This window comes from Carassius gibelio, chromosome A3 (genome assembly GCF_023724105.1).
Source record: "Carassius gibelio isolate Cgi1373 ecotype wild population from Czech Republic chromosome A3, carGib1.2-hapl.c, whole genome shotgun sequence".
Lineage (NCBI taxonomy): Eukaryota > Metazoa > Chordata > Actinopteri > Cypriniformes > Cyprinidae > Carassius > Carassius gibelio.
Window position 1 is genome coordinate 33153198 of NC_068373.1, and position 72089 is coordinate 33225286.

At 38.1% G+C, this 72089-nt stretch overlaps 4 protein-coding genes and 2 long non-coding RNA genes across 9 annotated transcripts in view; 5 read left to right on the forward strand and 1 right to left on the reverse strand.

The window, feature by feature from the left end:
- Positions 1 to 12950: 12950 nt before the first annotated feature.
- LOC127956586 (uncharacterized) lies at positions 12951 to 14152 on the forward strand. The gene is made up of 2 exons (XR_008153599.1): positions 12951 to 13092; positions 13973 to 14152. It is a non-coding gene; the product is annotated as an uncharacterized LOC127956586 (long non-coding RNA).
- Positions 14153 to 26360: 12208 nt separating this feature from the next.
- fmc1 (formation of mitochondrial complex V assembly factor 1 homolog) lies at positions 26361 to 27127 on the reverse strand. Its single transcript, XM_052554421.1, has 2 exons — positions 26953 to 27127; positions 26361 to 26678 (listed from the first exon to the last, which is right to left on the reverse strand). The coding sequence occupies exons 1-2, from the start codon at positions 27094 to 27096 to the stop codon at positions 26472 to 26474; spliced, it is 351 nt and encodes a 116-aa protein (XP_052410381.1). The 5' UTR covers positions 27097 to 27127; the 3' UTR covers positions 26361 to 26471.
- Positions 27128 to 33576: 6449 nt separating this feature from the next.
- LOC127956596 (uncharacterized) lies at positions 33577 to 34867 on the forward strand. Of its 2 annotated transcripts, none has more exons than XR_008153602.1 (3): positions 33577 to 33734; positions 34632 to 34707; positions 34792 to 34867. It is a non-coding gene; the product is annotated as an uncharacterized LOC127956596 (long non-coding RNA). The 2 variants fall into 2 exon arrangements; XR_008153603.1 differs by lacking the exon at positions 33577 to 33734 and adding an exon at positions 34153 to 34418.
- A 7307-nt stretch (positions 34868 to 42174) lies between these two features.
- Positions 42175 to 53757, forward strand: LOC127956335 (C-type mannose receptor 2). The gene is made up of 4 exons (XM_052554173.1): positions 42175 to 42214; positions 43337 to 43714; positions 52866 to 53207; positions 53281 to 53757. Exons 1-4 carry the CDS (start codon positions 42175 to 42177, stop codon positions 53643 to 53645), a joined length of 1125 nt encoding a protein of 374 aa, XP_052410133.1. The 3' UTR covers positions 53646 to 53757.
- Positions 53758 to 59900: 6143 nt separating this feature from the next.
- LOC127943387 (E3 ubiquitin-protein ligase RNF170-like) overlaps positions 59901 to 72089 on the forward strand; it is a 27062-nt gene continuing 14873 nt past the window's right edge. Inside the window, exon 1 of the mRNA XM_052539843.1 lies at positions 59901 to 60120. Within this exon, the coding sequence (XP_052395803.1) occupies positions 59901 to 60120 (220 nt within the window). The remainder of the gene's footprint in view (positions 60121 to 72089) is intronic.
- The window catches only part of LOC127956105 (glutamate receptor ionotropic, NMDA 2B-like), a 114434-nt gene continuing 111619 nt past the window's right edge, over positions 69275 to 72089 (forward strand). For all 3 annotated transcript variants that reach the window (XM_052553866.1, XM_052553864.1, XM_052553865.1), the window contains exon 1: positions 69275 to 70431. The gene's annotated coding sequence lies outside the window, so the exon portion shown is untranslated. The remainder of the gene's footprint in view (positions 70432 to 72089) is intronic.

The following is a 72089-nucleotide window of genomic DNA, read 5'->3' on the forward strand; positions in this document are numbered from 1 at the left end:
TGAGTAAAGAACCCTATGGTTCTATATAGAACCCCAATGAACCCTTTTTTCTAAGAGTGCATGCTCTCTGTATGTCTAATCACACTTCGCTAAAATAACAATTATGATATTATCGCAGACTCCTTTCTATCCAAGTTAAATGACATTATCAAGATACATTTGTTCTGACAAAGTTTATCTCTTGAGTTCTTGTAGTGTTTTATTAACATTTTCTAAACTATACACTGTAAAAAAAAAATCCATTTTTTTCTACGGAAAAAAAACGGCAGCTGTGTTTACCAGAACAATACTGTAAAAATGTAATCAAACCAAGTAAACATACTTACGGAGTTACATGTGAATTTTACAATTTAAACATGTATTTTTAACATTGGATTTCAGTAATATTAGCATCATGGTTACACTGAAGTGAACAAGTTTGTTGAGTAAATGTAACATTTTAAACATGTGAATTCAACATTGGGATTCTGTGATATCTATCTCACTGCTATAATAAACTGACGAGTTTGCTCAGTTAAATTAACATCGGCTGTTTATTTAACATTACATCAGGGCTTATTTAAAAAATTTAGAAAAATAAAGTTTTTCATAGCAAAAGCTTGATTCTGACTGTATTTTCATTCCACACTAAAAAGAAAACATATCCTTTACTCCTATTTCTCCATACATATCTGCAGAAGAAACAGCAGCTGTTTCAAATGACCTCTAAATGCAATGATAGGCTTTAACAAACCACTCATTAGTCAATGTACAATTCACAAGAATTCCAATTTATTGTTGAAAAATTCAGTGAATAAGGAAGAGGAGAGAGAGTGGGTGTGTGAAAAACGTGACCGTTAATATTGGCCCAAAGTAGATATGGGGGTTCGCAGTCACTCAATTGAAAAAACACCTAGGAACAGAGAAGAGAGAAAGAAACACAAAATCATATCAATTAGTTTCATTAGTCAAGTCAGTCAACAATCAAGGACAACTAAACACTAGCACACATACCTTTATAAACGGCTGGCCCTTCATGTTTGGAGAGGTCCTGAACAAGGTAAAGACTCTTGGATTAACATGCAACCGTGTTGCTTTTGTCCGTTCCACTTCTGTCCCCCTCTCCGGATTAATCGAAAAGAAACATCTAGGGAAGCAGAAGAGGGAAGAAACACAGATAAACACTACTTTATTTATACATGAAACACAACTATCTCCGTAAGTCAAATCAGTCCAAAGTAAAAGACAAACAAGTTAAAATACAGGTGACAGTTGTCCTGGCATTATTCAGCCCATAGCCCTGTTGTTCGGAGTTACCCTGAGCCATGATAGGTTAACGAACAACATCATTTGGTACAACAAACAATGAATAGTAGCCCAGAGGCTAATTCTTACCTAATCAAAAAGAGTACCTTACTAAAACCAAAACTTCCATAAAGGTGGGCTGCTATTTGCATTATATTGTACCAAATGTTCTCTCTCCTTTGTGTAGTGGTGGCTCACACAAGGTCTCTGGAGTTACATTTGGTTAAAGTACCCAATTTCAGTAAGCTTTAAGCTATTATTTATTGCACTTTCCAGCTCTATTTTAAAGCTTTTTCCAGCAACATACACTACCATAAATTGCATACCAATACATAGTTATAACTATTATTTAGTGTTTTTATCACATCAAATAAGATAAACAGCCAAATGTTTAAGAATAGCAGAGGACTGCATGATTTATGAATTAAATAAACTGATTCTTATTAAAGCTACAAAAGTTAGCCTATTCACCCAAAAGCAGTGAGTGATTGTCTTTTATTCATGACCCCTGTTAGGCCATCCGGGGTTCTTCATTTATGAGTCACACTCAGGACCTTCGGGTCAAAAATGACCCAGAGGGCGGGATTCAGGTATACTTTTTTTCAGTAAAATCAATCAAATGTATTTTTGTTGAATAATATTTTTTCTTTCTTTTTTGGTGTTTTGAGAGAATTTTATGATAATAATGAATTTTTATGCAATAATTATGATCCATTTTTTCCCATTGAATATAATAGAAAATTTATATATATATGTATTTTTATTTTTATTTTTATTAATGCTGTATTTTATTTTAAAGTACAGCCAAGGCCTATAGAAAACAATTTTTGAAATTAGATTGGTGCCATCTGGTGGACAAATTAAGCATTTTTATCATGCAATAGCACATTTTTACCACTATAGAGAATTTACAGCTCTCTGTAGAAAGGCTTGTGAATTCTAGTGATTTTTGCACATATTTGCCTATTTATTTCAGGTTGTGGATTTTAATATATAATCACAGATTCTCAAAGACTATTTTTGTCAAGTTTTTTTTTTTTTTTTTTGTTTGGTTGATTTAAATGGTAATTTCAAGTGCCAGTTTTACTTTATAATACAGTCAAACCTGAACATTGCACTAGAAAGAGAACAAATGGAAAGCATTTTGTTACCCATTGTTTTAATTCTAACTTAATAAAAAAAATTACATTATTTAAATCATAACATATTTTTATTTACCTTTTATTATAAACATTTCCATTAAAATTATTTTTTGCAATTCAATGAACAGTAACTCTTCAAAATTGCCAACAGCAATTATGAACAAAAAACAAAAATAACAGCAAACGTATAATCATTTTCAAACAGTACATGTAAATGGAAAATAGAAAAATAAAAAAAGTGTCACGCTGGGCCTGGGTCGCTCGAATAGGCCTGGAGGTTACTAGGGAAGAATTCCATCCTTTGACCTTACTCTGTTTGTGCGTGTGTGCGTGCGTGCGTGCACACGTGCTTGTGTGTGTTTGTTTGTGTGTGTGTGTGTGTTCAAGAGAGAGACATGGTGTGTGACTTTTTTACATTTTGGATCCAATGTCTCCCCTTTATTTGATTCATTGATTTTATTTCACATATTCTCACATTTCTCTGTTACAGTTTCACCAGTCTCATATTTCCCTATGTGTGTGTGTGTGTGTGTGTGTGTGTGTGTGAGTGAGTGTCTATTTTGCAACCTTGATGGCTTACAGCCTCATGCTTTTATTGCTGTGCACTTTATTTCTTACATTGATGAATAATTTCTTTTATTTCACACATTTCCCAAAATTAGCTTTTGCAATGATACACTTTCATTTGTGTGTGTTTTGTGTGTATAAGTGTGTGTCTGTGTGTGTGTGTGTGAATTTTTTTGTCTGTTTTGCACTCTTGATGTTTTAGAGATTCACCCCTTCACTGTTGTATGCTTTTTTTCTGCATCGTGGCTGATTTGTAGATTGTACACACAAAAAAACTCAGTATTTTCATATTTTTGCAAATTTCCCATTCATTTCCTATGGCAGGTCATTTTTGACCCGAAGACCCTGAGTGTGACTATTTTTTTTACGACCACTTAGACTTTTAAAATCCTGTCCCCAATTTTCTTGGGTGTTCATATACCAAGTACCAAAAAAGTCACCAAGTTTCGGACCATTCCGATGAAGCTACGATTTTTAACATTTAAAAAAAAAAAAATTTCGGGTCATAAATGACCGAAGAACCCCGTGTTTGCCGTAACCCGACCGACCCTGTCAATGTAGTACCGACCCAATTATTTATTTTCTTCCCCTTTTAGTCCGACCGATTTGCCAGCTGAAACTTGCGTTATGACCGACCGTTTTTTTTTAACTCTTCCAACAACTAATATAAATGCAATAAAATAATATTAGTTATTAAGTATTGTGAATATAAATTCCATAGGCCTGCATACAAGCATAAGCTACGGTCTTTCTTTTTAAAAACCCGTGGCGCGTCCTATGGGCGTGTCCTCTGATTAGGTTTACGCCATTGGTTCACGCACGTGCACGCTTCGTTTCATTCATATGTTTTTGAATATGGTTTATTAAAAAATAAACATGTGAGAGCGTGTTCTAGGCTATATGTCATGACTAAAATTAAATGTAATGCAATATTTTTGACTAAGTGTGTCACAATTTCGATCGAAACTAAACCACAATCTTGATCATCAATTTAAAAAATGTAATCGTTTTAAGCTGGGCATAAAGCCCATTGGCCACTGAACCAGCTGATAAAATATTTATTTAGTTCGATACGTGATTACAACTTGGCTCAAATGAACCGATCGTATTTTATTGATGCAAAAGATGAAAGGGAGCGCGGTGTGTCCGTGATCACCGGACTATGGTAAAATAATGACGCAGTTACAAGGAGTGTATAATTTATCCTACTTAGTCAACGCTAACAGTAGCTGCTGTAAGGTTTTTATTACTGCTGCTTCTGAAGGTGTCTTGATTAAAGCTTGAGGTGACGGGTTGCCAGATATCACAATACCTGTACCTGGGACCACATCTAAACCACTAATATTACTAATATCCTATACAATTAAAAGGAAGTAACTCATTTATTATGAATAGAATAGTTTAATATAAAAAATTCAGATATTATAAACTGAATGATGAAGTGAAACAATAACATGAGATTGAAAAGTTACTCAGCAATACTTTCTTTAAAGTTTAATTGCACCTACGAGTTTTATTTATCAATCAGTTGGGGGCAGTTCATCTAAAAGTTTATGAATGTGTCTTGTTTACTATATTTAGCTATCAAAATAGATTACCAAATAAAAGAAAAATAAAATCAAACAAGGTGAAGTACTTTTCATTGCTAATTTATTATTAGATTATACATAAAGCCTTTTCTGTAGATTCAATTCAATTCAATTCAAGTTTATTTGTATAGCGCTTTTTACAAAACAAATCGTTACAAAGCAACTTTACAGAAAATTATGTTTCTACAATATTTAGTAGTAGCTAGTAGTTTGTGCACATTTGACAGGATTTTAGAAAAAAATAAATAATAATAATACAAGACGTAGTCAGCTAGACGATGAACTATCAATATTATTAATTAAGTTATTATGATTCAGTCACACATTTAGCAATATTTGTTAGTTCTGTTTGTTGATTCAGGGTTAGCATCATCTGAGGTCCTCTGAGGGTCAGCATCATCTCTTCTCAGGTGTTCTGGATCCAGACTGGAGCTTGTGTAAATCCTAGTTACCACGGGATGAAGATCCAGCAGAAACAGAGAAACGCATAGAGACATCATTAGCATAGCTGCTGTTCCAACAAAGTAAAATTAGTTTAACCCAAGCTAAAAAAATAAAAATGCACCTTTGATCAGATGCAACTACACTCATAATTTAAGAGATGCATTATTCGAATGCTTGGCGAAAGAGATGTGTTTTTAATCTAGATTTAAACAGAGTGTGTCTGAACCCCGAACATTATCAGGAAGGCTATTCCAGAGTTTGGGAGCCAAATGTGAGAAAGCTCTACCTCCTTTAGTGGACTTTGCTATCCTAGGAACTACCAAAAGTCCAGCGTTTTGTGACCTTAGGGTGCGTGATGGGTTGTAGCGTGGTAGAAGGCTAGTTAGGTATGAAGGAGCTAAACCATTTAGGGCCTTATAGGTAAGTAATGATAATTTGTAACTGATACGGAACTTAATAGGTAGCCAGTGCAGAGACTGTAAAATTGGGGTAATATGATCATATTTTCTTGACCTCGTAAGGACTCTAGCTGCTGCATTTTGGACGACCTGTAGCTTGTTTATTGACGAAGCAGGACAACCACCTAGAAGTACATTACAATAGTCCAGTCTAGAGGTCATGAATGCATGAACTAGCTTTTCTGCATCAGAAACAGATAACATGTTTCATAGCTTGGCAATGTTTCTAAGATGGAAGAATGCAGTTTTTGTAACATTGGAAATATGATTTTCAAAAGACAAATTGCTGTCTAATATAACACCCAGATTTCTGACTGTAGAGGAAGTAACAGTACATCCGTCTAGTTGCAGATTGTAATCTACAAGATTCTGTGTAGTGTTTTTTGGTCCAATAATTAGTATCTCTGTCTTATACGAATTTAATTGGAGAAAATTATTTGTCATCCAATCTTTTACATTTTTAACACACTCTGTTAGCTTAGATAATTGGGAAGTTTCATCTGGTCTCGTTGAGATATATAGCTGAGTATCATCAGCATAACAGTGGAAGCTAATTCCGTATTTTCTAATAATATTACCAAGGGGCAACATGTATATTGAAAATAGAAGGGGACCTAGGACGGATCCTTGTGGCACTCCATATTTTACTGATGATAAATGAGATGATTCCCCATTTAAGTAAACAAAATGGTAGCGATCGGACAGGTAGGATCTAAACCATCTTAGAGCCTGCCCTTGAATACCTGTATAGTTTTGTAATCGATCTATGAGTATGTCATGATCTATGGTGTCGAACGCAGCACTGAGATCAAGTAAGACTAGAAATGAGATGCAGCCTTGGTCTGACGCAAGGTCATTTGTAATTTTAACAAGTGCAGTTTCTGTGCTATGATGGGGCCTGAAACCTGACTGAAATTCTTCATACAGATCCTTTTTATGCAGGAAGGTGCTCAATTGAGCAGACACAACTTTTTCTAAAATTTTAGACATAAATGGAAGATTTGAAATAGGCCTATAATTTGCCAGTACACTAGGATCTAGTTTTGGTTTCTTAATAAGAGGCTTGATAACTGCCAGCTTGAATGGTTTTGGGACGTGTCCTAAAGATAACGACGAGTTTATGATATTGAGATGCGGTTCTTCGGCTACAGGTAACAGCTCTTTCAGTAATTTAGTGGGCACAGGATCTAATAAACACGTTGTTGGTTTAGATACAGTGATAAGTTTATTTAGCTCTTCCTGTCCTATGGTTGTAAAGCATTGCAGTTTATCTTTGGGTGCGATGGATGAAACTGAAGTGTTAGACGCTGTAGAATCTACATTCACTATTGTATTTCTAATGTTATCTATTTTATCAGTGAAGAAATTCATAAAGTCATTACTATTTAACGTTGGTGGAATATTTGAATCAGGTGGTGTCTGGTAATTTGTTAACTTAGCCACTGTGCTAAATAAAAACCTTGGATTGTTTTGGTTATTTTCAATGAGTTTGTGTATATGCTCTGCCCTAGCAGTTTTTAGAGCTATAGAGCTGGACATACTGTTTTTCCATGCAATCCTAAAAACTTCTAAGTTAGTTTTTCTCCATTTGCGTTCAAGACTACGAGTTACTTTCTTGCGAGAGTGAGTATTACTGTTATACCATGGTACAGTACGTTTTTCTCTAACTTTTTTCAATTTGATCGGGGCAACAGCTTCTAATGTATTAGAGAAAATAGTGCCCATGTTGTCAGTAATTTCATCTAATTCATGTGTACAAATAGCAGTTGAGATAGATTAGGCAGGTTTTTTACGAATCTGTCTTTGGTGGCTGGAACAATAGTTCTGCCCAGACGGTATCGCTGCGACATATAGTTAATATCAGTTATACGCAGCATGCACGATACAAGGAAATGGTCTGTAATATCATCACTTTGAGGTACAATATCTATAGCAGTAAGATCGATTCCATGCGATATAATTAAATCTAGTGTATGATTAAAACGATGAGTGGCCCGGTGACATTTTGCTTGACTCCAAAGGAGTTTATTAGGTCAGTAAACGCAAGTCCTAATGTATCATTTGCATTATCAACGTGAATATTAAAATCTCCCATGATTAGCGCCTTATCAACTGTAACTATAAGGTCTGAGAGGAAATCTGCAAATTCTTTTAGGAATTCTGTATACGGCCCTGGTGGTCTATACACAGTTATTTCTCCATAACAGAACTATATTGTGAAATATATTGTTATTGTGAAACATAATTTTGGTCATACCGCCAAGCCTTAGTCTAGTCTTAAAATGGCATAGCAACCTGTGCTTTAAAAAATATATATAGTTATATAAAAATCGAGAATCGAATTGTGACCTTAGAAACGAAAATGTAATCGAATCGAGGATTTGGAGAATCGTGACACCCCTACTGTTGACAAATAAAAACGAGACTAAATGTGGTTTACAAAAATAAAAACTATGCTAAAATGCCTCTTCATTTTCGTTGACCAAAACGAGACGAAATGTTATAACGTCACGACTCAAGAAGAATGAGAGTGTCATGCGTGAGCTAATAAAATTGAGCTTTGCCAGCTTTGAATTCTGGTTTGCGATCTGGTCACCCGATTATCAGCGAATTTAACAATATTATTCCATTATTTATACCATTAAAATGTCTCATTGATATTTGACACATTCATAATTAGCCTAATTTTGCTGGTTCTTTGTAATAGTTATGTGCGTTACTGGCAGTCACCCTCCGGTTACATGAACCACATCAGCACCGAAAACATGGAGATTTTATTTTAGAGAATAATCACACAACCTATTTGATATTGTCAGGGTTTGCAAGGGAGGAACTCAAGTGCAGACAGGGATCGGGTTACACACAGGATTTATTAATACAAAAGGGGAAAACAAAACCCACGAGGGGGAAAACAAGGACTAGGGCAGATACAAAAATAACTAAACAGGACTGATTAGACAAGATAAACAAAGACTCAAAACTAGAGAACACTAACTACAAGTAAACACTCACGGTTATACAGGACACAATATCTCAAAGGGGTTACCAGGGTATAATCACAGGTGAGGAACACAATGAACCGACGCAAGACAGAGCACACTAGGAAAGCTAAATAGGGGGGACAATCAAGACACGACAGGTGGCACAGATGGGACAATCAAGACACGACTAGGTTAACAAGGGGGGCGGGGCAAGGGAACGAGACAACACAAGCACATGGCCCAAAGGCAAGGCCATGTGCTTGTACACAAAACATGGGTCTGTCATGATCCTGCCTCAAGACTAGGGAAAAACCAAGGACACGAGGGCAGAATCATGACAGATATTTTATAATTAAATAAACTATTGAATATTTAAAAAAATCATGACTCATCCCAGCATGGAATCTCCTTTCTTTTCCCAAATCTTCACTCACGTCTCTTTTCAAAGGGGATTAATAAACGTTTCTTCAGTGATTCGCTTTTATGTACTTGCATGTCCAATTCTTCTTAACACAGTCTGTGCTTGTAATTAGACATGGCAAGGCCCAGAAGATATTTGTATGTGCAAGTTACTTTGGATTAAAGCCTCAGCCAAATGAACACTTAAATAAATATTATTTTTACCTCTGTAGAAATTCCAGGGTTGATGCAAGCGTAGGTTCACAATTACTTGATGCACACTCTGCATCATCCTTCTGGAGGAATAACAGGACTGTCCTAAAAAAAAAGAAACACACACTCCAACAACAATGTTAACATTTAACATGTCTGTCACTAACTCAAGTGTCAAGTGTAAAGTTGGGAGTTTCGGAGCGGGTTCGCGAATCATTTGAGTCAATTCGAGAGTTCGGAGTGGGTTCGCGAATCATTTGAGTCATTTCGAGAGTTCGGAGCGGGTTCGCGAATCATTTGAGTCAATTCGAGAGTTCGGAGCGGGTTCGCGAATCATTTGAGTCAGTTTGGGGCAAGGGGCAAGGAACTCGACCGGAAGTTGAAGTCGGGTGGGGGCTGCCATCTTTTAGCAGAACTTCACTTGCGTTAGCATTCCCATTGACTCCCATTCATTTTGGCGTCACTTTGACAGCGAATAACTTTACATCTGAGGCGTTTAAAGACTCTGTTTGTCCATTATTTATTTCTAAAGATACACGACAATGTATAAAGGGCTCCATTGCCTTCTATGTTACATTATGGCCCCGTATAAACAGTTTTTGTAAAAAATAGGCTAACGATTGCGTCATAACCACTCGACTCTCTGTCGCATTACCGTACAGACAAGTGGAGAAGCTCGCAGGCAATTAACTTAATATGGCGTACTGGCGTTAAATTTTAAAATACTATACAAAATAATTAATCAGAATACTTACTCCTGCTCACTCACGACAAAGAACTCCCCGCTCAAGCTCGCCGTCTCTGCAAGATTAACGATGGCAGTTTGCACGCACAGCTACTAGAAGATTTACATCTGTCAGACAGGTTGCTGACGTCGTCAAGCTTCGTTTGAGTCTGCGCGTCAGAAACGGAAGTGCTAAAAAACGCTAAAAATGGGCTTCATTTGTCTCGATTGAGTTCCAATGGGGTCGCTGTGTCCATTTCTTTTACTGTCTATGGTTTGGGGACCGCAAATTTTTTGAATCAGTTCGAGAGTTCGGAGCAGGTTCGCGAATCATTTGAATCAATTCGAGAGTTCGGAGCAGGTTCGCGAATCATTTGAATCAATTCGAGAGTTTGTAGCGGGTTCGCGAATCATTTTAGTCAGTTCGGGAGTTCAAAGCGGATTCGCAAATCATTTGAGTCAGTTTGGGGATCACAAATCATTTGAATCAGTTCAGGAGTTCAAAGCGTGTTCGCGAATCATTTAAAAATGTAATTCTTACAAAAAAATCCTGCAGGACCTACAGACCACATACCTGCATATTCCTACAGGATCCCGCAGGATTTTCGTGACCATTTTCCTGTAGGACTCTTACAGAATCCTACAGGAATCCTAAAGGAAATCAAAAGCATTAGCATTATTGTTCAATTCCTATTCACCTTATTTTCCATGTCAACAACAGTGCGGCCATTGCGCTCGTTTTGTCATCTTACTTCCGGCTGAGGGACCGGACGTAATGTACCTAAGCTAGTGGCTAGATAACAGAACGCAGATATATCAAGTATTATATGCTCAGTTAGGGGCTGCATAACAATTGTTTTAAAAGAAATAATTGCACCAAAGATGTAGCGAACACATGGTGAAGCAGTCGGAGTGTTGTGCTGCACTTTATAATTTACACCCAGCACCTAAAGAAGAGAAGCACCTGAGGAAATGGATGAAGGCGCTAAATGTGAAGCGCCCACCCAAGCGCTCTTATGTGTGTTCGTACCATTTCATGGACGGGAAGGCGACTGACGAACACCCTTACCCGGAGAAATGTCCCGACTACGATGTCCCGTTAAAGAGGTCACGCTGGTGATGAAAAGGTTGTCAGATTCGGGTAAGCTAACCTTAACTAGCTATGTGTTTGCTCGCCTAACGTTAGATTTATGAAGTCCGTTCTATGAATACATATAAGATCAGTAACAGGCAGTTAACAAAGTACAACGAATTTTCCATGATTACCATTGTCCACCTATTTATTCAATATTTATAGTAGTACAAGATATTATAGTACATTACAATAGCTCACATTATTCCTGCTACAGAGATACAGGTGATAGCAGGCCAGCTAGCTACATTTCTCATTCAGAGACTGACCTACGTTTGAACACTACAGTTAACAGTGTGTATACGGTTTTGTTTCTAATGCATCTCTCTCTCTCTCTCTCTCTCACACACACACACACACACACACACAGTTCTAAGTTCGGGTCCCATCATATATTAATTCTCATGATATATTGTAAGTACTAATGTAAAAATGTTGAATTATTTCCACAGATGCAGTGATGCAGTGGACAGCTGTGAGGATCAGATCCACATGCTCCTGATCTCGCTGAAAGTCACCTGACATTACCTGCTGTAAATAGTATTTATTTATTTATCTTAATTTGATCTTTTTTTATCTTTAATCTCTGATTTGAAGGAATAACTCATGTCAAGTTTTACAGGATGGTCAGTAGAAGGTGTCTCTTGCTTCCTGAAAACAACAAACACTGATCAACACATCACAAATGATATATAATAATAAGCAGGAATGAGAATAATTAGGGGTTAAGGATAGGATATTAGGTGATTGGGATGGGATGTAGAGGGTGTGGGTGAAGACTAACTATATGACATAAGTTGTTTTAAATCAGTTGTGTTAAACAAGAGACAGACTGTGATTTGTTTATTAGAATATGGATAATTTAATATAAGATGTATAAAATCATTTGTGATGTATTGATCAGTGTTTGTTGTTTTCAGGAAGCAAGAGACACCTTCTACTGACCATCCTTGCAAACTTGACATGACTTATTCCTTCAAATCAGAGATTAAAGATAAAAAAAGATCAAATTAAGATAAATAAATAAAAACTATTTACAGCAGGTAATGTCAGGTGACTTTCAGCGAGATCAGGAGCATGTGGATCTGATCCTCACAGCTGTCCACTGCATCACTGCATCTGTGGAAATAATTAAACATTTTTACATTAGAACTTACAATATATCATGAGAATTAATATATGATGGGACCCGAACTTAGAACGGTGTGGTATCTGAACATATTAGAACGTAGGTCAGTCTCTGAATGAGAAATGTAGCTAGCTGGCCTGCTATCACCTGCAATCTCTGTAGCAGGAATAATGTGAGCTATTGTAATGTACTATAATATCTTGTTATAAAAAAAATTATAAAGTGCACCACAACACTCGCTTCACAAACGACCGCTTCACAATGTGTTCGCTACATCTTTGGTGCAATTATTTCTTTTAAAACAATTGTTATGCAGCCCCTAACTGAGCATATAATACTTGATATATCTGCGTTCTGTTATCTAGCCACTAGCTTAGGTACATTACGTCCGGTCCCTCAGCCGGAAGTAAGATGACAAAACGAGCGCAATGGCCGCACTGTTGTTGACATGGAAAATAAGGTGAATAAGGCGCTCCGGATTATAAGCCTTATAGTGCAGGAAATACGGTAGATGTTTCAGGAGTTCACACACTTGCACACAATTAGAGGGGAACAGGTTAATGTGTATATGGTGTTCGGCCCAAACCCAGAGTATACCCCCGTCTGTAAGTGTTTAGGACTAGAAGTGTGGAGAAGGGGTGAGCTGAGATGGCTGAATCTAGATACTGTATATACACCTCTCCACTCATGTTCATCATCTCAACCTGCTCCTCCTAAACTTTGGTAATAAAACATCATTTAGAAGAAAACATCTTTTTTTCTATGTTTTTCTACATTTCTGGATGCTTTCAAAAGGAACAAAAACATTTTAAATGCACCTTTAACTCCAACTTGAGCTTAGAAATGTTTACCTTCCTGACTATTTATAAAAGATGTCTTTGTCTTTTAGATTTCTTCTTTGGGCACCACTGGAGGACCAGGATGTGAAGAGGGTGACCTGGTGCATTCTGGGCCGGCTCTTCACAGATGAGGTGTCTCATCAGATCAACTGAAGGGGGTTCATAACAAAAAGCCAAGACCTTGCTTTTCAGTAAGTATATCATTCACAGTAATATTAAATGCATTCAGAGTCAATAGTTTGTAAATGTCAGGGAAGTCTTAAAAAACGCTGCAACCAATTGATGAATTAATCTTTTACTAAACGTGACTTTGCGTTTCATAAATGATGTTAATTATTTTGTGTGTGACATAGATGATGTGTAAATGAATAAATGATTCACAACACTTTCTGCATCTCCTAATCTAAGCTTTTTCACATGGCTATGAGCTATAATAATAATAATAATAATAATAATAATAATAATAATAATAATAATAATACACACTGATGGAATGCCATTTTGTTTGAGCTGTGTGGGTTGTTTTTTAATTTAGTGATGATTTTGGGAAGTTAACCTAACACCTAAGGTCTCTGCTTGAATGTTAAGTGGCTTTGAATAAAAGCATCAGCTAAATGACTAAATGTAATGTAATGTAAACCAGGACTAAATACAAGTAAATGGAGTTTAGCCACTGCTCAAATGTCAAAAATAGAGTTTATCCACCGGTTTATGTAATGTTAAGAGTTTACCTCCAAATAGACTGTTATAGGACCTTAACAAACTTAAAATATTACAAAACCAGATTGATTTATCAACATGCAATATGTGCTCTGATCAAGGGACCATTTAATACCACTGATAGTGTTTGGATCTTTTTTAATGAGCGATAGTGAAAGGCTCGGCACACCTTACCCTGATCATGAATTCATAGTTTACCCACCTCTTATTTTAACCTCCACAACCCTGTTTAGAACTTTGTAAGTCACGTTTCTTTTTAACTTAATCTCCTTCATACCTATCTCAAATATTGCATTGTGTAAGCATACTTGGCTCTGGACGCTACATATCATAAACATATCTGTGTGTTAGATTCCAGCTGCTGTGAGGAAAAACACTGACCCGGTCAGCCACGGATGCAGGGGTCACCAAGCACACAATCAGGTGTTCAACCTGGCAGCAGATCGGGCAACGAGGAGACGTGTCCCGCCTCCATCCACACACACACAGAGTAAAAGAAATGTTTCAACAATAAACCATCTTTTTATTGAACCTCTTTTTATTCACCAGTTATTCATTTTCTGATGCTGTGCAGTGCAACATTTCAATGAAGTTGTGGTCTAATAGATCAAATATTTTAGTTTGCACTGACCTAGGCCTACAGTATAAAGCATTAAATTAGGTTTTGACCATAAAATGAATGTAGATTAGCCTAGCCAACATAGGCTACTTAACAAAAACTGAATAGGCTATAACCTATAACTCCATAAATGCAAATGTCAATTTTATATTTCCATTGAGTAGTGATTACTTATGTACAGTAAATGTATATCTTAATTAAGATAATTTTTTGTTAGGCTTATTTACAATATTTGGTTAAAAATACAAGGCAATGCAGATTTAAGCTTAGGTTTATATTGCTGTATTAGCCTAGGCTAGACAGAGTGATAGTTTATCTTACAAGGTATAATAGTTTATCTTACAATTTAGTTTATCCTATTTTATCCTACAGCAAGAACAGAAAGGATTTTGAAAATGAGATAAACGGGTGCAAAATGGACCCAGGCCGGTCCCGCTGTGGAAGTAAAGTTTTAATCGCGGATGCGGAGCGTAGAGCTGTAATCGGGCTTTATAAATTAGGCCCGACAGGACCCGAGCCCGACAGGTTTCGGCCCGAGCCCGACAAGTACATTTTGATTGACAGCTTTTTTAAAGCCCGAACCCGTTTACAGCCCGACATTATTCAAATGTGCGCACGCACACAGCTCTTTTGCCTTTTGCCAACAATGAGCAATTTATTCATGTTTTAACATAATTTACTCATAACTAACGTAGACTAGACAACTTGGAAGTTGGAACAAAGAAATAAAATATGTCCTGTGTCACATCGTAACATCTCAGCATTCTAGACATAGGCTCATTTAACCTATAAATAGACCAACGCACCAATAAAAACGAGTCATTTAAAAAAAAAAAATTAAGATAAATTTTAAATTAAGATGTGTATTTGGCAATAACGAAATTAAGATAAAGGCTCCGCCGGATTTGCTTTATTTAATAAAAGAATAATGCCAACATTAGCGTAAATAGGCTACTCTGTCAACATTATGCATTTAAGACTCAATGAATATTTAGTTATCATTTAAAAACCTTTACTCACAGAGATTAGGCTAGGTCTACATGTTTATGTGGAGGAAAATGATTGAATCCACTGTAGATGTCTTCAGCGCGCTCCTGCGCTCACTGATGGTGCGTCATTATTCACTCACTATTCTCATTATAAACATGGTCAAAACTTTTCCACACCTCAGAGTTTGCTTTAGTTGCTGGTGCAACCAAAACGTAATCACCAGAGGCAAGCCTCCGTTACACCTGCTCAGCATTCATTTTCGCATCTTTCTCGCGCTAATCGAAACACATCACATGACCGCTCGTTTACCTCGCAAACCAGAGCACAAGCCCGAGCCCGGCCCGAGCCCGCGTAAGATGATAGAAATTAAGCCCGAACCCGACCGAACCCGTCGGGTCCCGACGGGTCCCGTCGGGTTCGGGCAAAGATTTTCAGCTCTAGCGGAGCGTATGCAGCGCGGAGCAATGGCGGGTCCTCGATCAGCCTTCGTTTCGGATCCGTCATTGTTCGGAGTTCGGAGCGGGATCGCGAATCATTTGAATCACTTCGGGAGTTCAGAGCGGGATCACGAATCATTTGAGTCAGTTCGGGAGTTCGGAGCGGCTTCGCTGATCATTTGAATCAATTCGAGAGTTCGTAGCGGGTTCGCGAATCATTTGAGTCAGTTCGGGAGTTCGGAGCGGCTTCGCGGATCATTTAAATCAATTCGAGAGTTCGGAGCGGGTTTGCGAATCATATGAGTCAGTTCGGGAGTTCGGAGCAGCTTCGCGGATCATTTGAATCAATTCGAGAGTTCGGAGCTGGTTCGCGAATCATTTGAATCACTTCGGGAGTTCGGAGCGGGATCACGAATCATTTGAGTCAGTTTGGGGATCGCAAATCATTTGAATCAGTTCGGTAGTTCGGAGTGGCTTCGCGGATCATTTGAGTCAGTTCGGGAGATCGGAGCGGGATCGCGAATCATTTGAATCAGTTTGGGAATCACGAATCATTTAAATCAGTTCGGGAGTACGTAGCGGGTTCGCGAATCATTTGAGTCAGTTTGGGGATCGCAAATCATTTGAATCATTTCGAGAGTTCAGAGCGGCTTCACGGATCATTTGAATCAATTCGAGAGTTCGGACTGGGTTCGCGAATTATTTGAGTCAGTTTGGGGATCGCAAATCATTTGAATCATTTCGAGAGTTCAGAGAGGCTTCACGGATCATTTGAATCAATTCGAGAGTTCGGAGTGGGTTCGCGAATCATTTGAGTCAGTTTCGGAGTTCGGAGCGGGATCGCGAATCATTTGAAACAGTTCGGGAGTTCAAAGCGGGTTCGCGAATCATTTGAGTCAGTTTGGGATCACTGCATTATTCGGTGTATTATGAATGCATGTTAATGATCACAAAATTCAAGATATGGGGGTTAGAAAATGTATATATTTATATCATTTTATTTAGCTAATCAATATCACACGAAGTGCCATTTCAGTTTTTCTCCAAAAATCAGCATGATTAAAATGTGATATTAAGTTCACTCGGACGGCACAAGACCGACCTTCAAAGTTAAAATATGGTTGAAATAAGGTCAATTGTGATTTCAACATTTAAACAACATTGATTCAACATTTAAAGATGAAAGGTTGAAAAACATCCAGTACATGACCAACTTTCAACATTGAAATATGGTTGAAATTAGGGCAGTTGTTTTAATGAAACAACGTTAAAAATGTTTAATGCTAAATGGTTGAAATAGGTTAACAAGCTTTTAAATTATTTATATTAAATTATTTAAATTAATAAAATTATTATAAAAATATTTTAGTCATGATACCTATTGTAAAATCTAAAGGTATTAGGTATATATTATCATCCTTAACAACAATAAAACTATATACATTTCGCTGCTTTATCACACTGAAACAACTCCCATTGGTAGTTTTATTTTATTACTTCGATCATAATTGATTAATCTGGCTGTCATTCAGGAAACTGGACAATGAATCGGTTAGCGCCTTTCAAAAATATGACCTTTATTGTCGTCTTTCTGTGAGTGAGGCGGCTGACTGTGAGCTGCGGTCGTTATAACGGACTGCTCGGTTTATAATATTTGCCGGTTAATTTTTTTTTTTTTTTTTTTTTGAGCGAATTTGAAAAAAAAAAATCAAATTCAAATTCAAATGAGTCGTGGCATGTCAAAGGAGAACAAAAATTGTAAACACAAGAAGAGTCAGATGTGTTCTGCGAGGTCCTGCAAACATACTGGCAAAATGAGGTAAGAAAATCGCTATCTTTATTATCTTTTGAAAATAGTAAAGTATAACCAGAGTTTACAAATGGGTAGCATAAAGGACATGTAACCTGCAGAAGATAAATAAATACCCGTGTGTATATTTATGCATTGCTTTATCACAGATGATCAAGTTATATGTTCACCTACTGTGTTGCTGGCAAGTTATGTGTTAATATCTGTCTTTTAGAGATTTTCCCATATTTTCCTGATATGAATCCCATGCATTAGGTGTGTTATATATGTTTTTATTCTAATAAAAGTTTCAAAGTGTTTTCTGAAACATATAAGTGCAAATGTCGGTACAATTTTAATGAATTAATGAAAATGAATAGGATTCTTTAAAGAAGTGGTTTTCAAAGTGTCAGGCCCTCTCTAGAGGTTACGCATGCAGGTGAATCGCTAAATTAAACTAATTAATGTTAATACATTTTAATTTAATCTTTGAGTAAGGTTTTTTTTTTTTGCACATTTAAGTATGTTACAGTTAATGTACAGTACAGTTTTGTAACTTTTGTTTCATAATTACATTTAAAGTTACATGAATCACTCGAAAAGATGAACTGTGTGCTACGTGAGAAATGCGACGAACTGGATGCTTACAAAAGGAGGTGGAATCTAAGAGTGACCGGTATTCAGGAGCAGCGAGGAGAAGATGTTCGAAAGATTCTAATCGACTTATTCGGTAAAGTTTCTCCTGGGATAGCAGACCCGCTCATCTACACGCTTGATGTGTCCCACAGACTGGGTCCTCGATCTGAGGGAGCGCGCTCGAGCACCGCATCATTCTAAAGTTTCTTTCACGGAGCGTTCGAGATCAAATCTGGAGGGATGCCAGAACCGATGTCGTCATTAAAGATCGGAAAATCAGGATTTTTGAAGACTTGACACAAAGCACCAAAGACGCCAGGAACAAGCTTTGGCCTCTTGTGGAACGAGTGAGAAAGGAAGGGAAGAGAGCAGGCTTCAGAGGGCTGTCTGCATATGTGGACGGTAAAATGATTTCTGCCAAAGATCAGTTCGGCTGAATGATGCTGTGGTGTCCTCCTCCAAGAATCAATGCAGCAGATGACTTTATTGATACCCGCAGTTAAACACGAACTGCTCCAGGTTTCTTTTTCTTTCTCTTTCTCCTCTTCTTTAATCGGGATGGACAGACTGTGTAGTATTCAGCTCATTTGAGTCTGGAGCTAGAAAATCTTTATGTGCTGGATCTTCAGTTCTTATTTTTATTTTGGGTTTTAATCGTTTAGAACATTTCTCATAAAATACGGAATATTTACTTTTGAAACCATCCTTAGCTGTCAATAAGAATGTGCGCTTGTTTTGAACAAAATTTAAAGTCATTATGACAGAAAGAATGAAAGTGAGAAAGAACTGCAATTAAGGAAAAACAAAACAAAACAGACTTTTACTCATGCCCTTATACTCATTATTATATGTCGCAGAGTCAGGCCATTTATGGCTTTATTTGTCTTATTCTAGTGAAGTTTCTTCTGTTCTAATTGATATTCTGGAGGTCACAGTGGGGGTAGGGATTATGAAGTATAATTTTAATGGTCGTATTCTGGAAACTGGTATTGATCCTTCAGGTCACTTCCTGCTGATAGTAGTAGTTATAAATCAGTTCATAGTAATTATTATCAACATCTGTTGGGGAAAACTGCACCTTCTTAAACACCCTAGATCATAAACTTTCATCTGCATTAGGAAAAAAGCTATGAAAACAGTCTCTTTATATTCGTCCTTTGTGTCTTCTTGAGATGTGATTTTATTACCTCGTTTTCCCTGTTGTTACCCTGGCAGAACAAACAAATCTGTCTTTTTTAAAGTGTACTGTATTAATTTTTTTAATGTTTGGGGATCGCGAATCATTTGAATCAGTTCGGGAGTTCGTAGCGGATCGCGAATCATTTCAGTCAGTTTGTGGATCGCGAATCATTTGAATCAGTTCGGGAGTTCGTAGCGGGTTCGCGAATCATTTGAGTCAGTTCGCGAATCATAGCTGTATATGGATAGGCATTTTTAACCAATTTAGTAGCTAGTTCTAATTATGTTTTCCAAGCGTGTTTAGGTGTGATATGTGAACTAGTATTTTTTGTTTAAATGATGTGCCTATATTTCAAAAACTAAACAAATCGTGCCTAAAAAGTGCATGCATCTAGGCTAATGTAAAGTTACATGATGAAGTCATACTAGTGTGTGTGCACGTGCATTCTGAGTGCGTTCTTTCACTGCATTATTCAGTGTATTCAAATGCATTTATGAATGGATGTGAATGCTCACAAAATTAAAGATATGGGGGTTAGAAAATGTATATATTTAAATAATTTTATGTAGTTAATAAATATCACATGAAGAGTGCCATTTAAGTTTTTCTCCAAAACTCAGCATGATTAAAATGTGATACTACAAACAATAATTTAATTACAAATACAAAATGTTGCAGAATAATCTAATGTATGAATGAATAATAGCCTAAAGAACCTTTGTGCCAAAACAGGGAAATACACTAACTTTTTCTGTGCCACCAGTGGAACATGATTTGGTTGCATAAATTATTTATAGTAATTACTGGATAATAGTGAACAATAATGAAACTGTATTGGATACAGATGTGCTTATTGTTTTACTTGCCATCTTTTAAACCACATGCCTTGTTCTGTTTCTTACAGTAGACACAGTGCATTGCTCCGTCTTGTAGCTGGGGTTAGAGGGGCCCCGGTGCAGGGTGTACAGTGGACCCTGTTTAAAATTGTTTAATTTGTACTGTATGTTCATTCTATTTATTTATTTGTGCTATTTACATAATGTTTACATTTTTTAAGTTTTTTTTTTGTTAATTTAAAATAGCACTGCATAGTCTTCACTGTAAAATAAAATACACAATCAAACCAAAATGTATTCAGACACCTTCAACATTTCTCACATTATCACAGTTTATTTGCTGTAGTTTAGAAATTGGTAATAAAATATGACAAGAACTCAGAACAAATTCATCTTGATAATGTCGGATAACTTTGATAAAAAGATATGTAATGGAATCAACCAAAACGTCAGACAACTGTCAGTATGACAATATTTACACCAATATAAAAACTTTGTTGAACAGTTACCAAGCAAGCAATGCTTAATTTGGTTCAGTCTGTGGTGTGAAAAGGTTGCATTAGCAATTAAAGAAAGAAACACTTAAACAACCGAAAAGAAGTAATGGATCTAATATCTACAGGCAAATTATTCCAGTCTAGTACAGATTTAAACATAAATGCTCTCTTACCAATTGTTTTTTTAACACGAGGAATGAGAAAGTAAGTCTGGACAGAGTGCCTAACTTGCTGATTTGAAGAAAAGAGTACAAATTATTGTTGTAGATAACTAGGATAATCAAAGTAAATACATTTAAATATAAATTGGAGCCAGTGAGTCTGCCTTCTCACATTCAAAGATGGCCACAGAAGTGCATCATACATTGTACAATGGTGAGTGGAAAAAGAACATCCTAAAACGAATCTACAAATTCTATTACATGCCGAATTAAGTGAGACAAGATCAGATTTTAATGCCGTCTAATAAACCACATCACAGCAATCAAATAACGGAAATATTAATTGAACAACTAGTTTCTTACGAACACTATAAGAGAAGCAATTTCGAGATCGATGCAAAATACTCATTCCAACATTGACTTTTTGTAAAATATGATTAATATGTGGTTTAAAGGAGAGTCTAGAATCAAGCCATACACCAAGATATTTAATAGTGTCAACTCTATGCAGAGGAGTACCGTCTTTACATGAAATAACACAAGAACAGGTTTTAGAATTAAGTTTATATCTAGAACCAAAAATCTTAGTATATGACTTGGTTTTATTAAGAACTAATTTATTAGCCAAAAGCCAGTCTTGTAAACAATTAAAGTCCGATTGAAGAGATAACTGAATTTGTAAATGTTACGAACCTCACTGTTAGTCTAGGGGTTAAATGACGTCGTAACAAAATGTAAATAAATAAAAAGTCTGACGGTCACATCAATCCCCTGATCCAGAAAAGCACAGACACTAAATTAAGCAAATAACTTAATTTATTAATAACAAGAGGAAGCAAATCTTCAGGAGAGGGCCAGGCCAACATAACAAACAAAAAACCCTCTAGCTAAACACAGAAACTCTAAATAAACAATATTATATATTCAAAACAAATGGCACCCTCTCCCTACCGCTTCCTAACAAAGACAAACAAAGGTATTTACAGAAATTAGAAAATAACACAAAAGAATCATAAACACACCCACCATAACGTTCACACACTCTCTCATAGTTTGTAATTGACAAGTTCATTCACAAAGTTAAGAGGTAATAAAGACCACACTTGGTCCCACTGAGATACACAAAATAACACCAATCTGGATCAGGACAAAGAGTGAGCGCGTAGCCGTCAGTCCTCCAGCATTATTTCTTTGCCATCTTATACACCTTGGATCTCTGTAGCATTCACTCAGTACTGATGAATGATGGACATCAGCTGGAATCCAATTAGCGATCTATAATGGAGAGAGAGACAGAAAGAGCAAGAGAAGAAAACATGCAATGCCTAACTTGCCCAGTAGGTGAAGTCACTCTCCCAAGAGCGCACAATCCCCAAATACGTCCACAGGACGTAAAAGTAAAGGATCAGAATTACATGTATATATGACAGTATCATCCGCATAAAGTTGAACCTGACAGTTCTTAAGAAGTAATGGTAGATTATTTAAATGAATAGAAAAAAGAAGTGGTCCCAGAAATGAACCTTGAGGCACACTTCTTTGCTGAATCAGGAAATCAGATTTATTCCCATTTAGGACAACGCATTGTTTCCTGTTATAAAGATATGAATTAAACCACAAAATTTTATTTTTTGAACAACCAATAGCATGAAGTTTATCTAAAAGCAGATAACGATCAATCAAATCAAAAGCTTTAGTCAAATCAAGAAAAATAGCACCTGTAAGCTTACCATTATCTGAGGCTGAAAATACATCGTTTGTAAACTTAAGTAATGCAGTAGTTGTGGAATGATTAGACCTAAAACCAGATTGAGATGATGATAGAATATTATTAATAGATAAATAATTTGAAAGTTGTTTATAAATTAATTTTTCAAAAACTTTAGATATAGAACATATAATAGATATTGGTCTATAGTTATTAATATCAAGTACATCACCTTCCTTATAAAGCGGAGTAATGCGTGCACATTTCCAGATCACCGGCAACTCACATGTAGACAAAGAAAGATTTAATAAATCAGCTAGTGGATACATAAGAATATGTGAAGTTAATTTAAGATACCTATTTTCAGTTCCATCTAATCCTTCACCACTAGTCACTTTTAATTCATCAATGGCACTCTGAAAATCAATTGGAGCAATCTTCCCAAATGAAAAAGAACTATTACATGATGTAGTCTCATTACAAATATCAGTATTCAAGTAAGAGGCAGAAAATAAGGTAGACCAAACTGAAAAAAAAAATGCTGATTAAATTCTTGCGCAATAGCTAAGGAGTCATGAATTATTATTATCTTTAATTTGATTAACTGAATGTTTATTTGATATATTAATAATGTTTTTAATTTTATTCAGAAATTGCTTAGGATTTTTATAATGAAAAGAAAGACATTCTTTATAATAATTAGACTTAGCATTTCGGGTTTTTGTTTTGCTCAAATTTCTCAAATGCCTATAGACTTCCCAATCAGCATTTCTTCTTGTCTGACGAAATGTTGTCCATGCTTTGTCCCTTTGCCTAAAGAGACTAATAAGTTCCGAGTCAATCCAAGGAAGATGATTGCCCTTAACCCTAACAATTATCCAAGGTGCATGCTTCTCTACAACATGTATAAACTCAGTATAAAAAAAATCCCAAGCGTTGAGTCAGTTCGGGAGTTCAAAGCGGGATCGCGAATCATTTGAGTCAGTTATGGGGATCGCGAATCATTTGAGTCAGTTTGGGAGTTCGGAGCAGGTTCGCGAATCATTTGAATCAGTTTGGGAGTTCGGAGCGGGATCACGAAAGATTAGTGCTCGTAAATTTAAAAAATTGGCCATAACCTTTAATTCGTTGCTGCCAACTGCCTGTAGAACTTTAACAGTATAGATACAGACTGTTGGTCTGGGAACGCCCCCGGGAACGCCCCGTCACGTAATGTGAATTTAGCCCGTGGGGGAAAACATTGCCTTGGCGCCAATTGAAATAGACGGGACAATCACACCGAAGAGTTGCTGTGTCGTTTTCTGTACCTCCAATAAACTAACAAATTATGAATTGAAGTTCTACATCCTTCCTAATAAACATACAGAGCCGGAAAGGATGACAAAATGGCTACAAGCAATAAATTGTGAGGATGATCAAGGGAAGTTGTGGAATCCCAAGACTAAGCATGTATGTGTGCAGTCGGCATTTCATCACAGGCAGGCTATATTAACATTGTGTTCATTATTAACCTTATCAAAACTGTGTAAGGTTGTTTCAGAAAGTGGCATGCATATATAAATTAGCCTTATCATTCTACCTGTTTGAAGTGTCAAACATAAACCTACTTTAAAAAAGCGTACAAAAACATTCGGAAAAATTGATTCCATCCCTTTTTCACAGATGAATTTAAGCGCATCCAGTGGACTCATCTGAATTGAATCGGTTGTGTTCGCCGTCGTGAATGTGACTCATCCGAATTGAATCGGTTGTGTTCGCCGTCGTAAATGTGACTCATCTGAATTGAATCGATTGTGTTCGCCGTCGTGAATGTGACTCATTTGAATTTAATCGGTTGTGTTCGCCGTTGTGAATGTGACTCATCTCAATCGAATCGGTTGAGTTCGCTGTAGTGAATATGACTCATTCGAATTGCATCGGTGGCGTTCTCTCTTGTGAATGTGACTGGGTGATTCTACAGGAACATCCACTTTTGGTATGGCAAAATGTCTGAAAAATAACGAAAATGCAAGAAATATTAAGTTGGCTTGAGAAAGCGGTTGTGTTTGCTGTGTAACTCTTCGGAATCGGTTGTGTTCATTGTCGTTAATGACTCATCCGAATTGAATTGGTTGAGTTCGCCGTTGTGTTGGCCGTCGTGACGTTACAGAAACGTCCACTTTTGGTATGGCTTACCAACTTAATGAAATCCTATTTAAACTTAATATTCTTCTTCTTCTTCTGACCCAAAATTTTGCAACTCTAATTCCTCCTAGAGTTTTAACTGTACAGACTCCAAACTCAACCCAGCTCTTCAGCCTATACCCACCGGGTGTGCTATATCTTTTCTAACTGATTGGACTTATGATTTTCATAAAAAAGAATATTATAAATCATAAAAATCCCATAGACTTTCATTGACAGGATGTTCAGATGACCCAAGCTCCAAATCCCATTAGACTCAATCAAGCTTTGTTGCTTATCAATTTAAACTCATTCAAACTCATCTAATCTATCTATTTCTATCTATCTTTCTATCTATCTATGACTCTATATATCTATCTAATACTTCTAATCTATCTATCTCTATTTATCTATCTATCCTAACAACATGCTAAAATCATGCTAGTCGCATGCTAGAAACATGCTAGCAAAATGCTAATCATACTAAAATCATGGTAGCAACATGTTAGTCGCATGTTATTCGTGCTAGAAACATGCTAACAACATGCTAATCATGTTAAAATCATGCTAGCAACATGGTAATCATGTTAACAACTTGCTAGTCACATGCTAGTCATGCTAGAAACAAGCTAGCAACATGCTAGCTAATAATGCTAAAATCATGCTAGCAACATGCTAGTCGCATGCTAATCATGCAAGAAACATGTTAGCAACATGCTAATCAAGCTGGCAACATGCTAGTCGCATGCTAGATGCATGCAAATCATGCTAGAAACATGCTAATCATGGTAAAATCATGCTAACAACATGTTAGTCACGTTAATCATGCTAGAAACATGTTAACAACAAATAATCATGCTTAAATCATGCTAGCAAAACATGCTAATCATGCTAAAGACATGTTAGCAACATGCTAGTCGCATGCTAATCATGCTAGAAACATTCTAACAACATGCTAATCATGCTAGCAACATGCTAGTCGCATGCTAGAAACATTCTAGCAACATGCTAATCATGCTAGTCGCATGCGAGTCATGCTAGAAACATGCTAACAAAATGCTAGCAACATGCTAGTAACTTGCTAATTATGTTAGCGACATGCTAATCATGCTAGCAACATGTTAGTTGCATGCTAATCATGCTAGAAACATGCTAGAGATATGTTACTAACTTGCTAGTCATGCTAGCAACATGGCTAGTCACTTGTTAATTATGCTAGCGACATGCTAGATACCTTGTTAATCATGCTAGTCACTTGCTAATCATGGAAGCAACTTTGCTAATCATGCTAATGACATGGTAGTCACTTTTTTGTAATGCTAGCAATGTGTTAATCACTGTATTTTTTTTAACTAATTAAACTTTTAAATCTTTTTAAACTTTTCACGTTTTCACTTTTCAAACTTTCTGGTCAGGCTTTCTCAAACCAACTTAAAGTTTGTCTTGACAAACTTTTTTATCTAGTTTAATTTGAAAGAAATAAACAGTACAGTAATACAGTAACACAATGAATCACCAGTGATATACATGATATACTGATCTTCACCTGTAAAGAAGGTACAGTAACACCAGAGACAATTTGAAGTTGAAATTCAAATCTTGTATTGAAATCGTGATCGGAGCACCCCTAATTTCATCAGTCACTGGAGCGGTGTCTTTCAGAGACTGTGTTCATCAGTGGTTTGTGCTCTGTGTGTGATTCAACAGATTCATGACACACAACTCTGGCTTAAACTCAGTTTATTTGATGAAGAAGCACGGGCAAGATACACACAAACAAACAAACACACACTCTCTGTCTCAAACACACATACACACAGTCTATCGGGTGTCTTCAGGTCTCCCAGCCTTTGCCGCCCGGTTGTGTCGGGAGCCGGAGCCCCACGAGTCCCGCCACCTGCTCGAGTGCGCGGTCACCGCCGTGCGCGTGGTAGCGCTCGTGCAGGCGCAGGTGCAGGCGCGTGGACGTCAGCAGACAGAGATACGTGCGCGCCGCGTGAAGAGCGTCCATCCGCGCCCGGCAGAACTGAGCGCCGGTCACCTGAAACACACACACACACACACACACACACACACAGATCAGTCAGGTGACTGTTCTTATGAGGAAGACCGAGCTCCAGTAAATCGAGCTTAACTTCTGCACCGAAACACGGAGAATAAACAGTACTCTCTTACGATCAAGCCACGAGGAACGTTACAGATAAACTAACTTACACGTTAAACATGAGTCCGCTACACGAAGCACACGTATTAGTAAACACGGGCAGAGCGGTGCCTGATGGGATCGCGCTCGTGAGGTGTAACCTTCACATTACCTGGTTCCTCCTGAACTGCTCCAGCACATGTTTATAAACCAGAGTGTTTCTGTAACCGGAGCCTTTAGCGATCCGGATCTCCTTCAGGATCCCGCGACATGCGCGCAGAGGAGAGGTCACGGCCGCCATCACGACAGACAGCATGAGTCGAGCACGGAGACCGAAGCAGTCACACACAGATCCAGTCGAGCACAGAGACCGAAGCAGTCACACACAGATCGAGTCGAGCACAGAGACCGAAGCAGTCACACACAGATCCAGTCGAGCACAGAGACCGAAGCAGTCACACACAGATCGAGTCGAGCACAGAGACCGAAGCAGTCACACACAGATCGAGTCGAGCACGGAGACCGAAGCAGTCACACACAGATCGAGTCGAGCACAGAGACCGAAGCAGTCACACACAGATCCAGTCGAGCACAGAGACCGAAGCAGTCACACACAGATCGAGTCGAGCACAGAGACCGAAGCAGTCACACACAGATCGAGTCGAGCACATCTATGACTAATATCAAACTAATATCGAAAGAGTCCGCCCTTTACCGAAACTTGTTCTAGGCTACTCCTCTTCCCATCACATATCAGGCATTTGTTTCTATCATGATCTATGCAAAAGTTATTCAATTCCAGCTGAAGGGAGGAATAAGAGCTGTCTGTATACAGTTTCCACCTAACCAAATTTTTAATTTCCCATAACCACATACAGTGGAATAAATACAATATCTTTATCTAATTTCACGGAAAACAATCTGACGTTACATAAAAAGCTGCTGTTTGTGACACATATTATTATTATTATTTATGTTGTTTTTCATGTGATTAACCACCTCAATACAAGGCTCTTTTTGTGTCTCTGAATAAAGAAATCCATCAGTATCCATCAAATCTTCCTCTTTCAAACCATTCCTATCAGTCTTTTCCTCTGTGCTATGAGCATTAAAGTCACCACACCAAATAATCCTTCTATATAACCCCTTTAATGCCTCCAGTTTTATCTCTGACATGGATTATAATCATTCACGATGACTATCCCACCATCCCCTAACCAAACTACATACTTCAGGTCTTTCTCTTTTCTATTTCTCTATATGAAATACCTAACAACAGTCGCACACCCTCCCCATTACCCCTTTCTCTGGCCCTTCTTATACACACATATCCTTCAGTCAGGTTTCAGACATGTCTCTAAAACACATATTATAACCCCTCAAGAAATCCTTTAAACTCTTGGCCAGTCGACAATAAACCCCTCAGTGATCAGATCAAAGAGAATTATTGTAATTATACTCCTAAATGATGAGATCTTTAAAAAAAAAAAAAAACATTTAAAAGATTTGCTCAAGTTTTAGAGGAAGCATAAATACAACCCAACTGGCACAGTCTATAGGCCTACATTTAAAAACAACACAACACAAAACAAAACAACAAAAATGGTCTTTCCTTAATGAATGTTTATGAAAGACTTCTGAAACGTTAAGTGCAGGAGATTAAACTACACGTTGTCATTTGTGTGATCAGTTGTGTGAGTTTGGTTCAAATAGAACCGGTTCATTTGAGTCGTTCGTTCTGTAATCCACTCTTATTTAGTCACATAATCTATTAAATCATGCATGTTTTCAGTAGTAAATGCGTTTAATTAAGTATCTTGTCGTTCAGTTCTTTGTATTGTCAACAACATGTTTCAGTTTTGCTGACAAATAATTTAAAATGAGAGCAAGCGCTGTAGGATTCAGAAGTAAATGTCTGTTTGGAGTCGGTTCTCTTCAATGTTTCGGTCGGGGTTCATCTAAACACTGAACTGAATGGTTTGGTCGTGAGCTCAAGCGTGTCCTCCGCTCTGTAGAACTAACCCTAGCTCATCATTTCATCGTCTAATACACAGAAACAGAAATCTCTCCAGTCGCAGGATGTTTTCTGGAGAGCAGTTGATAAATGATTCAGAGAGTGGACGAACACATGGACAAACATCGAACAATTTTAAATGTAGAAAAGTACCTCAACCTGATATCAGATCACACTCTCTACTGTTTCATCTTGGCATTTAATTTAATAAAATATGGTGAATATTAGTGTGCTCACTGGATGTTTAAGAAGTCAGAGAGATATAATTGAGATGAGCACCAGTTAATCTTCTGTTTCATGGTTTGAAGTTCTGCTCTGCTCAAGTCATACCAGTAAAGCTTGTGTTATTGAGACCATCGTTTTTTGTAACTGTGACATCTCAGGAAGTAAACTGTACGGTTGAAATAACAGTTTTAGGTTTGTATGGGACCAGACTAAGCAGCAGATTTCACCCAGTGTTTCTGAAGTGTTCTGTGTTTATTATAACCTGACGTATTTCTCAGGATATATCTGCTTGAGATGACTCCAGCTGTCTCGTGTGAGGTGTAAGTGATCATGAACGGTGCTTTCACTCCGAACCAGAAACGACTGATTCACTCCTGCACGCTAACTGTGTTTTTAACGCAGACATGAGTCTGTTTCACACAGATTAAATCCTCTGAGAATTTCACTCTCTATAGATATGTGTTAATGTCTAAAAGATATACAGGTGCTGGTCATATAATTAGAAAATCATCAAAAAGTTGATTTATTTCGCTAATTGTCTGAATGAGGATCTGTGCACCACAAACTATTTTCATGTCAGGGTTCATTAGAGTAAGTGATATCTTTATATAATATAAATATCTTTAATAATAATGATGATTCTTACCATAGAGAGCCCGGGCATGTTATTATGGAGGTAAATCAGTTGCAAAACTCGAGAGGCTGTAAGTTGGAATTTGAGAACTTGTCATATTAATATATGTATTTGTAAATTGAAATTTACACTCACGACCCTGATGTGAAAAGCTGAATCTTTCGATTTGCACACACATATGGAAGCATATGGGTAGCATTATTCAATTTGGGATGTAATATGCAAAATGACAATGTAATATGTAAAATGGCAATGCATTTCTGTATTTACATTTACATTTTTCAATACATTTGTGCAACGTTTGGTGCAAAATGAAAATGAAAATTAAATTACATAATTTTCATTTGCCATTTACTACACCAGTTTTAATATGTAAAATGAATATTAATTTTAACGCTTTATAAGTTGCAAAATTAAAATGAAAATGTATTACAGAAATGATTAGATATGTCTAACATGTTAAAGCAAAAACTGTGGCAAAATGATCATTTAAATGCTATTTTTCTTAATTGCATTAACACTCACAGTCAAGACACTTAAGATTGCATTTTCATTCGGTGTCCCGCAATGAATGTAGCAAAATTCAAAGTGCACATTGAAAATGCATTCCGAGCCGATCACGTGTCCCCGCCCTCGCGCCACGTCAATCATTGTGTGAACAAGGCGGGGCTTACAGAAGGTCAGAGACTCAAATCTCAAGAAGAGGATTCAATCAAGTGAGACAACGTGGACAAGACAGTTGGTCCGTGTATGTTTTGATCATTTCTGTTTATGGCTTCAATATTTCATTCGCACTTGTGGGCGGAGCTGAAACGCTGCTTTCATCTGATTGGTCGAATCGGATCGGTTTTCATCTGACAGCCTTCAGCTCGGTCTTGTCATTCTTTCAGGCAAAATAAGAGTCAGTGCGAGTGAAGCACTGAAATGTCTGAAACTACGCTCACTGTTAATTAGCATAATATTTGAATCAGATGTAGCTGGGCACATAATTCGTGCTGCTGAGACCTGCAAATTATTTCTAGGTTGTAGTATTGTATGAATATTGTCCCACTGATAAATACAGTGCAAATAGTTCTGTCCCTTTGGATAACAGTGAAGTGGAAATTAAAATCAATAATAGACTGAACAGTTCCATGTCTGTAACATTTACCACTCTCATCTTTTAAGTCATAAGGCACTAGGTATGTGTGTGTGTGTGTGTGTGTGTGTGTGTGTGACATTAATAAATAATTGTAAAAATGAATATAGTTACATTTCTAAATAAAAATAGTAAAATTAGCTCTATGCTGCCCAGTGCTCCTGTAGCCTACCCCAGAGCGCCCTCTCGCGGCTGTAGACGGTAATGTTTTCTCTTGGTCTTGAATAAATGTGACTTATAGTCCAGTGCGACTTATATATGTTTTTTTCCTCGTCATGACGTATTTTTGGACTGATGCAACTTATACCGAAAAATACAGTTAACATTATTATTATTATTTATTATGAGAGTAATTGATACAGGCTAGAACTTAAATGTTTCACCCAATTCAGCTCAGATCTTCAGACTTGTCCGACCCGTGTTGCTTGTATAACTGGCCAGACTTACCTTCCCAAAAAATCCTATTTAATTTTATTTCATAAATTTAACTATATTTATTTCCACTTCACTGTTATCCAAAGGGACAGAACTATTTGCACTGTATTTATCAGTGGGACAATATTCATACAATACTACAACCTAGAAATAATTTGCAGGTCTCAGCAGCACGAATTATGTGCCCAGCTACATCTGATTCAAATATTATGCTAATTAACAGTGAGCGTAGTTTCAGACATTTCAGTGCTTCACTCGCACTGACTCTTATTTTGCCTGAAAGAATGACAAGACCGAGCTGAAGGCTGTCAGATGAAAACCGATCCTATTCGACCAATCAGATGAAAGCAGCGTTTCAGCTCCGCCCACAAGTGCGAATGAAATATTGAAGCCATAAACCGAAATGATCAAAACATACACGGACCAACTGTCTTGTCCACGTTGTCTCACTTGATTGAATCCTCTTCTTGAGACTTGAGTCTCTGACCTTCTGTAAGCCCCGCCTTGTTCACACAATGATTGACGTGGCGCGAGGGCGGGGACACGCGATCGGCTCGGAATGCATTTTCAATGTGCACTTTGAGTTTTGCTACATTCATTGCGGGACAACGAATGAAAATGCAATCTTAAGTGTCTTGACTGTGAGTGTTAATGCAATTAAGAAAAATAGCATTTAAATGATCATTTTGCCACAGTTTTTGCTTTAACATGTTAGACATATCTAATCATTTCTGTAATACATTTTCATTTTAATTTCGCAACTTATAAAGCGTTAAAATTAATATTCATTTTACATATTAAAACTGGTGTAGTAAATGGCAAATGAAAATTATGTAATTTCATTTTCATTTTCATTTTGCACCAAACGTTGCACAAATGTATTGGAAAATGTAAATGTAAATACAGAAATGCATTGCCATTTTACATATTGCATTGTCATTTTGCATATTACATCCCAAATTGAATAATGCTACCCATATGCTTCCATACACACAGACAATGATCAAAACACCCCTGTTTTAAAGCTGAACTTGCAGATTAAAAGTTACAAATCTGTAAAATGTCATTCACATGTACAAAATGACAGACACAAATGTGTGTCTTTTGCACTTTACTTCAGTTTCGCTGTACAACCTCAAGTCGGCGCTTACAACCTCTCAGATCTGGCAGTACAAGTTCAATTCCTGGCGCTTTGACTTTTGCTACTCTTTTTGCGATACTCCTGTTGCAAAACTGACTTGTGCACTTGTAAACGCAGACGCGAGAGAACACGGGGAGGGGAGGGGGGTTGGGGGGGTGATTGAATCCGTTTTATTGGTCGATGCCTGACCAATGAACAACGCCAGCCAGTGCGACTTGTCATGCTGAAAAAAAACATTTTTATGCATATGTATGCTTCATTTTTAAAACACTTGGACAATATTTTCATTAAATATCCTGACGGGATTTTATATTGCACTAAAAAAAAAAAAAAAAATTCGTTTATTGGTTGGAGCCAATGAAATGGGACGTTTTTATGTATGCGATGACGTCACCTCATAGAGCAGATCGCGCCGTTTGGCGGTCAATGTAGCAGTTGTCTATACCAGGAGTAGGCAACGTCGGCCCTAGAGTTTAGCTCCAACCCTGGAGTAAAAAAAATCACCTGCCTGTAATCTTAGTAATCCTGAAGACCTTGATTAGCTTGTTCAGGTGTGTTTGATTAGGGTTAGAGCTAAACTCTGCAGGACAGCAGCACTCCAAGACCTGGATTGCTGGTTGCCTATACCTCGGGCCCGTTTTACAAAGGAGGTTAAGTGAAAATTAAACCAACTCATTTCAGCTGTTCTGTAACCGCTGCTGTTCTGAATTTCCCATCTCAGCGTAAGTCAACTCAGAGTTCAAGTTAAACTCAGAGTTGGTTGAACCTCCTTAGTGAAACGGGCCCCTGATCTCAACGTTTACTGCTGTTAGCCAAGGACTGTGTTAGGTGGTTCTGTAACTCTTAGAAGTATTTTTTTCATATATTAATTATGAATTTCAAATTTCTTGAAATATATATATATATATATATATATATATATATATATATATATATATATATATATATATATATATATATATATCAGTGTTTTTAAACATCGTGAGTATTGATAAAAAAAAAAAAGACAAGATACTCCATGACCCATGTAGAATTTTCTTTGTTATAGAATAAATACACTGTACCATGCATGTGGGGGTGGGTTATTACTTGATAACAATAATAATAATAATAATTATTATTCTTGTTGTTATTGTTGCATTTTATGTGAATGCAACTTATATTGTTTTCTTTCTACAGGAGCAAAATTCAGAAATAGAAAGTGCTGTAAGGAATCTGCTTAGCTGCATCCGAAGGCATAGCAGCCCTCAAGCAGATGGAAATCCCAACAGTTCTCCCACCGTGGCACCTCAGCCTGGTACTAGTGCTTCCTTTGGGGTTGGCCAGGCTGTTAGTAGGCCAAACACAGTTCAGCAAGAAATGCAAAGGTAAGGAATCGTGTACTCCGAGCTCTCAGGTGTCAATATTTATATAGTTAAAAATGTTATTATGGTGGGGGTGGGGGTGGGGGGGGTTATATTTATTCTTTATTTGTATATAGCAATTTGTTGTGTGATGTGGGCTAGTAATTAATTGATTAAATGAACCCCACAAAGACCCATATGTGATTTGTCATCAATACAGCCCTGAGCATGGCTCTTAATCCAGGTTGTTAAAGGGGAATTCTACCACTAATTAGTACACTGGGAGTTGTTTTGGTTGAAGATGTCCATTAAATGTTGCCAATGAAAACCACATTTGTACACTGTATCTATATAATATTGTATTTAATAACGGTTTACATCATATGTTAGGTTTTCTTCTATTTTAGCCTACACTGCAAATGGTCTGTTCCTGCAAGAGTTAATTTTATAACAATAACTTTGCTAATTTGCACATATATTTTGTTATTTTATTAAAGAGCTTTTCCAGCACTTTACCATGGAAGCCGTAAACGAATGAAAAAATTGGCACCTGAACCTGCAAAAGTTACGTCTGTAAAGTTCTTAGAATTTCAATTCTGCTTGCTTTCAAAAAACTCCCAAAAGACTCCCAAAGATGAAACAGTTCTCTTACAAGCAGGGCTAGGCAGAAGAACTGTAAATATTCCAGACAATGCTGATCATACTGAGGTGAGCCATGGTGTAAAACTTGATGTTTAAATATGTTATGGACAAAAGATATTACAAGTTTTTGTTCCTGTTTTCTTTACATTGTTTTATTATGTATTTATTTATTATTATTGTTGTTGTTAGTATTATTAAATCTTTAAAAAGCAGGAACAATCTTTCCCATTTGTGTTTTCATAAAGTATTTTACTTGTATATCTGCCTTCTAATATCCAGATAACCAAAGTACTTCTTCAGGAGTACCCAAAGTTGCAAAACTTAAGAGGTGGTTGGCTGCTCCAAAAAGCCTCAGGTAAGTTTATGATACCAAATGCATTTACATATTTTTTATCTTTTTACCAACATTGTTATTTGTTTTCACACGTCTATTTAAAAGGGGGCAGTGGACAAAGGAAAACAACATCTCTGGCCCAGGATTCCCAGGGCTACACAGCAAAAATATTGAAGACGTCCTCTAACAATGGGAAGAATGTCATCTACATCGTCCCCCTCCAAGAAGAAATCGATATAACCCCGTTGCCATATAATGCACCTGAATTTCATAACATGCCCAAAAACATCTGCATGACCTGTGGTATATCAGTCCCATTACAGTTGCTGCCATGTCACCTTGAGGATTGTCAAAGTAATAATGCGGTAAGTGATATTTCAGTGTCATTCACAAAAAAAGAAAAAGTATATTCTTTAAGTCTCAGGTCAGGTGTGCTGTTACACGGTTACATTTTTTTTTTTTTTTTTTTTTCTTGACCTATTTTTGTAAATTTTTGAGTTTACTCCACTTTTGTTTGTATAAAACTGAAAACAAGTTGAGCTGAAGCTGGCATTGAACTTTTTAAGTCTTCTCAACTATTTTTTACAGTGCTGTAAAAATAAAAAAAAAATAAAAAGTTGAGAAAACTCAAAAAATCTGCAGAAGCTGGTTGCCTTATTTAAGTTTTTGTTTTTACAGTGTAGGTTTCTTCAGCTATCACACATTTATGCACTTACTGTATATATGGTAGGCTCAGCTGCTACCCTCAGTCACACTTCTTGAATATGAAAATCTTCTTAAATATAGCCATCTATTATTCTTGAAGTATTTCTGTTATGCTCTTTTACAATAAAGAAACTTCATGGCATAGTTATAATGAGACTCTTTTTCAGATAGAATAAAAATATAATCTGAATTATTATTATTTTTTTCAGATAGAATCTGAATCTGACAAGGAAAAAGAAACTGAAGCCATGAGTCAGATGTAATTTGTCTGGTAAGAGACTGTCTTGGTTAAAAAGTGATGACAAAACTTAAGCTAAAGCAGTCACTGGTAAATTGAGGATGTATCCTGAAAAAATATTTAACTCTGGTTATAAATATATTAAAGGACCTTTTGTACAATATTTAATGATTGACCACCGGTCATTTTTATGACTTTAAACATTTTATTTTTTAAACTGTCTTTAACTGTTACTGCTAGTCTGTGTTTGTTTCTGGTTCTCTTGTAAAGTCAGCATATACTGTTTTTAGACAATAAACTTGATTGTGCCTAGTCATAAGATCATAAGCAATGTGCTTCTGGTTTGCTTGTAGACCTGTTTGATGTCATATTGAGTCTGTCTCATTCTTCAGGATGCCTGTCCGATATGTGGAGAAGAATTTTCTGCAGAAGTGATGCCAGTACATGTGGAGAAAGGTACTGTAGAAATGTTAGAGTTGTGAACAGTAGGGAGAGATTTTTTTTTTGTTGTCCACAACAAATACAGTCACTGTTTTACCAAAAAAAAAAAAAAAAGAGAGAGAGAGAGAGAGACAGAGAAGAATTATGGCATTTCTGGTTCAATTGTGTTGAAACAAATGAGCAATTTAGAAAATCTCAAATTTGGGATATCATACTGCAAACAATTCTCATTAGGCTTATGTTACATCTTTTAGATGTTTTCAAATGTTCCTTAAAGCCTAGATGGGCAATGGATGTTTATGTATTTTACTGTAGTTTCCCTGAGATTTTCCCCTCGATTATGGATGGAAACTCTGTTGATGAAACTGCCTCATTACCATCCCAAAGCACTACTTTCCAACTTGATCCTGATCATTTAACACCTGGGCCATCAGTTTCAGCTGAAAGTGCACCTTCAATGTGTGATGGTACTGATTTTGTGCGTTTTATTCTCTCAGAATGAAAAAGTTTATGTAAAAATGATTTCCATGATACCATACCATGAGTTTTTTTGGCCACAGATTGGAAGAGGATTGAGCTTCCAGAAAGGGCAGCTATACAGTACAGGCGGTGTGCACTTCGACAAAAAGAAGATGAGCCCCACTGAAAGTACGAATTGATATTAGAGAAGACATGGAGGACCAGGAGGGGAGAATAATACATTTTTACAAAGTCCCCAAAATTGATTGGACAAGACCTCTTCAATGCCGATTGGAAGGTACTATAACAATATTAAACTTAATAATGTAACTAATAATGAAATCTTGTCATTACTAGAAACCAAACATCCTGTCCCATTGGATTTTGTCATACACTATATTCCTTTAATTATTTACACTTTTTAATGATACAACTTACATGTTCTTATTAACACATTTTAAAGCAGTTTACAAAATTTTTACATATTTTTTTTTTAGGGGATGTTGCCACTGGGGATGGTGTTCAGCGCCATTTTTTTCAGCATGGTGATGCACAAGCTGCAGAATGGATTCCTCTTTAATGTCGGTTAGTTCTTTCATGGAATATCATCAAGGAGGTTATTTTAACAACATTAAAAAGAAAGTTTCAATATTTTACTTACCCTCCTGTTTAAAACCCATATGGCTGTCTGTCTTGTTTATAGGATAGTTTTGGACAAAAATCTCTTATAATTTTAAAGCCTCAAAATCTTTCTGGAACCATTGTATGGAAAACAGCCCATTATATTCTGGCAAATAGCTTTTTTGCGATCTGTAGCAGAAACACAGCCATACATGTTTAGAATAAAATAAAATAATTGATGTCTATAAAAAGATGTCAGTTACCATTTTGTAAGCACTGTGTGATCAGTGTACTGACAAACATTGTCACCTTAACTAAAAATGCTTTGGGTTTCCTGCTCAACAAACAGGAAATGGAAACGGAACTGCATTATTTGAAGGGCAAGCTGACCACCTTATCCCATCTACTTCCCAAGTCCTTTTGCAGAGTGACTTGTTTGTGATGGCAGGCAGGATTATTGGTCATTCTTTCCTCCATGGTGGGCCTTCATTAGCAGGTGTGAGCCCAGCAATTGTACATGTATTATTAGGTGGCTCCCCACAAACAGCAACCATCACAATTGAAGATGTGGCCGACATCGACATTAGGGAGACAGTACAGATGGTAGGTTGGTATGTGCCATATTGGTAGAGGTAAATGTGTTTGTATATTTAATTGTATTCTTTCACTATTCATACAGCTTGCTGTAGGTGATTTAAAGAATGATTTTACTGAGGATCAAAAGGCAGCCATTAACCAACTGGCAATGTCTTGGGAATTTGTGTCACTGGGGATAAGGCCGCTGCTTTCCCAGTCAATTTGTGGAATCTGTAGATTCTGTAAGAAAAAATAAAATTAGTAAAAAAAAAAGGGAATAAGAATAGATTAAAAAAAGGAAAAAATAAACCATGCCTACCTCATCACACTCTTCTGAATGGTACTGCTGCCCCAGTTGCCACAGCTGATTTGGAGAGAGGTTGCCCTCTGATGAAAGGGGATGGTTGTCCCATCCATCTCTAAATATATTGAGATGGACTTGGAGCCGTGGGATAAAGGCATAGTGACAGCAGAAGATGTGAAGACTGCTGGACAGATCAAGATGCCCATCCTCTTCCAGCTGGTGCAGAACATGGTAGAAGTGGGAGGTAACCGCAGTGAACACATCCCGCCACAATCGCTCAATTCTGTTATAAGCAAAGGAGGGGAAAATATTTTAACATGGTCAGCACTTTAAAAGAAGCCCAAGTAATTTATACAATGATATTTTATTATAAAGGCTGCTACTTACAGGTTTAATTAATACTTTTTTTTTCAAATAATAATTTGATAAAACCTAACCTTTGTGTGCACACAACAATAATATGGCATAATTGCACAATCTTCAGTTTAATTTTTAAAAGGGTTTTTTCTATTGTTATAATGCTGATTTTACAATGTTTAAAATCTATTGCACAACTGAGCTTATATTACAGTTTTAGCTATTAAAATAGTTCAGTGTTGTATGTAATAGCAAAGTGATTATATTTAATTTAATTTTTTTTATTAACTCTTATTAAATTTTATTAAGTTAATTTAGAAAAAGATTATTTTTTTTTTTGTTCGTTACATAGCCCTAGTATTGCCAAAAGCATCGTAACTTAAGCACTTGAAAATCATTGTAGATCTAAGAGTGCTCTGCTGTAATCGTAAAGCCCTAAGTGCATCCTAAGAAGACAGATTTACGCGGTCACCTGCAGGACAATCAGCAGATTACACCTTTAACTTGATTCAAGTGCAATGTGATTATAATATAAGAATTTGATTGTACTTTATTGTACATTTTATTACTTGTTTTTTGTTAATGTTTTTAAAGGAATTTATAAATTAAAAATAAACAAAAAAATTGTGTGAAGTATAATATTCTACGTATAATGCAATATAAATGCAATATAAAATAATATTATAAAAATATTATATTTGTCTGGAGTTGTCTGGAATATTTTAATAACCGAGCTACTACAGTACTACATTTACGAGCCATTCTATAAATTGAAATTTCAGCACTTGACAAACAGATCGGCCCTGTTCAGCGGAGCTGACATGAAAATTGGCCCCATGCCTGGCCTGAGGGGCCAGAGCTTAAATACAGGGCTCTATCTTATTAACAGCCCCAATATACATGCTAAATGATCAGTGCACAAGGGTTAAATATCATCTTATATCAAAATTTACCTCTGATTGTGAACACTTTTACCAGCAATGAAGCTACTTCTCCCCGTTCCTCGGACAGAGAACATAAGGCAGGCCACATCTACATTCTCCCCTCCATGATCCCCCCGAACCCTGGCAAAAAATATATTGGTAACACATAATGCGACAGCATATAGTGTTTATTAATCTTTCAGATTTATATAAAATGATTTTAGCATCACAATAATTTAATCCTCTATTTTTCTTATTTCATACAAAAAAATAGTTTTTTAAAAAGCAGCAACTGCCAGTGGCCAATTTTTACCTCAGTGGAAATCCAAACTTCTGAACTGCCTCATGGAAAAAAGACAGTGTTGTGGAAGCCAGATTGTTATTTGACACACCAAGGTACATTATCTACATTAATACACAAAATAATTTTTAATAATTATTCTACATATTAACATGTTAGTAGTCTTTAGAATATTATACCACTTAAGTTGCATGTTTTAACAAGTTTAAGAATCAAAGTAACTATCATTCACTAATTCATCACTCTTCTAGCCTAAGTAAGCAGTGTCTTTATCTTTACCTTCCTGGAGAAGCCATCGATGCCTCCAAATATCACAATGTTATACCTTGAAAAAGTATATTTCTGTCACATATGCTGAACTGAGCATACAATATATACTTAAATAAAATAAAAAATAAAATAAAAAATGTTTACTTAACTTACCGTATCAACTTGTGGTTTGTGTCAATGTGCATCAGGGACTTTGGGCTGGGCACAGAATATGTCCTCCTAACCACACATCCTAATTGTGACATCCTGGAAACAATGCTTGCAGTGTCAACTCGATGCATTGAAGAACGAACTCTATCCCACTGTACCCGATGACCTTGTGCTCTCAGCAGACCCATCATCATTCTGTAACCTGCATTCGGATTGCTTGTGTGGATTGTTGCCACAAGTGAGTCTAGCTCTGCATCTGCAATGTTGCTGTAGGTTGCCTTCACAGATAATCCCCATTCCACCATGCGTCTATGAATTGTAAACTTGGACACCCCTAGCAACCTTGCAATACATGTCACAGGCAATCCTAATGTAAGCAGTTGGGATACAGAGTCTTCAGAAATCAAAATCCGTGGACGGCCATTTTTTCCTCTCTCTTGGGAAACCATGATGTGTGGATCCATGTTAGTATTTCTTATGGCTATCTGGTGTACTTGATAAAGTGCATCATACAGTTCATCTGGAATGGGTATCTGATTTGAGATGGCACTAAAAATGACCAGCTCCTGAGAACACGTAAATTCTAAGAAGTCCATGTCAAGAGGAATGCGTTCCAGCCAAAGTGACAGACGTGTGTAAAGCCGTTGTAATAAATGGTTCAACAACAATTCCTGCAAGATGATATGAATATATCAATAATAATAAAAAAAATGTAAATCCTTCAATTCATCTATCATCTAACAATGCTTTTTATGTAGTATTAAGCTTTAGTATTTTCAATAGGTAAAGGCATGGGGAGCTAGTAAAATGATCACATCGCGGCAATCTGGAATACTTCATTATAACCAAATAATGTGTAATAAACAGCATGTAACATCATAATCAATTGGCCATTGTCTCAAAATAAACCCCATTTAGTGTGATAACATGGTGACACTTCGCGTTGGCGTTCTTATCACCTTCTCGTCATTTATTACGTTAACGTTACATCAAAGAAAATGCTTAAAATAATGAATTATGTTGAGCATTTACACCCACATTTAAACAAATGGCAAAAAGTTATTTTTGTGTGGATAGTAGTCGTCATCAGTGATACATATCAGTCAAGGAAAACATAATAATGATTTGATTTTTGAAACTGTCTTAATTTATTAAAAATAAAAACCTACCCTGGGATTGTTTGATGCCTCCATCGTGATGACAGACTGCTACTGACCGCCAAACGGCGCGAATCGCGATCTGCTCTATGAGGTGACGTCATCGCATACATAAAAACGTCCCATTTCATTGGCTCCAACCAATAAACTGTTTTTTTTTTTTTTTAGTGCAATATAAAATCCCGTCAGGATATTTAATGAAAATATTGTCCAAGTGTTTTAAAAATGAAGCATACATATGCATAAAAATGTTTTTTTTTCAGCATGACAAGTCGCACTGGCTGGCGTTGTTCATTGGTCAGGCATCGACCAATAAAACGGATTCAATCACCCCCCCAACCCCCCTCCCCTCCCCGTGTTCTCTCGCGTCTGCGTTTACAAGTGCACAAGTCAGTTTTGCAACAGGAGTATCGCAAAAAGAGTAGCAAAAGTCAAAGCGCCAGGAATTGAACTTGTACTGCCAGATCTGAGAGGTTGTAAGCACCGACTTGAGGTTGTACAGCGAAACTGAAGTAAAGTGCAAAATACACACATTTGTGTCTGTCATTTTGTACATGTGAATGACATTTTACAGATTTGTAACTTTTAATCTGCAAGTTCAGCTTTAAAACAGGGGTGTTTTGATCATTGTCTGTGTGTGCAAATCGAAAGATTCAGCTTTTCACATCAGGGTCGTGAGTGTAAATTTCAATTTACAAATACATATATTAATATGACAAGTTCTCAAATTCCAACTTACAACCTCTCGAGTTTTGCAACTGATTTACCTCCATATATGTTATTGTGTTATTACAGAACAATTCTACACAGCCCTACCAATGCAGATAACAAATACACTTCCTCTTGCTGGCAGAAATTATTCTTATTACAAACAAATGCATTGTTTGTTTGTTTATTAAAATGCAAATAAAACTAGAGAATATACAAATTCTTCCCAGCATCAAACAGAGATAGATAGAGCATCAGACCACACAATCTCATCAGGAATGGACCTGGACACAGTGTTCGTCTCGCTTCTGCTCACAGGTACACATGTGTGCCCTTACAAACAAGTTCTGGGTCTGTTTCTGCATTCATTTGATAAAAATACAAGTATAAAATGTAAAATATTATTAACATGAAAACAGCTGTTTTCTGTGTGAATCTGTGTTAAAGTGTAATGTATTTCTGTGATGCTCCGCTGTATTTTCAGCATCATTCCTCCAGTCTTCAGTGTCACATGATCTTCAGAAATCATGAAAATATGATGATTTACTGCTCAAGAAACATTTCTGATTATTATCAATGTTGAACACAGTTGTGCTGCTCAATATTTCTGTGGAAACTGTGATGCATTTTATTTTTCAGGATTCACAGATGAACAGAAAGTTCAGAAGAACAGCTTTTATTTGAAATAGAAATCTTTTGTAACATTATAAATGTCTTTATTGTCACTTTTGATCAGTTGAACTCATCCTTAATGCAGTGGTCTCAAACTCATGGTGTGTTTAAGTCTTGTCAGATAGATCGTATTTAAGAGCAAAGTCGTAATTACAGGTGGGGAACCCTTCTGTAAACCCTGAGTTTGGGGTCTGAGTAGGAGGATGTTCACTGAGAAAACATGCAGGGAATGCAGCATCTATATTGATGGAAAATGTGTTAAAATTACTGAATTGTGTGTAGTTATATATTTACATCTAAAAGATGCTTCACTCACTCAAATATTCTCCAGTCCTGAGAGTGAATTTAGAACTACTCTCTCTCTATTCCATCATGAGTACTTCACCGGTCGAGGACAGTCAGAAAAGAGTTACTGAACAATCGCCAATCAATAAAGAAAAATATAAAGATTGCGCTATCATTTTCTTCATCATGTCTTAGAAGGACAGTTATAAATTGTATGCAGATATGGTACGAAGTCACCAAAGTGACTCGAATGCACCAGACATCAGAATTAAATCCAGGTTTGACAGGAGGACTTGAATGCAGCATAAGTTCCTGGAAGGCCACAGCGCTGCAGAGTTCAGCTCCAACACTAACTAAACACACCTGAACAAGTGCATCCAGGGAGCTAGAGGGAGATGTTGGAGCTAAACTCTGCAGGACTGTGGGCCTCCAGGATCTAAGTTTGAGACCACTGACGAGTGTATGAAACCTTGCCCTCCACAGCTGTCTTCAGCTCATCAGCTCCCCGTCAGTATGAGTTTGTTCAGATGAAGATGAACTGCACTGATGCTCAGAGATACAGCCGTGAGAACTACACTGATCTGGCCTCCATTGACAACAGCGCAGACGTGACCGAGCTGCTGAAGAGGGTGAACGAATCTGCTGATTATGCCATCTGGATCGGGCTGATGGAGACCCTCAGGAGTGAATGGAAGTGGTCTCTGGGAGACCCTGTGCTTTACGCTGCTCATGATTCACTGTATCGCAACTGGGCATCGAATCAGACGACCAATGGTGTGAATTACTGTGCTTATATGAGTCGGGACGGACTGTGGAGTAATGACAGCTGTAATAGCCAAAGGTTTTTCGTCTGCTACAGTGGTGAGTCAATCACACACAACAGAAAAGATTTGGAAAACTTTTTCAGCACTGTAACAATCCACTTTTCCTGACAGGTAGCATTGAATGAATTAAATCAGGGGTTCCCAACCCTGCTCCTGGCGATTGACTGTCTGGCAAAGTTTAGCTCCAATCCTACTCAAACACACCTGAAGCAACTAATTAAGGTATTCAGGCTCACTTAAAAATTAAAGGCAGGTGTGTTTGATTAGGGTTGGAGACAAACTTTGCAGGGCAGTCAATCGCCAGGGCCCAGTTTTTCAAAATGTTTAATCCGGATAAAATTGATCCGGATTTAGTAATCCTTTTTTTGCGTTCCGTGATCACGTAATCCATCTTACTTTTGGAGCCAGTTTTTTAAAGCAGCATCGTATTGGATCAATCTGATCTGGATAGGAACTTTTCAGGATCACCAAATCTGGATAACCAGGTCTCAGGAAATCACAATGTAGAACTATAGATGTGTAAAGAGCAACAAATAGATAGCCAGTGTGGGGTCAATATAAGTTTATTTTTATTTGAAATGAAAACCCAGACATTTAAAAAAACAAGAAAAACCCCACCCCATCCTCTTCCAGCAGTCCGCTCATCTGAGACGTACAACACAAACACTGTACATTGAGGATATTTATAACAAGTATCAAGTATAGATGTATTGAATAAAAAAAAGACTTAATGTAAAACAATATTTTTGATTGTGATGAATATATATATCAATTAGTGACAGAATAAAATGTATTGTTTTTGGTCAGTTTTGACAGCTGTTTGGGGGATTATTTTATGAGGCCAAACTCTTTCTAATTTGCTGTAGGCCTATACTGAAAGGCTGAATACGTTAAACATACCTAATCACTGTAGCCTGACGGATGAACACATGAAATTAAAACCTTATGAATAAATAGGATATCATGTAAGATATTATTAGTTTTCATTACATTTTGGCCATGAAATCCACGCTGAATCCACCCTTCTGATAGGATCAGTTTAATCCAGATTTTTTGGATCAAAGTGATCCAAATCCTACAAAAAAGTTCTCAAAAACCCAAAGTAAAGGTTTGATCCGGATCAAAACCAAGATTGGATTATGTGATCTAATCCGATTATTTAATCCGTTTTTTCTTTTGAAAAACACATTTTCAAGATTTGATCCAATCCGTTATCCAAAATCCTACTGGATTACTTTTGAAAAACCGGGCCCAGGAGCAGGGTTGGGCACCCCTGAATTAAATGAATTCTTTGAATTGTATATAAGAAAATTATCAGTGCAGTGCAAACATTTGTTTGTGATCAGTAATTTAGCTAACTAAGAATAGTCCCATTATTGTGACTGAGCTACACCATATGGGGAAAGATATGAGGACGTCTCGGACAGGGACTTTGAAGCATGTTTGAATAGGTGTGGTGGATTGTCGACTCATGTTTGTGTTTGACAGCCTACATCCTTCACAGATTAACACTGCTGTGATTTAGGTTAAAAATGCATAAATACTCAGTACAAAACAAATGATCTGAAACAACAGACAAAGGCAGTGATGTGGAAGTAGGCATTGATCTTAGTTTAGTTACACTATTACATCCTACAGTGGCACTTTCACAGTCTGATGTTTTGGCTTAAGTATAAGCTGTTTTTAGGCTACCAAGAAAGTTTTGATTTCTGACACATAAAGGATGTTTTTATAGTACAGTGACCACTTATATGCCAAAATATCAAGAGAATTTAGATTTCTAAGTTCATGACTTGTAACAATCCCCATATCTGCCGTGGTTTCATCACTCTGTCTCCGCTCCACCAGTAAGCTGGTGTGTGGTGGGCGTCCTGGAGCATCATCAGGTGGATGCTGCACACTGGTGGTGGATGAGGAGATACTTTCTTCCACACTTTTTCCTTCCACTCAACTTTCTGTTAACATGCTTGGATACAGCACTCTGTGAACGGCAGCAGGGGCGGGTCTACGTGGTGGCCAGGGGTGGCACCGGCCCCCCCTGAAATTCGATTGGCCACCCCAGGTGCCCCCCCTATAAGATGTCTTGTGATTGGTTCATTTTATGGCCAATCATTTTATAGAATCTACTGAAGTTAGCGATTCAAAGAAGTGCAGCGTTGTCAGAAGACACTAATGATGGGAAGTTCGGATCATTATACTGACTCGGACTTTTGAGTCGCGTTCAGCAAAATGAACGAAGCTTTTTTCGAGTAATTTCGTTCATTTTAGCAAAATGTAATTAAAATGTTACGTGTTACTTCCCCAACACATCTAGTAACGTTACTAAAGCAAACGATGATCACACTACAAACAATACAAAACTAAAATGCTATAAAGATACAGAAAAGATTAATTAATTATTTACCTGGGTCTTCAGTCTGTGATTAACTCTTGTCTGACAAGTCTTCGGGTTCAAATCATTCCTTAATCACGTGACAGATCCATGCGCTATTTCTGACATTTCTGTCACTGTTTTTGTTACTGTTTCTTCCGGATCTGTGGTGTTATTATTTTATAAATAAATAAAACCTTGTTATAAATAAAATATTGATTAATTTGTATTTTTGACTGTCTATCAGTAAATAAACACTAGGCTATATAATAATATAATAATCCAAGTATTTATAGCCTAGTTTATTTTTTAATCCAATTTTGAGTTTGCTGGTATAATAAATGTTTTTCCTAGGCAGACTTGACAAATTGGTCTAATATATACATAAACATAAAACAAAGAGCTGGTAGGTAACCTTTATGTATGTTTTAATATGTTTGTATGGTTTTCTCAGATCAACCCCGTCAGGCTCTGCTCGCGTTGGTCGTGGTTGATTTCAATCGAATGTTCAGTCAACGTTTAATAAAACACAATAAAAGTAAAATACGCTGGCCAACATCAAACAATAAACAGTCATGGTGATTTGCATATTTTGTTTCCGTTTATTTTGGGACAGTGACCACATAGCAAGATTGCACCAAATAACAATATGCACAGAATGTTCCATAATAATACTTGTTAATGCATGGGAGTCAGTCAGTCAGTTAGTCAGTTAGATAGTCAGGCCTAACTTAGTCATTTACACGTGAAATGACGTGGATGCATTCTGTGCATTTCATGCACAATTGACATTTTTTTTTTAGATTGAGAATAACAGACACACATAAGGGTTTCTTTTGAAGGCAGGGAAGAAGTAAAGTTATAGGGAGTTTCTTTCAAAGAAAAAAATAAATTATTTATTCTCAAATTTAATACATACAGGGATGACTAAAAACTAAATTAATAAAAATGTGCTTTATTACTGCATTTGTTTACAAGTAACTTTATTCAAGTTAATACATAATAAAATTAATAGGATTTACGTAATATACTGTAGAATTTAGCTTTTTTTTAATTATTTTTGGTCACTGGCGGCCACCCCATTTGGAGGCAGTGACCCAGCATGGCCCCCCCACTGAAAATTCTCTAGACACGCCCCTGAACAGCAGCTTCTTTGGCAATGAATGTTTGTGGCTCCTTGTGAAGGGTGTCAATGATTGTCTTCTGGATATCTGTCTGGGTCACTGTCTGTTGACCTGTTGGTGTCGCTGTTGGACAGTGTTTTCTCTACTTCCTGTTGGCCTTCTGTAGCTAATCATAGCTCCATGTAGCTGTTTTTATTTTATATTTTTTCTCTATAATCTTTCTTACTATCACTGTTTGTTTGTTTTTTTAATTGTAAAATATAACTTAATTCACACCATATTTCTGATATTACCGATCAATCTTATCAGATTAACTTTGACCTTCACTCTTCCGTGACTGCAGTACACCTGCAAAGCGTTAGCACTCGTTAGCTTGTCATTAGCGTTTTCTTTTCTCCTCTCCTCTCCTCTCTCACGCTGCAGTTTTTCATAAGTTCATCAAACAACCGCAGTAAGAATATTTCATCAAGCACGGTGAGTAATGGCTTCTCCTACAATTGTTATTTGCACCTCTTGCCACATGTACAGTTTATCTATCTCTGTCGCTGATGAGGGATTCAAATGTGATAAATGCAGGGAAACAGTTAGGCTGACAGAGAAGATTTCAGAATTAGAGACACGCATCCAAACTTTAATCGAGGACAGTAAGAATGTTAGGGCTCTAGATATGGCTTTGGATGCGTCTAGCTCAGGGATTCCTGTACATTGTCCGGTTCCAGCAGAGCCCCTGCAGCAGGGCAACTGGGTGACGGTGAGGCAGCGTAGTCGTGGGTCAAAACACCGCTCTTCTGTTCCGATCAAAACATTAAACAGGTTCTCCCCACTCAGTGATGCACCCACTGAGAAACCTGATGAAAGTGCTCTAGTTATTGGTGATTCTATTGTACGGAACGTGAATATAGAGACACCAGCCACCATAGTCAAATGTTTACCGGGAGCCAGAGCGCCTGACATCTTGGCAAATTTAAAAGTGCTGGCTAATGCTAAACGTAAATACAGTAAGATTGTTATTCATGCCGGCGCTAATGATGTTCGACTTCACCAGTCGGAGATCACTAAAAATAACTTTAAAGAGGTGTGTGAACTTGCAAGCACGATGTCAGACACTGTAATATGCTCTGGTCCCCTCCCTGCTTACCGTGGTGACGAGATGCATAGCAGATTGTCATCACTCAATGGCTGGATGTCTAAGTGGTGCCCACAGAATAACATAGGTTATATAGACAATTGGACGAGCTTTTGGGGCAGACCTGACCTGTTTAAAAGAGATGGTCTTCATCCCTCCTGGGGTGGCGCCACTCTTCTGTCTAGAAATATGGCACATAGTCTTAGTGTTTATACTTGACTAACTGGGGCCCAGGTCAGGAAGCAGACAGACTGGCTAAACCGACCGTCTGCTAGCTGCCTCCCGTCACAGAGGACAGTTAATTCTCAGCACATAGAGACTCTTTCACCTAGATATCACACTATAGAGACTGTGTCTGTTCCCCAAACTAGAAAATACAAAAAACGTCCAAACCAAGTTAAGGTTAACAATTTAATTGAGGTTCAACAAATAAAAAACAAATGCAATATGGATAAACAAATGATAAAGATTGGCTTATTGAATATCAGATCCATTTCTACGAAAACACTTTTTGTAAATAATATGATAACTGATCATAATATAGATGTGCTCTGCTTGACAGAAACCTGGCTAAAACCTGATGATTACATTATTTTAAATGAGTCCACCCCCCAAGATTATTGTTATAAACACGAGCCGCGTCTAAAAGGCAAAGGGGGAGGTGTTGCTTCAATTTATAATAACGTTTTCAGGATTTCTCAGAGGGCAGGCTTCAAGTATAACTCGTTTGAAGTAATGGTGCTTCATATAACATTATCCAGAGAAACCAATGTTAATGATAAATCCCCTGTTATGTTTGTACTGGCTACTGTATACAGGCCACCAGGGCACCATACAGACTTTATTAAAGAGTTTGGTGATTTTACATCCGAGTTAGTTCTGGCTGCAGATAAAGTCTTAATAGTTGGTGATTTTAATATCCATGTCGATAATGAAAAAGATGTATTGGGATCAGCATTTATAGACATTCTGAACTCTATTGGTGTTAGACAACACGTTTCAGGACCTACTCATTGTCGAAATCATACTCTAGATTTAATACTGTCACATGGAATTGATGTTGATAGTGTTGAAATTATTCAGCCAAGTGATGATATCTCAGATCATTATTTAGTTCTGTGTAAACTTCATATAGCCAAAATTGTAAATTCTACTTCTTGTTACAAGTATCGAAGAACCATCACTTCTACCACAAAAGACTGCTTTTTAAGTTATCTTCCTGATGTATCCGAATTCCTTAGCGTATCCAAAACCTCAGAACAACTTGATGAAGTAACAGAAACTATGGACTCTCTTTTTTCTAGCACTTTAAATACAGTTGCTCCTTTACGCTTAAGAAAGGTTAAGGAAAACAGTTTGACACCATGGTATAATGAGCATACTCGCACCCTAAAGAGAGCAGCCCGAAAAATGGAGCGCAGCTGGAGGAAAACAAAACTAGAGGTATTTCGTATTGCTTGGCGGGAAAGTAGCATATCCTACCAAAAAGCATTAAAAACTGCTAGATCTGATTACTTTTCTTCTCTTTTAGAAGAAAACAAACATAACCCCAGGTATTTATTCAATACAGTGGCTAAATTAACGAAAAATAAAGCCTCAACAAGTGTTGACATTTCCCAACACCACAGCAGTAATGACTTTATGAACTACTTTACTTCTAAAATCGATACTATTAGAGATAAAATTGCAACCATTCAGCCGTCAGCTACAGTATCACATCAGACAGTGCACTATAGACCCCCTGAGGAACAGTTCCACTCATTCTCTACTATAGGAGAGGAAGAATTGTATAAACTTGTTAAATCATCTAAACTTACAACATGTATGTTAGACCCTATACCATCTAAGCTCTTAAAAGAGGTGCTTCCAGAAGTCATAGGTCCTCTTCTGACTATTATTAATTCCTCATTGTTATTAGGACATGTCCCCAAAACCTTCAAACTGGCTGTTATTAAGCCTCTCATAAAAAAGCCACAACTTGACCCCAGAGAACTAGTTAATTATAGACCAATCTCGAATCTCCCTTTTCTGTCCAAGATACTAGAAAAGGTGGTATCCTCACAATTATATTCCTTCTTAGAGAAAAATGGTATATGTGAGGATTTCCAGTCAGGATTTAGACCGTATCATAGTACTGAAACTGCTCTCCTTAGAGTTACAAATGATCTGCTCTTATCATCTGATCGTGGGTGTATCTCTCTATTAGTTTTATTGGATCTTAGTGCTGCGTTTGACACAATTGACCACAACATTCTTTTGCATAGACTTGAACACTTTGTTGGCATCAGTGGAAGTGCATTAGCATGGTTTAAATCGTACTTATATGACCGCCATCAGTTCGTAGCAGTGAATGAAGATGTATCATATCGATCACAAGTGCAGTATGGAGTACCTCAAGGCTCAGTTCTAGGGCCGCTACTCTTCACGCTTTATATGTTACCCTTGGGAGATATCATCAGGAAACATGGTGTTAGCTTTCACTGTTATGCTGATGATACGCAGCTCTATATTTCCTCGCAGCCTGGTGAAACACACCAATTTGAAAAACTAATGGAATGCATAGTCGATATAAAAAATTGGATGACGAGTAATTTCTTACTGCTAAATTCAGAAAAAACAGAGGTGTTAATCATAGGGCCTAAAAACTCTACTTGTAATAACCTAGAACACTGTCTAAGACTTGATGGTTGCTCTGTCAATTCTTCGTCATCAGTTAGGAACCTAGGTGTGCTACTTGATCGCAATCTTTCCTTAGAAAGCCACGTTTCTAGCATTTGTAAAACTGCATTTTTCCATCTCAAAAATATATCTAAATTACGGCCTATGCTCTCAATGTCAAATGCAGAAATGTTAATCCATGCATTTATGACTTCAAGGTTAGACTACTGTAATGCTTTATTGGGTGGTTGTTCTGCACGCTTGGTAAACAAACTACAGCTAGTCCAAAATGCAGCAGCAAGAGTTCTTACTAGAACCAGGAAGTATGACCATATTAGCCCGGTCCTGTCCACACTGCACTGGCTCCCTATCAAACATCGTATAGATTTTAAAATATTGCTTATTACTTATAAAGCCCTGAATGGTTTAGCACCTCAGTATTTGAATGAGCTCCTTTTACATTATACTCCTCTACGTCCGCTACGTTCTCAAAACTCAGGCAATTTGATAATACCTAGAATATCAAAATCAACTGCGGGCGGCAGATCCTTTTCCTATTTGGCGCCTAAACTCTGGAATAACCTACCTAACATTGTTCGGGAGGCAGACACACTCTTGCAGTTTAAATCTAGATTAAAGACCCATCTCTTTAACCTGGCATACACATAACATACTAATATGCTTTTAATATCCAAATCCGTTAAAGGATTTTTAGGCTGCATTAATTAGGTAAACTGGAACCGGAACACTTCACATAACACCGTACTTTCTACATCATTAGAAGAATGGCATCTACGCTAATATTTGTCTGTTTCTCTCTTGTTCCGAGGTCACCGTGGCCACCAGATCCAGTCTGTGTCCAGATCAGAGGGTCACTGCAGTCACCCGGATCCAGTACGTATCCAGACCAGATGGTGGATCAGCACCTAGAAAGGACCTCTACTGACCTGAAAGACAGCGGAGACCAGGACAACTAGAGCCCCAGATACAGATCCCCTGTAAAGACCTTGTCTCAGAGGAGCACCAGGACAAGACCACAGGAAACAGATGATTCTTCTGCACAATCTGACTTTGCTGCAGCCTGGAATTGAACTACTGGTTTCGTCTGGTCAGAGGAGAACTGGCCCCCCAACTGAGCCTGGTTTCTCCCAAGGTTTTTTTCTCCATTCTGTCACCGATGGAGTTTCGGTTCCTTGCCGCTGTCGCCTCTGGCTTGCTTAGTTGGGGTCACTTCATCTACAGCGATATCGTTGACTTGATTGCAAATTAAAACAGACACTATTTCAACTGAACAGAGATGACATCAATGAATTCAATGATGAACTGCCTTTAACTATCATTTTGCATTATTGAGACACTGTTTTCCAAATGAATGTTGTTCAGTGCTTTGGCGCAATGTATTTTGTTTAAAGCACTATATAAATAAAGGTGATTGATTGATTGATTGATTGATCTGTCAGATCAGCAGTCTTCTCCATGATTGTGGAGCCTAGTGAACCAAACTGAGAGACCATTTTGAAGACTCAGGAAACCTTTGCAGGTGTTTTGAGTTGATTAGCCGATTGACATGTCACCATATTCTGATTTGTTGAGATCATAAATTGTTGGGTTTTTGTTAAATCCGAGCCAAAATCATCACAATTAAAAGAACCAAAGACTTAAACTACTTCAGTCTGAGTGCACTGAATTTAATACATGAGTTTCACAATTTGAGTTGAATTACTGAAATAAATTAACTTTTCCTTGACATTCTAATTTGAGAAGCACCTGTATATCTGCTGCAGTGATTTAAATCACTTCAGTTTAGTCGGTTTGCCAAAAAGACAAACTAGCATAGTACCTTTCATCCAAAGGCTGAAAATGAACATTTCTATTGATGCAGTGGTGTTGATTTTCTCTTCACATGCAGACAGCAGTAAAGGATTCATCCTTGTGCGACAGTTGCTGAACTGGAGAAATGCTCAGAGCTTCTGCCGAGCGAATCACACAGATCTGAGCAGCGTGAGGAACTCGAGTGAGAACCAGCAGATTCAACATCTCATGAACACGTCAGGAGTCACTGCTGTCTGGATCGGTCTGTTCAGAGACTCATGGGAATGGTCTGATAAGAGTAACTCCTCGTTTAGATACTGGGCATCCACTGAACCCCATGGCAATGAAGGCGCCACAGTGCTTGTGATGAGTGGAGGGAGAAGGGGACAGTGGGAGGACTGGCCGTGCTATTCAAAATTCACCTTTGTCTGTCACGAAGGTGAGTCGATGCTTGGACTTGTGTTTGTGAAGGAGAAAGCATCATCAACTCAAATCTAAAATGTCTCTTCCAGATCAGTTCATACTCATCAAGCAGAATCTGAGCTGGAGTGAAGCAATGGTGTACTGCAGACAGAACTATGTGGACCTGGTGTCTGTGCCCAGCCCTCAGATCGAGCAGCGGGTGATGAGCGCAGCGAGAAGAGCCTCCACAGCGGCCGTGTGGATGGGTCTGCATCACTACTGCAGCATGAACGTGTGGCTGTGGCTGCTCGGTGAGGTGGTCTGCTATCAGAACTGGGCCGCGGGGAATGGCACCGGACCACAGGACTGCAGCGAGCAGAGAGTCGGAGCCATTCGGTCATCTGGAGACCAGCGCTGGGTCAGCCTTCCTCCGACGCTCAGACTCAACTTCATCTGCACCAACTCTGAGTCTTGAGTGTGTGCTTGCACTGCAAACAATGATGTCTCTTTACAAATACAAATATTTAAACTTTCTTAACCTTAATACCTTCAAATCTTAACCTTTAAACAGCTTTGTGATATTTGTGTTGTGTAGATCTATAATAAAGTGACACACAAGGTTTTGTTGTGAGAGTGCTTAATTGGATCTCAAACGGAAACTCTTTGCCTTTCACGCTGATGATGATTTGCACCGACAGCATGTCATTGATTTTACATGATGTTAGTTCTGTCCGTAATGTTGAGCAGAGCTCATGATTATGCAAATGAGCAGTGACTGTAGGGGCGTGGCCAGTGTAGGTGACTAATGCATCACAGCCCAGCCTAGAAACATCTAAACTTCCTTAATCGTACTCACTCACTCACTCACTGAGCACCGGCTCCCTGACTGCGGGTGTCGCTGTTGGACAGTGTTTTCTCTACTTCCTGTTGGCCTGCTGTAGCTAATCTTAGCTCCGTGTAGCTGTTTTTTTTTCTTCTCTAGAATCTTTATCTTACTATCATTCTGTGTTTTTTAAAGTGATAAAATATAACTTAATTCACACCATATTTCTAAAATTATCAGATTAATTTTGATCGGTCACTTTTATTTTATATCCGTGATTGCAGTACACCTGCATTGTGTTAGCACTCGTTAGCTTGTAATTAGCGTTTTCATTCGAACCTATCACTGTTTTCTTTTCTCCTCTCCTCTCCTCTCTCACGCTGCAGTTTTTCACAAGTTCATCAAACAACCGCAGTAAGAATATTTCATCAAGCACGGTGAGTAATGGCTTCGTCTGCTATCGTTATTTGCACCTCTTGCCACATGTACAGTTTATCTATCTCTGTCGCTGATGAGGGATTCACATGTGATAAATGCAGGGAAACAGTTAGGCTGACAGAGAAGATTTCAGAATTAGAGACACGCATCCAAACTTTAATCGAGGACAGTAAGAATGTTAGGGCTCTAGATATGGCTTTGGATGCGTCTAGCTCAGGGATTCCTGTACATTGTTCGGTTCCAGCAGAGCCCCTGCAGCAGGGCAACTGGGTGACGGTGAGGCAGTGTAGTCGTGGGTCAAAACACCGCTCTTCTGTTCCGATCAAAACATTAAACAGGTTCTCCCCACTCAGTGATGCACCCACTGAGAAACCTGATGAAAGTGCTCTAGTTATTGGCGATTCTATTGTACGGAACGTGAATATAGAGACACCAGCCACCATAGTCAAATGTTTACCGGGAGCCAGAGCGCCTGACATCTTGGCAAATTTAAAAGTGCTGGCTAATGCTAAACGTAAATACAGTAAGATTGTTATTCATGCCGGCGCTAATGATGTTCGACTTCGCCAGTCGGAGATCACTAAATATAACTTTAAAGAGGTGTGTGAACTTGCAAGCACGATGTCAGACACTGTAATATGCTCTGGTCCCCTCCCTGCTTACCGTGGTGATGAGATGCATAGCAGATTGTCATCACTCAATGGCTGGATGTCTAAGTGGTGCCCGCAGAATAACATAGGTTTCATAGACAATTGGACGAGCTTTTGGGGCAGACCTGATCTGTTTAAGAGAGATGGTCTTCATCCCTCCTGGGGTGGCGCCACTCTTCTGTCTAGAAATATGGCACATAGTCTTCGTGTTTATACTTGACTAACTGGGGCCCAGGTCAGGAAGCAGACAGACTGGCTAAACCGACCGTCTGCTAGCTGCCTCCCGTCACAGAGGACAGTTAATTCTCAGCACATTGAGACTCTTTCACCTAGATATCACACTATAGAGACTGTGTCTGTTCCCCAAACTAGAAAATACAAAAAACGTCCAAACCAAGTTAAGGTTAACAATTTAATTGAGGTTCAACAAATAAAAAACAAATGCAATATGGATAAACAAATGATAAAGATTGGCTTATTGAATATCAGATCCATTTCTACGAAAACACTTTTTGTAAATAATATGATAACTGATCATAATATAGATGTGCTCTGTTTGACAGAAACTTGGCTAAAACCTGATGATTACATTATTTTAAATGAGTCCACCCCCCAAGATTACTATTATAAACATGAGCCGCATTTAAAAGGCAAAGGGGGAGGAGTTGCTTCAATTTATAACAATGTTTTCAGGATTTCTCAGAGGGCAGGCTTCAAGTATAACTCGTTTGAAGTAATGGTGCTTCATATAACATTATCCAGAGAATCAAATGTTAATGATAAATCCCCTGTTATGTTTGTACTGGCTACTGTATACAGGCCACCAGGGCACCATACAGACTTTATTAAAGAGTTTGGTGATTTTACATCCGAGTTAATTCTGGCTGCAGATAAAGTTTTAATAGTTGGTGATTTTAATATCCATGTCGATAATGAAAAAGATGCATTGGGATCAGCATTTATAGACATTCTGAACTCTATTGGTGTTAGACAACACGTTTCAGGACCTACTCATTGTCGAAATCATACTCTAGATTTAATACTGTCACATGGAATTGATGTTGATAGGGTTGAAATTATTCAGCCAAGTGATGATATCTCAGATCATTATTTAGTTCTGTGTAAACTTCATATAGCCAAAATTGTAAATTCTACTTCTTGTTACAAGTATTGAAGAACCATCACTTCTACCACAAAAGACTGCTTTTTAAGTTATCTTCCTGATGTATCCGAATTCCTTAGCATATCCAAAACCTCAGAACAACTTGATGATGTAACAGAAACTATGGACTCTCTCTTTTCTAGCACTTTAAATACAGTTGCTCCTTTACGCTTAAGGTATTTCGTATTGCTTGGCGGGAAAGTAACATTTCCTACAGAAAAGCATACACTATAGACCCCCTGAGGAACAGTTCCACTCATTCTCTACTATAGGAGAGGAAGAATTATATAAACTTGTTAAATCATCTAAACCAACAACATGTATGTTAGACCCTATACCATCTAAGCTCCTAAAAGTGGTGCTTCCAGAAGTCATAGAGCCTCTTCTGAGGTGAGTGAGTGACGTGACATTCAGTATGGTGACCCATTCTCAGAATTTGTGCTCTGCATTTAACCCATCTGAAGTGCGAACACACAAACACACACACACACACACAAACACACAGAGGAGTGGGCAGCCATTTATGCTGCGGCGCCCGGGGACAGTTGGGGGTTCGATGCCTTGCTCAAGGGCACCTAAGTCGTGGTACTGAGGGTGGAGAGAGAACTGTACATGCACTCCCCCCACCTACAATTCCTGCCGGCCCGAGACTCGAACTCACAACCTTTCAATTGCGAGTCCGACTCTCTAACCATTAGGCCATGACCTCCTTGTTGTGACTATTATTAATTCCTCATTATCATTAGGATATGTCCCTGAAACGTTCAAACTGGCTGTTATTAAGCCTCTCATCCAAAAAACACAACTTGACCCCAAAGAACTATATAAATACAGACGAATATCTCTTTTCTGTCCAAGATACTAGAAAATGTGGTATCCTTACAATTATGTTCCTTCTTAGAGAAAAATGGTTTGCTTGAATTACAAAGATACTTATACATATGAAAACACCAACTAACACCTTATTTACAACCATATACAAAGAAAGATAATACTAATTTGAACAGCCTCAGATATAAGAAAATATTTTGCGGTGATAAATAAACAAAAAACAACAAAACATTCACTGACTAAATCTCCACCCTCAAACTAAAAACAAAAACCCCAAAATAAAGTCTTCGGCGTTCAACACGCCATACCTAAAGTTTCGGTAACTAACAAAACTTACACAAGGTTGCACAGGCTCCTTCCCTAGTGTGTTTAACAAAGAGTAATTCTAAGTGTTTGCTCAATGTACTGTAAGTCACGTTACATACTTCCCTTTCCTTTATCTCCAGGCTGGTGAAGTTTGTCAGAAAAGATGTTTTGTCAAACACAACAAGCGAACCACCACTAATTCAGCAGCTTCAAACAAACTGGCCCAGCCAACAAACACTCCAAGCTCCTCCTCTTCCAAGTTTGTGGATTATTTTATCAAGCCATTTGTGGCAGATTTACCTTCTTATATTCAAGATACTACACAGGTTTTAAAGAAAATTGAACAAATAGGCAACATAGGCTCCTGCATTATGGCCACAATGGATGTGGAGTCCCTATATAGCAATATTGTACATAACGAGGGTTTAGAGGCTTTGAAACACTATCTCTCATCCAGACCTGAACATTTGATGCCTCCCAGTGACTTTATAGTGCAACTTACTGAGTGGACTTTAAAGAACAACATCTTTCTCTTTCAAGACATATTGTATAGACAAGAAAAGGGGACTGCAATGGGTGCTTGTTTTGCTCCCAACTATGCCAATCTGTTTCTAGGCTTATGGGAGGAGCGCTATATATTTTCCCACGTCAACCCTTTTAAAGATAAAATCTTGTGGTGGGGTAGATATATTGACGATGTGATTTTGATGTTCTCAGGTTCAGAAAAAGAACTTGTAGACTTCCATGTATATGTTAATAGCTTAAATGAGAACCTTAAATTTAGTTTGGATTATGATTTACACACTATCAACTTTCTTGATCTACGGATCTCAAAAGATAATGAGGGATTCCTACATACATCTATCTTCAGAAAGTCAACAGATCGTAATACCTTGCTGCATGCTAATAGTTATCATCCCCCATGGCTTATTGATAACATACCCTTTGGACAGATCCAGAGACTAAGGCGTATATGTGATTCAGATCAGGATTTCCAGTATCAGTCTTTGGATATGCAGCGGCGTTTTCAACAAAGAGGTTACCAAACAAAAACTCTTGTTCAAGCTCATAATCGAGCCCAATCACTTGAAAGGAAGAGCTTGCTTCAGTCTAGACCCAATAGAGTATCAACACAGAAACCCTATTTTGTCACTCATTACAGCAAGGAGGCTGTCCAGATTAAACACATTATAAAGAAAAACTGGAACATTATTGAATGTGACCCGACTTTACGGGAAATATTCACGGAACCCCCTGGAATCAGTTTTAGGAGGGCCCCTACACTTAAGGACAGGTTAGTAAGAAGTCACCTCCCTGCTCCTAAACGTGAAACTTGGCTTCGTCAACCCAAGGGTAACTTTCCTTGTGGTAATTGTAATTATTGTGAGAATATTGCTAAAACTGACAAATTTATGGATGTTTTTAGCAATAAGACTTACACTATTAACAGTTTTATAAATTGCAATTCTACCCATGTTGTTTATCGTTTAGAGTGTACTTGTGGTTGTTTTTATATAGGCCTTACTAAAAGGAGACTAAGAGACAGGGTAGCTGAACATAGATATGCCATTCGGACTGGAAATATGAACTATCCAATGGCCAAACATTATATAGACGCAAAACATGGGAGTGATTCGACCCTAAGAGTAGTGGGCATTGAGGCTGTTCGCCTGGATGCCAGGGGTGGGGATATCATCAAACGCCTTAAACAAAGGGAGACATATTGGATCTATTCCTTGAGGGCTACTAGTCATCCAGGTCTTAATGAAGACTTTGACCTCTCACCTTTTTTGTAAAAGTTGTGTCTCAATAGGGACAGTGTATTGTTGTCCGTGAATGTTGACTATTCTTTTAATGTACTGTAATGCCCATAATAATATTTTTCTCCTGTTGCTTTGGAACTATCTTGACAATGAATCCAGAAGTAAGATGGGTAACTAGCCTCTACACATTTATTTGACTTTATGGATATAATTGTGTGGAGTACACAAGATGTTTGTATTGGTGTTACTCTCTCCTGTTTTTTTTTTTTTTTTTTTTTTTTTTTTTTTTTTTTTTTTTTTTCTTCCACTTGGAGATCCCTTATCTTGTATTTGTATGGTTTGATCTTTGGTATTAGCCATTATCTGAACTATTGCCTCTAGTGGCCAAAAAATTGTGTTACAAGTGCCAGAGTGGCACACCTGAAACCAATGCAACTATAAGTACTGCGTGATTCTGTCTGTTTGTTACCAACACCCTGATGAAGGCCAATGGGCCGATACGCGTTGGTGTTTTAATGCTTTAGCCCAACCATTAAAGGCTTTTTAACTTTTGCATCCTATTGAGTGCCTGGACTTGGATTTTTTTCCAAAATCTTTTTCTATATTTAACCCTTCCAAGAGCACCAGAGGATACAAGGGATTCCAGCAGCGCTCCAGTTCTCTTTTGTTTAGTCTTATGAGGATCAATTTGGGTGACCCTGGACAGGAGCAGCTCCGTTTTATTTTTTGAACGTTGAGGACCCACTATAATATCAACATGGCCACTAACAAATCTTTCTCCTACACTAAGGATGAGGGCAAAGCTATCATTGTAGAAGACACTCTTCTGGAACTGGACTTTGACCAGGAACATGCACAGAGGACAGATACACGTAAACTGCACATTGATCTTCAAAAACTTTCTGAAAAAGAGGTGAAGCTGAATCTTCATATCATTACCCTATCTGACTACTGGAGGCAGGACATGATCCCAAGAGGTTTGAGATTGAATAAATTTCCCTCATTTGGCTATGATAATGTGGATTTTAAGGATAAATGGGAAGCTATTCTTAATAAATGCTCCCTAGACTTAATCCTCTTGTTAATTGAAGAAGCCAGAAAGCAGAAGTCAGTTGTACAATCTCATATTGAGGATTTGAAATCTCAGCTCATCCAGACAGAATCAGAGGAACACAGGTTGCCTTTTGAAAATAAACTAAAAGAAGATCTTGATAAATTGTCAACAAAATTGAAACAAGGCAAAATAATCAAATTTAAGCGAGACTGTAATGACTATAGTAATTGTTCTATATATGGCTGGGGCAAGAAGGGACACCTGACAAAAAGAAGAGTGTCTTTTAATCTTCCAAGCACTGATGATGAGAATTATGATGAAACTCATGACCATGACAAAATTGCTGATGTGTATGACAGAAATGCTTTTTTGGAATCTCGCCCCAGACAGCACAACCAACCTTACAAAAGAGGAAGAGGAAAACGCGGAGGGGTGGAAAGTGGCAGAACCCACTCTCAGGAACCACCAATCACAAGGAGCCGGTTGAAGCATCGGTAGTAATTAATATTTCAGACCTCCCCCTCTCTGATGACTGCGTTTCTGTCTTGTCCAAGGGTCTCTCATTTTCTCCTACATATTCAGGTAGACCATTTGACACCAAAGTGGACCTCTATCGATTCTATAGAAGTCTACATTTGAAGGCCTGGTACTCCCAGAACGCACAGGGTGCAGCTACCTACTCAACCACCACGGTAAACTCTTCTTTTCGGCCCAAGTCTACTTTTTCACCTTGTACCACCAATCCCATATTGACTACTTTCACCAAAAAGGTGTCCTATGAAGTAGAAAAGCTTTACAGTAAACAAAAAAAGATCACCCAGCATAATCTTACACAAAATGAATCTCAAGCACTTAAGTGGCTTTCGGAGAGAGATGATATAATCATAAAAAGTGCTGATAAGGGTGGTGCTGTCTGTGTGTGGGACAAGAAGAAGTATATAAGTGAAGCTCTTCGCCAGCTAGACAACACTCAGTATTACTCAAAGCCCTCATCCAATCCAATGAACACTATAAGAAGAGAGCAGGAGCAATTGCTTAATGAGGCAAAATCACATAATTGGATTACTAAGAGAGAATATGAGTTTTTGCTTTGTCAACACCCACGTTATTCTACTTTTTATATGCTCCCCAAAGTCCACAAGGATCTGGAAAATCCACCTGGCAGACCGATAATCAGCGGGAATGACTCAATAACAGAACCTGCTTCCAAGTTTGTGGATTATTTTATCAAGCCATTTGTGGCAGATTTACCTTCTTATATTCAAGATACTACACAGGTTTTAAAGAAAATTGAACAAATAGGCAACATAGGCTCCTGCATTATGGCCACAATGGATGTGGAGTCCCTATATAGCAATATTGTACATAACGAGGGTTTAGAGGCTTTGAAACACTATCTCTCATCCAGACCTGAACATTTGATGCCTCCCAGTGACTTTATAGTGCAACTTACTGAGTGGACTTTAAAGAACAACATCTTTCTCTTTCAAGACATATTGTATAGACAAGAAAAGGGGACTGCAATGGGTGCTTGTTTTGCTCCCAACTATGCCAATCTGTTTCTAGGCTTATGGGAGGAGCGCTATATATTTTCCCACGTCAACCCTTTTAAAGATAAAATCTTGTGGTGGGGTAGATATATTGACGATGTGATTTTGATGTTCTCAGGTTCAGAAAAAGAACTTGTAGACTTCCATGTATATGTTAATAGCTTAAATGAGAACCTTAAATTTAGTTTGGATTATGATTTACACACTATCAACTTTCTTGATCTACGGATCTCAAAAGATAATGAGGGATTCCTACATACATCTATCTTCAGAAAGTCAACAGATCGTAATACCTTGCTGCATGCTAATAGTTATCATCCCCCATGGCTTATTGATAACATACCCTTTGGACAGATCCAGAGACTAAGGCGTATATGTGATTCAGATCAGGATTTCCAGTATCAGTCTTTGGATATGCAGCGGCGTTTTCAACAAAGAGGTTACCAAACAAAAACTCTTGTTCAAGCTCATAATCGAGCCCAATCACTTGAAAGGAAGAGCTTGCTTCAGTCTAGACCCAATAGAGTATCAACACAGAAACCCTATTTTGTCACTCATTACAGCAAGGAGGCTGTCCAGATTAAACACATTATAAAGAAAAACTGGAACATTATTGAATGTGACCCGACTTTACGGGAAATATTCACGGAACCCCCTGGAATCAGTTTTAGGAGGGCCCCTACACTTAAGGACAGGTTAGTAAGAAGTCACCTCCCTGCTCCTAAACGTGAAACTTGGCTTCGTCAACCCAAGGGTAACTTTCCTTGTGGTAATTGTAATTATTGTGAGAATATTGCTAAAACTGACAAATTTATGGATGTTTTTAGCAATAAGACTTACACTATTAACAGTTTTATAAATTGCAATTCTACCCATGTTGTTTATCGTTTAGAGTGTACTTGTGGTTGTTTTTATATAGGCCTTACTAAAAGGAGACTAAGAGACAGGGTAGCTGAACATAGATATGCCATTCGGACTGGAAATATGAACTATCCAATGGCCAAACATTATATAGACGCAAAACATGGGAGTGATTCGACCCTAAGAGTAGTGGGCATTGAGGCTGTTCGCCTGGATGCCAGGGGTGGGGATATCATCAAACGCCTTAAACAAAGGGAGACATATTGGATCTATTCCTTGAGGGCTACTAGTCATCCAGGTCTTAATGAAGACTTTGACCTCTCACCTTTTTTGTAAAAGTTGTGTCTCAATAGGGACAGTGTATTGTTGTCCGTGAATGTTGACTATTCTTTTAATGTACTGTAATGCCCATAATAATATTTTTCTCCTGTTGCTTTGGAACTATCTTGACAATGAATCCAGAAGTAAGATGGGTAACTAGCCTCTACACATTTATTTGACTTTATGGATATAATTGTGTGGAGTACACAAGATGTTTGTATTGGTGTTACTCTCTCCTGTTTTTTTTTTTTTTTTTTTTTTTTTTTTTTTTTTTTTTTTTTTTTTTCTTCCACTTGGAGATCCCTTATCTTGTATTTGTATGGTTTGATCTTTGGTATTAGCCATTATCTGAACTATTGCCTCTAGTGGCCAAAAAATTGTGTTACAAGTGCCAGAGTGGCACACCTGAAACCAATGCAACTATAAGTACTGCGTGATTCTGTCTGTTTGTTACCAACACCCTGATGAAGGCCAATGGGCCGATACGCGTTGGTGTTTTAATGCTTTAGCCCAACCATTAAAGGCTTTTTAACTTTTGCATCCTATTGAGTGCCTGGACTTGGATTTTTTTCCAAAATCTTTTTCTATATTTAACCCTTCCAAGAGCACCAGAGGATACAAGGGATTCCAGCAGCGCTCCAGTTCTCTTTTGTTTTGTTTCCTCCTCTTTTATCTTGGAAAAGGGAAGAAACCCACAACAAGGAGAGAAATGCATCTAATAACAAAGGGAGGGAACAACCAAAGCACGTAACATGGATCTTAGTGCTGCGTTTGACACAATTGACCACAGCATTCTTTTGCATAGACTCGAACACTTTGTTGGCATCAATGGAAGTGTATTAGAATAGGTTTAAATCGTACTTATATGACCGCCATCAGTTCATAGCAGTGAATGAAGATGTATCATATCGATCACAAGTGCAGTATGGAGTACCTCAAGGCTCAGTACTAGGGCCGCTACTCTTCACGCTTTATATGTTACCCTTGGGAGATATCATCAGGAAACATGGTGTTAGCTTTCACTGTTATGCTGATGATACTCAGCTCTATATTTCTACATGACCCGGTGAAACACACCAATTTGAAATATTATTGGAATGCATAGTTGATATAAAAAACTGGATGAAGAGAAAAAACTGAGGTGTTAATTATAGGACCTAAAAACTCTACTTGTAATAACCTAGAACACTGTCTAAGACTTGATGGTTGCTCTGTCAATTCTTCGTCATCAGTTAGGAACCTAGGTGTGCTATTTGATCGCAATCTTTCCTTAGAAAGCCACGTTTCTAGCATTTGTAAAACTGCATTTTTTCATCTCAAAAATATATCGAAATTACGGCCTACGCTCTCAATGTCAAATGCAGAAATCTTAATCCATGCATTTATGAGCTCAAGGTTAGATTATTGTAATGCTTTATTGGGTGATTGTTCTGCACGCTTAGTAAACAAACTACAGCTAGTCCAAAATGCAGCAGCAAGAGTTCTTACTAGAACCAGGAAGTATGACCATATTAGCCCGGTCCTGTCCACACTGCACTGGCTCCCTATCAAACATCGTATAGATTTTAAAATATTGCTTATTACTTATAAAGCCCTGAATGGTTTAGCACCTCAGTATTGGAATGAGCTCCTTTTACATTATAATCAATCAATCAATAATCTATTCAATAAAACAATCAATAATCTACATCTACTGCATTCTCAAAACCCAGGCAATTTGATAATACCTAGAATATCAAAATCAACTGCGGGCGGCAGATCCTTTTCCTATTTGGTGCCAAAACTCTGGAATAACCTACCTAACACTGTTCTGGGGCAGACACACTCTTGCAGCAGTGGCTCAGTGGTTCATGTAGGTTGTCTACAAACTGGAAGGTTGGTGGTTCAATCCCCGGCTCCACCTGACCAAGTGTTGAGGTGTCCTTGAGCAAGACACTTAACCTCAGCTGCTCCTGATGAGCTAGATGGAGCCTTGAATGGCAGACACCGCAGTCGGTGTGTGAATGTGTGTGTGTGTGTGAATGGGTGAATGTGAGGCAAATTGTAAAGCGCTTTGGATGGCCATGTGGTCTGTTGAAAGCGCTATATAAATGCAGTCCATTTACCATTTACCATTAAATCTAGATTAAAGACCCATCTCTTTAACCTGGTTTACACACCAGTTTACACATCTCAACATACTAATATGCTTTTAATATCCAAATCCGTTAAAGGATTTTTAGGCTGCATTAATTAGGTAAACCGGAACCGGAAACACTTCACATAACACCGTACTTTCTACATCATTAGAAGAATGGCATCTACGCTAATATTTGTCTGTTTCTCTCTTATTCCGAGGTCACCGTGGCCACCAGATCCAGTCTGTGTCCAGATCAGAGGGTCACTGCAGTCACCCGGATCCAGTACGTATCCAGACCAGATGGTGGATCAGCACCTAGAAAGGACCTCTACATCCCTGAAAGACAGCGGAGACCAGGACAACTAGAGCCCAGATACAGATCCCCTGTAAAGACCTTGTCTCAGAGGAGCACCAGGACAAGACCACAGGAAACAGATGATTCTTCTGCACAATCTGACTTTGCTGCAGCCTGGAATTGAACTACTGGTTTCGTCTGGTCAGAGGAGAACTGACCCCAACTGAGCCTGGTTTCTCCCAAGGTTTTTTTCTCCATTCTGTCACCGATGGAGTTTCGGTTCCTTGCCGCTGTCGCCTCTGGCTTGCTTAGTTGGGGTCACTTCATCTACAGCGATATCATTGACTTGATTGCAAATAAATGCACAGACACTATTTAACTGAACAGAGATGACATCACTGAATTCAATGATGAACTGCTTTAACTATCATTTTGCATTATTGACACACTGTTTTCCTAATGAATGTTGTTCAGTTGCTTTTACGCAATGTATTTTGTTTAAAGCACTATATAAATAAAGGTGACTTGACTTGACTTGAATGCTTATAACTCTAATTAATTTTCATACTATTTTTTTTTTTTCAATCTAGATGGTGCCACGAATGGCAGCCGTGGCGCTGAGCTCAGTTCTTCTGCTGTTTTTCCAGTTTTTAGTCATTCTTCAATCAATCTAGTAGTAGTAATGTAATAGAAATTATGAATGTATCTCCCAAAGAGTTACAAATAAAACTAAACTACGGCTTATTTGTGCATCTGTGGTTAAATGATCTCCTCCCATTCACTGTATGGTTTTGTCCCGTCCTCTGTAGCCCAGAGTCAGTGAGATCAGATGGTAAACCCTCAATTTAGAGATTTCTTCGAGTTCAACGGGGGGCACTTTTAGTTACATTTTAGTTTTGCTATAGAAAACCTACAAATTCACCTTCTGATTACACTATTTAATAAATACTATAGCTGGGTTTCCACAGGCAGGGTCACAGTTATCTACCGTGTATTAAGCTAAAGGTTTATAATGTATGACATTTTTAACATTGTATGCCGTCTGTGGAAGGAATACAGCTGTTAGACTAATAGTCACATTTAGCCGAGGAAGATCATGATTGAGAAATGTTGGATACTGCTGGAAATGCTGCTTTTAATTATTTTAGGATCTTTTTTTGCCCCAGTGAAGCATTTCTATTAATAAAACTGACAAAGTAGTCAAACTCATGCCATATCAGAGAACAGTGTGGTGTTGAAACTCTGTTTCCATTGAAAAAGTTCTGAATTAATTGTGTTAATGATAGCTAATGGTCAATCGCAACAGCAGAAGTAATAATATTATTAAATTGCAGGCATAGGTTTTGAAGAGCTAGGTTGTGCTTGTACACTGTATTGACAAAATTTTGGGACACCCCTTCTAATGAACAGGTTTTAACTACTTTAGTAAGTTCTATGAATACTTATCTTAACATTTAGGCATATAATGATATTCTAGGGAACTGTGTGCTTCTAATTGTATACCAATAGTTTAACAGCACACTCTTCTATTCTTACACAACAATGCCTCTGTTTATAAGGCAAGGTTAAAGACAATGTATTAGATTTCTCCATCCTCCAGCTTCAGAGGAATTTCATGTAAATATCAGAGTACGTATTAGTGTTACACAAAGGCCTTTCTTTGTGTTGATATAATGATTTGTATATCTCTCACTCACATCAATGTCCAGTGAATGAGTCTTTGTTAATGTGATGACATGGTCATGTGTTTTCAGTGTAAAGCTGCTGTGTAAAAGTACAATTACAACAACATTGAAATGCAATACTTTGGGTGCATAATTTATATTTATTGTTTATTAATAATATTATATTGTTGTAATTGTAAGTTGTAAATTATATTTTATTATATTGTAAATGAGAATTTATTGCATGTGTTTTATTTTAAGGCTAGGGTTTTATTTAGTTACTTCATGCTGTTATTTTATTATTTTAAACCAGTGGCTGCAGATGAAGTGTTTCAGAGAGCAGAGAGTGGATCAAGAGTAGGGATGGGTATCGTTAAGGTTTAAACGGTATTACTACTCTTACCGAAACTGCTTAACGGTCCGGTACTTTAACGGTATTCTTTTCAGAACTTTGTGTCGTGTTACTTTGTGTTGTGTTAGGCAGTCGAAAACTTTGCATTTCTCTGTCTGCACATAATGCACTTTTGAAAGATGCTTGGACAGATTGCTTGTGTTTCCGCCCTTACTTGCAAAAATTTTGTTACACTTATGACAACCAGCGTTGTCTGTATCAACTCTAGTGAAGTATAACCACACTTTGGAACGTTTTGCTGTCTCCGCCATCGTCACTCTTTGTATTAAGCAGGAGTTTTCATACTGTAAGGGGCCGTTCACATGTGGCGTCTAAAAACACGTGGAAAACGCTAGGCGCCGCTTTCTGATTTTTTCCCCCAAATCCTACATTTAAAATAACTAACTTGAGCGTGCAAAAGACGCGATATGTGAACGGACCCTTACGTGTGTGTGTGCGCCGTGCGGGTATTTGTTGTGTGTGTGTGTCTTAATAATATCGCAAATTAGAAATGTTTGGTAAGATAAAATGTGCACGATAACATTATTAAGCAAATCTCTTTATAAAACTCCCGCTTTATAATTAAGCGGGAGTTTTCATACTATTATGTCTGTTTGTGCGCTGTGCTCGTTGTGGTGTGTGTGTGTGTGTGTGTGACTGACAGACAGCCTCCGCGGCGCGCATGAGCGATCTCGCAGATCTCACAGACAAACGTCTTAATATGATCGCACATTAGAAATGTTTGGTGAGGTAAAATGTGCACGATAACATTATTAAGCAAAAATACATAGTACATTAATTTTTTCCCCTCCAGTACCGAAAGCAGAACCGGTACCGTCAGATCTTACTGATACTACGGTCTTTCATAATTTAGCCCCGGGGCCATTTTAATACCGGGTTTCGGTACCCATCCCTAATCAAGAGCTCACAGAAGAGTCGTTTCTTCATGTTTCTTGAAGATGTAGATCTCACCACCACTGGGGAACAGTGAACGTGAAAGTGCTGGAAAGTGTGCTTCATTTTGAACTCGGCCCTCTCTAAAATTCGGTCCAGACAAAAATCTTACTATCACTTTGCACCTATCATTTCCATTTCTCTTGTTCTGTTTCTTTTCTCTCTCGCTCCAGTTTTTCACAAGTTCATCAAACAACCGCAGTAAGAATATTTCATCAAGCACGGTGAGTAATGGCTTCTCCTACAATTGTTATTTGCAGCTCTTGCCACATGTACAGTTTATCTATCTCTGTCGCTGATGAGGGATTCACATGTGATAAATGCAGGGAAATAGTTAGGCTGACAGAGAAGATTTCAGAATTAGAGACACGCATCCAAACTTTAATTGAGGACAGTAAGAATGTTAGGGCTCTAGATACGGCTTTGGATGCGTCTAGCTCAGGGATTCCTGTACATTGTCCGGTTCCAGCAGAGCCCCTGCAGCAGGGCAACTGGGTGACGGTGAGGCAGCGTAGTCGTGGGTCAAAACACTGCTCTTCTGTTCCGATCAAAACATTAAACAGGTTCTCCCCACTCAGTGATGCACCCACTGAGAACAGGTCAAACAGTTCAAAAGCCGTAAAAGTCCGTAGAGCAGTGTGCCATTACTCTTGTCCGCCAGCAGAGGGAGACACAACAGCACTGTCTGAAGAGAGAGAGAGAGAGAGAGACAGAGAGAGAGAGAGAGAGAAAGAGAGAGAGACAGAGAGAGAGACAGACAGAGAGAGAGAGAGAGAGAGAGAGAGAGAGAGAGAGAGAGAGAGAGAGAGAGAAAGAGAGAGAGACAGAGAGAGAGACAGACAGAGAGAGAGAGAGAGAGAGAGAGAGAGAGGCAGAGACTCTCTTACCGGCAGCAGCACTCGTGTGTGTGTGTGTGTGTGTGTGTGTGTGTGTGTGTGTGGCGCAGTCATACAGATGCAGTGAGTCCAGACAGCAGCATGTGAGCGCCAGTGTGAGTGTGTGTGCTGGGAGCAGGTGTTTTCGCGAGCCGTTAGAGACAGGGACACACACACACACACACACACACACTCCAAAAGAGCAGCAGCACGGAGGCAGCCGGACTATTTGCCTTTTGTTTGTTTTTTGTTTAGTTTGTTCTTCCTCTTCCTCCTCGTGATTGTGGGAGGCGCGCTCTCCTCTCATCCTCTCGCTCTGTCCATCATCTTCTCATCTCTCTCTCATCTGTAGTTTCTCTGATTTGTGAGCCGCCGAAGGTTTTACAGGACTGTGTGTTCTTCTTTTCTCTTCCTATTCCTCCTTTGGTTGTTTGACTGTAGGTAGGTTGATTTGTGTTCACTGTAGTGTGTGTGTGTGTGTGTGTGTGAGAGAGAGAGTGTGTTCTGTTTGTGAAGCACACACATGAACACACACATGCAGTGACGTAGAGAGAGAGAGACGTGTGTCTTACCTCAGGCAGGTGTGTGTGTGTGTGTGTGTGTGTGTGTGTGTGATCACAAACACATTATAATACACACTCATCTCTTTCTCTCTCTTCATTCTACTGGTCTCTCACCTGTGTGTGTTTGCACACATCAGTCTAACACACACACCCTTCATAATCCCACTCACTCCATTATCTCTCCCTGAGTTTCATTCATTGATCTGCCGTTATTTCTGATATACACTGTTATTCACGCATCAGCGCTCTTGTGTGTGTGTGTGTGTGTGAGAGAGTAATGAACCTGTTTATTACTAGAGAGTATCATCAGACCATGTAAAGTAATCCTTGTGTGTGTGCGCGCGCGCTTCGCCTCCATCACCCCAGCGTGTCTCTCCGCGGTCGTATAGGTGTGTGTCTGACAGTCCTCGCGCTGGATGAGTGTTTGGACGCAGCTCTTCTCTTCTGTTTCTCCTGAGGAGACCCGCTTCATCCATGGGTCTGGACTGCGTCGCGTCTCCAGATGAGCAGACACACGCGCCTCTTTCTGCTCTTTTACAATTGGACTAAATGCGGAGTGAAGCCGTTTCAGCAGAGGTGAATGTGAACGGGACGCCGGATCCGCCGGAGGACGTGCGCGCGACCGAGACTTGGGCTGTTCGGTGAGTGTGTGTGTAGGAGAGTGAGACCCCCCCACAATGTTCTGTTCTAGACGATTCTCTAAATTTACAGCGGTGTGTGTGAGTGTGTGTGTGTGTGTGTTGTTCTGGTTTCATTCAGCACATGCTGCAGGATTCATTCATGACGGAGCACATATGTGTCTCTGTCTCTCTTCTGAGTTTTGTAAAAATGATATTGTCAGTGAATCATGGTGGTATATGTTTTTCCATTATTTCAACACATCAAAATAATTAATTACAATCTTCATTAAGGTCGATTGTTTAGTTTTTAAGGCAAGAGATGTTTCTCATGCTCTGGTGGAGATGTGTTTCAGACTAGTAAAGAAAACATCCAAAACACACTTTCAAGTGTTTATTTCAGGCTGTGCTGTGATTCCATTGAGGAAAGGGCTTTTAATGTGGGCTCTGTCCAGCACCTGATTAGAAAACACACACTCTAATCTCTCTTGAAATGAATCATTGTTTTTTACTCGCACAGCTAGTTTAGCACACTGTTAGTCTACTAGATTATTAAATCTAACATCTTTGATTTTCTGTAAGAACATGATAAACAATGATAAAATGTGAAACAAGCCATTTATGTATTTAATATATCATAATATTTACAGTATCGTTCAAAAGTTAAAAAAAAATTAGATGCTTTTGAAAGTTTCTTGTTTGCTGTTCACATTTTTCTGGAAACCTTTTCAAAACATTGGGGTAAGTTCAATAAATACAGTAATATTAATAGACCATTGGCAGTAAAGACATTCATAATCTTACAAAAAAATGATATTCAATTCAAGTTTATTTTTATAGCGCTTTTTACAATACAAATTGTTACAAATCAACTTTACAGAAAATTATGTTTCTACAATATTTAGTTGTAGCTTATAAGTGGTCACTGTCAGTTTGTGCACGTTTGACAGGATTTTTCAGAAAAACTAATACAAGACGTAGTCAGCCAGATGATGAACATTATTAAAAGCAAATTATTATATGATGCAGTCACACTTCTGTTTGTTGATTCAGGGTCAGCATCATCTGAGGTCCTCTGAGGGTCAGCATCATCTCTTCTCAGGTGTTCTGGATCCAGACTGGAGCTTGTGTAAATCCTAGTTATCACGGGATGAAGATCCCAGCAGAAACAGAGAAACACATAGAGACATCATTGGCATAGCTGCTGTTCCAACAAAGTAAAATTAGTTTAACCCAAGCTAAAGAATAAAAATGCACATTTGATCAGATGCAACTGAACTGCAGTCACAAATTAAGAGATGCATTATTTGAATGCATGACGAAAGAGATGTGTTTTTAATCTAGATTTAAACAGAGAGAGTGTGTCTGAACCCCGAACATTATCAGGAAGGCTATTCCAGAGTTTGGGAGCCAAATGTGAGAAAGCTCTACCTCCTTTAGTGGACTTTGCTATCCTAGGAACGACCAAAAGTCCAGCGTTTTGTGACCTTAGGGAGCGTGATGGGTTGTAGCGTGGTAGAAGGCTAGTTAGGTACGCTGGAGCTAAACCATTTAGGGCCTTATAGGTAAGTAATGATAATTTGTAACTGATACGGAACTTAATAGGTAGCCAGTGCAGAGACTGTAAAATTGGGGTAATATGATCATATTTTCTTGACCTGGTAAGGACTCTAGCTGCTGTA

Excerpts from the sequence above, each read along its gene's own strand:
- fmc1 (XM_052554421.1), bottom strand. The coding sequence starts at position 27,096 with ATGCTGTCTGTCGTGATGGCGGCCGTGACCTCTCCTCTGCGCGCATGT. Across the intron at positions 26,679-26,952 it reads AGCAGTTCAGGAGGAACCAG|GTGACCGGCGCTCAGTTCTG; the intron begins GTAATGTGAAGG and ends TGTGTGTTTCAG.
- LOC127956335 (XM_052554173.1), top strand. The coding sequence starts at position 42,175 with ATGGACCTGGACACAGTGTTCGTCTCGCTTCTGCTCACAG. Across the intron at positions 42,215-43,336 it reads CGTCTCGCTTCTGCTCACAG|CTGTCTTCAGCTCATCAGCT; the intron begins GTACACATGTGT and ends TGCCCTCCACAG. Across the intron at positions 43,715-52,865 it reads GTTTTTCGTCTGCTACAGTG|ACAGCAGTAAAGGATTCATC; the intron begins GTGAGTCAATCA and ends CTTCACATGCAG.